The following is a 72,089-nucleotide window of genomic DNA, read 5'->3' on the forward strand; positions in this document are numbered from 1 at the left end:
CCCTCAAAAAGTTTATTGCCACAAGCGGATATTCATACTCCGAACGCCGCTGAACCAGAACGACTTTCCCCTGGCATGTGCCAAGTCCATCGGGACCAAATCCGGGCCTTGTGGGAAAAGGTGGAGAAGAGCTATGAAAGTCGCTCCGATCTTCTTTCCGCGTTCACCGACAGTACGGCCACCTCGACAGTGCTTGAATCCAAGTACAGTTACTGCTACTCCGTATATTCGAGATGTTTGGTCCAACTTCAGGACATAATAGACAAGGCTGCCTCCCAGCCCATTCAGGTTGCTGTCAGTGTTCCAACACCGCAGTCTACGGGCTGTCGTTTGCCACCAGTCGACACCGAAGTTTTCGCTGGTGATTACCTGCGTTGGCCCACCTTCAGAGATCTTTTTACCGCGATATACATATACAACTCGCGTCTTACACCGGTAGAGAAGTTGTTCCACCTATTGTCCAAAACAAGTGGCGATGCGCACGCCATTGTTTCCAAAGCCCCGCTGACCAACGAAGGGTTTATCTCCGCGTGGCGAAGCCTCACCGACCGCTTCGAAAATCGGCGGTTATTAGTCAATAGCCAGTTGAAAATCCTGTTCAACATTCAGGCAGTACCCCAAGAGTCAGGAGCCGCTCTGAAAGAGCTGCAAGGCACAATCCAAAGTTGCCTGACAGCCTTAGAGATGTCCTCTTTTCAAGTCGAGACTTGGGATTGTCTCCTGGTTTACATGGTTTCTTTAAAGCTTCCCAAAATCACGCTTTCGATGTGGGAGCAATCCATTCACAACAAGGCTGAGATTCCAACATGGAATGAGTTAGACTCGTTCTTGACAGAGCGTCATCGCACTCTGGAGGCTATCGATGATATCAGGCCTAGCAGTTCGGGTCAGGTTCCGCCAAGGTCGACACCTGCGAGCGCCCCAGCGCGTAGGCTTAATTCCTACGAGGCCAGAGTGACTCCAGCCCCAAGAGGGTGCGATCTCTGCTCCAGAGAGAATCATCCTGTTCGCTTATGTCCGCGCTTCCTTGAGATGGATGTAAATGGTCGCTCCGACTACATTAAGAAAAAGCAGCTTTGCCTGAACTGTTTTGCACGAGGGCACCTGCAACGGGATTGCACTAGCGCCCATAGCTGCTTCACGTTCCACAGCCGTCATCACACCCTCCTGCACCGCGGTAATCCATTCGCGGCCGCTCCAAGTCCGTCTGCGCCATCCAGGTCTCGACCCGCGCCTACTACAAGAAGCACGAGCCCCACAGAGGATCATTCTGATGTGCAAGTGTGCTTCGCTTCCGGCTCAAGAGCCGTCTTACTGGGCACAGCCCTCATTAACATTTGCCATTTAGGGTGCAATTTCCAGGCGCGAGCCCTAATCGATTCTGGTTCCGAGGCAACCTTTATTACGGAGAGACTTTTCAACCTCGTCAAACTTCCCTTCAAAACTATCCAGGCCCAAGTCTCTGGTCTTAATCAAACCGTTGCCGCTCAGTCCACGAAACTCTGTCATTTTTCTATTCGATCGCCTTCCAGACCCGGGCTGCATTTAGAAACTTCCGCAGCTGGCCGGGAATCTGCCTTCGTATCCAGTCCCTCGAGATCTTCTTAAGGGAATTCCTGACATCCCCCTTGCAGATCCCAAGTTCTTCGAGAGCTCCCAAATCGATGTCTTGATAGGAGCCGACATTCTTCCGTCCATCCTCCTCGGCAACGCCAAGGCTAACATTTTCACTTCTCGGCCAGGAAACCATTTTTGGATGGGTGTTGACAGGCCCCATATCTCCAGCGGCCCCCGCAATTTGTCCGCCTTCTCCACTCGAGTTACCTGCGGACTCGACGACTCGTTGGATCATCTCCTTACCAAATTCTGGGAGGTGGAGGAAGTGCCCACACAGATAGTCCCCGAGTCTGATTCCGTCTGTGAACACAATTTTGTCCAGACTACAAGAAGGGGCAATCGTGGCAAATACGTTGTGATGCTCCCCTTGCGCGATCCCGAGCATAATGGTTCCGAGCTCGCATCTTCACGATCCTTTACTCTGGCTCAATTTCTGCGTAACGAGCAGCGCCTAAAAAGAGATCCTCCCCTGAAGGCCCGGTATCACTCTGTATTCCAAGAATACCTCGACTTAGGTCACATGGCCGAGGTCCCTTTGACGAGCAGTTCCGCCACGTACTACCTTCCACATCACGCCGTTCTTAAGCCCGAGAGCACAACCACTAAAGTGCGGGTGGTTTTCAACGCCTCTAGCCCTTCCGCAAACGGGACCAGTCTGAATGACATACTTTACGCGGGCCCGGTCTTAACAATCCGACCTCACGATTCAAATCCTGAAGTGGCGATACTTTAGGTTCGTTTTCAACGCCGACATCGAGAAGATGTATCGGCAAATTTAGGTAGACCCCCAGCATACTCCCTTGCAGCGTATTCTATTCCGCAATTCCGATGGGGAAATCCGCGACTACGAGTTGAAGACAGTCACCTTCGGGGTCAATTGTGCCCCGTTCCTAGCGATCCGTGTCCTGCAACAGTTCGCCGACGACGAAGAGTCGAGGTATCCGCAGGCGAGTCGGATCATCCGACAGTACATGTACGTCGACGACGTACTCGCGGGGGCAGACTCCAAAACCGAAGCGCAAGCGGCTATCCGCGAGCTCCAGGGGGCCCTGGATTCAGCAGGATTCCCCCTTAGAAAATGGACATCCAATAGCAAGGCGATTTTGGGCAACATCCAGAGTGACCATCTCCATCGCGCGGACTTCCTTGAAATCGACTCAGAGAGCACGGCTAAAACTCTCGGAGTGCGGTGGAAGGCGACGTCTGACGAGTTTTTCTTCATTCCGCCCGAACTGACCCTGGGTTCAACGTTCACAAAGCGTCAAGTCCTATCCCAAATCGCCAAACTATTTGATCCAGCGGGTTGGCTCGCCCCCTTCATAGTCCGGGCAAAGATGTTCATGCAGGACATTTGGCTCCAAAATCTAGGATGGGACGATGCCATCCCTCGAGATTTTTGCCAAAGATGGATTGACTTCCTGGAAAATTACTAAGCTCTTGATCAGATCCACATTCCCCGATGGGTGGCTTTCCGACCACATTTGAAAATTGAGCATCATGGGTTCTGCGACGCCTCGCAGAAGGCGTACGGCGCAGCCATTTACGTCCGAGTTGAGGCTGGGTCCGCGGTAATGGTGAACTTGCTCACGGCAAAGACTCGGGTGGCCCCAGTAAAAACGGTGTCGCTCCCGCGGCTCGAGTTGTCCGGAGCCTTGTTATTGTCCGAAATGGCCAACGCCGTTCTTCCGAAGATGCCCGGGCTGGCGTCCGCCCTGCACTGTTGGACGGACTCTACGATTGTTCTCGCCTGGTTGCATAAGCCAACGTGCCACTGGACAACGTTCGTGGCAAATCGTGTGACCAAGATCACCAAGCTCACCGAGGTGGAGAAATGGGCACACGTCCGCTCCGAGCATAACCCGAGCATAACCCCCGTCAAGTTCAGTCGGACAATGGGAAGACCTTTGTGGGTGCGGCTGCCCTACTCTTCCGCGAGTTTCTCCAACCTCTCAAGGAAGCTGTGACAGGTGCCTATAGTCACCAGCAGCTGCTCTGGAAATTCATTCCTCCGGGAGCACCCCACATGGGAGGCTTGTGGGAAGCAGGCGTTAGGAGCTTCAAGCTTCTAAAAGTCTACGGCGACGCGAAAATATAAGTTCGAAGAGCTGTCCACGCTTCTAGCTAGGATCGAAGCATGCCTGAATTCGCGCCCGCTCGCGCCGATGTCCGAAGACCCCACTGACCTGTTGGCACTTACGCCTGGGCATTTTCTTGTTGGAGGGCCCCTCCTCGCCATGGTCGAACCCGAGATAAAGGGGGACACCACATCTGTTATAAACCGCTGGCAGCACCTGAAGGCTCTTCATCAACAATTTCGTCTGCGATGGAAGGAGGAGTACCTCAAGGAACTCCATAAGCGGAATAAGTGGCGAACCCCTACAAGAAATCTCCGTGCCGGGGACATGGTGGTAGTCAAGGAAGACAACCTTCTGTCCAATGAGTGGCGATTAGGCAGAATTGACGCGGTGTTTCCAGGATCCGATGGCCATGTTCGTGTGGTCGACATCCGCACTGCACGGGGACTCATTAAGCGTCCCAAAGCGAAGGTCGACCCTTCACTCCGGTGTTTCAATGCATCACTCCGATTCGTAGCGTCAATTAATAGTTCCAACCCGTAGTTCCAATTCGCAGTTCTTATCACTACTGATCCAAATTTGTATTTTTTGTCCTCTTCCGCCAATCAGATTTCACACGATGTCTCCACCTCCGCGCAGCGCCATCGCATTGGAACACAGACGAACTCGAGGTATGCAATCCTACCGTTGCCGAGTCTGTAGCGGGATCCATCCACTTCGGAGGTGTCGTCGGTTCCTCCGTCTGAGTGCCGAGAAGAGGCTCCGGGCTGTCCTTGCCAACCGGTACTGCCACCGATGTTTGGCCCACGAGCACTCCGACGGAGCGTGTCGGTGAGGTGATCGCTGCAAATCGTGCGGCCAGGATCACCACACTCTCCTTCATCTCTCGGAACCACGGATGGCATCACGGCAGCACGCCGGTCGCAGAGATCCGTTGCCACTCCTCAACACTCCTCAGCCGCTCCTCGGCCCTCGTCCGCCACTCCACGGCACCCTTCAGCTGTCCTCGGCCCTCGTCCGCCACTCCACGCCAGTCTTCAGCCGCTCCTCGGCCCTCGTCCGCCACTCCACGGCATTCTCCAACCGCTCTTCGGCCCTCATCCGTCACCCCACGGCACTCATCCGAACTCCGCGGCAATTTTCTGCTACTCGTCGGGGTGCCACGCAGCCCGCGGTCGCCGCTCCGTCCCTAACGTCCCTCCTACAGCGGCACAGCGTCAACCTCCTACCGACGGCTTTGGTGCGTTTAGAGACCGGGAGTCGAGTCTTCGACACTGCGGCGCTCATTGACCCGTGCACGCCTATGAGCTGCATCGACGCTTCGCTAGCGTCGAGTTTCCGCTTGCCGACCACCAACGTGGGAGGCGAACAAGTCTGTTCGGCAACCGTGGGGTCAAGAATCGACAGCGCTGTCCGGCTCGACGCAATTTTTAAAATAGAGCCTCACGTGCGCATCCGCACTCCAATCCGGGAGCTGAGCGACGCGGTAAGGACCCACTTCCGGGACATTACGCTGGCTGATGAGCGGTTTTATCTCCCCTCGACGATCTCCATCATCCTGGGCGCAGATTTGTATCCGAGCGTGATGCGGCCGGGCTTCCTGAAAATTCAGGACGGACTGCCAGTAGCCTAGAGCACCGTATTTGGGTGGGTCGTGTCCGGAGCCTGCCACCAGCCGTGAAAAGAGCAACCAGACTATGTTGCAACCCTAGTAGTTGCAAGGGGGGGGCGGAATGTTTAGGCCAGTGGCCCACTGCATCGGGGCTGTTCACTGAGCTCTCCGAGCTTTCGCTCTCGCCCCTCTTGCGCTCCCTCGCTCGCTTCTCGCAACGTCCGCGCTCCAGAGTGCGAGCTTCGGGTTTCGCATCCGAACTCCTCGGACGGCCGCTGCCGATCTCTCGCTCTCGCTTCAGCGGAGTAAAGCGGGCGGGACCGCGGTTTTAGTTATACCCGTTACTCGTAGAGTAAAAGGGTATATTGTATTCGTGCAAAAGTAGAAGGTAGAAGGAAGCGTTTCCGACCCTATCAAGTATATATATTCTTGTTCAGGATCACTAGCCGAGTCGAACTAGCCATGTCCGTCTGTCTGTCCGTCTGTCCGTCTGTCTGTCCGTCTGTCTGTCCGTATGAACGCTGAGATCTCGGAAACCATAAAAGCTAGAAGATTGGCATTTTGCATGTAGATTTGAGGAGTTCCTACGCAGCGCAAGTTTGTTTCAAAATGGTGCCACGCCCCCTCTGACGCCCATAAGCCACAAGCTGTGGCCACAGTTTTGATGCTATTATGAAAATTTGAATTGATATGTATTTGTTTCGTCAATAAATAGCGATTGGCCTAATAAAAGTTTGCCACGCCCACTCTAACGCCCAAAAACCCATTAAACGCTTTAGCTTTAGCCCTTTCGCCTTTATGGCGCTCTAACGGATGACTTTGAAAAGACAAAGGAAAATTTTCATTTGTTTTCATTTGTCAATACCGAACTATATCCCAAGAACTATGCAAATCAAATCAAGTTAGCCAAATTGGAGGTCTGAGTCAAACAATGGCGTATGTGTGTATTTATGTAAGCATATACATATGTATGTATTTACATTGTACTCAGTTGCAATTGCCCGGCAAAGATAACTCCTTTCAAAAAAGCTATTCGCTATACCCGTTACTCGTGTTGTGCAAACATTTAGACTTTAATATACATAATACTATTTAAGAATGTATGTGTTTAGCCAATATAAGTATGTATGTTTAATATTTCTAGTCAATTTATTACAAGAAGGCATATTTATATTAAGTTGTTTAGCTGAGTAACGGGTATCTAATAGTCGAGGCACTCGACTATAGAGTTCTCTCTTGTTTTAATATTTTATTGTCCATTTTTTAAACGAATTATCTGAAATATTTTCAAAGATTTTTTCACACAGTGCCATTAGTTGGCTGATTTTGTATATACCGGCTTCTTTTTCAAGCCTTTGTAAAATTGACCTAAATCAAATGTACCATTGGTATATAGATCGCTAACATTTATTCTTGCAATAATTTTTTTCCCATGCTTAAAATAGCATTTGATATCATTTAAATGCAAGGTCACCACTTTCTTTACTTCGTCGTTGTTAAGGACGTCGTATATTTTGGGCATAGAAGCTTTTTCAAGACACTGCCTAGGCAGCTGTGCTTGATTTTTCCCTGCGCAGGGTTTATTCTGTCTGTACTGATTTCTTGTAGTGACTTGTAAAATTTGCTTTTATATGTTTTTTCGTTCTTTGATGGTTATTCTAGATAACGTATCAGCAACGTAATTGTCCTTTCCCTTAAGATACCCAATTGTAAATTCGTATTCTTCCAAATCTAGTCTTATTCTTGTTAATTTAGAGTTTGGATTAACCATAGAAAAGAGGAATGTTAATGGTCTATGGTCTGTTTTAACTAGGAAATGTCGCCCATAAACGTAAGGTCTGAAATGGTTAATTGCCCAATGTATTGCTAGTAGTTCATGTTCCGTTGTGCTTTTATTGGATTCTCCTTTAGTAAATGATCTCGATGCATAAGATACAGGAAGCTGTATGCCATTATGTGCTTGTGTAAGGACTGCTCCGCAAGCTTGCTTACTTGCGTCCGTGATTATGCAAAATTCTTTAGAAAAATCGGGGTATTGAAGTAGTGTTGGACTCATTAATTTTTTCTTTAAGTAATCAAAAGCACTTTGGCACTCTGGTGTCCATTCGAATTTAACACCTTTTTTGCATAATTTAGTTATGTGACGGGAATAATCTGCAAAGTTTTGAATGAATCGACGATAATAATTGCAAAATGCAACAAATCTGCGGGCGCTATCCGCGTACGTGGGGACTGGGTACTTTTCAATGACTTCATATTTTTTGTCATCTGGCATTATACCTTGATCTGTACACTTGTGATCAAGAACGGTCACTTCTTTCATGAAAAATGAGCATTTCTCTGGATGTAGTTTAAGATTATTTTTTCTGCAAAGTTCAAAGACGTTTGTTAAGTTTTTCAACATATGATTTTCTGAACATCCTATATCTATTAGGTCGTCCATGTAGAGGAATGCTTGGGATGGCTCCAAGCTGGAAAATGCAATTGTCATCATACGCTGGAAAGAATTTGGGGCTATTTTTAAACCATAAGGTAATCGTGTAAAACGATAAGAGCCATAGCTCGTTGAAAATGAAGTTATATTTCTGGACGATTCCTCTAATTCAATTTGGTGGAATCAGGACATAAGATCTAAACAAGAGAAATACTTTGCCCGGCCCAATTGATCAAGTATGTCATCGATTCTAGGTAGTGGAAATTTGTCTGCTAAAAGTTTTTTATTAATTTGAGTCAGGTAATGATTTTTTGGAACAAGTAACAGAGGGCTATTATATTCTGATACTGAGGGCTCTACTATTTTATTTTTTATAAGTTTGTCCACTTCCTTTGTTATTTCCTCTTTATGACATTGTGGACTTCTATAGTTTTTTATATATACGGGTTCATCATCTTTTACTCTTAAATTTTGCTTGTAGAAATTATTAGTAGATATCGGTTCGGTTTCGAGACCGAATATGTCACTATATTTTGAACAAAGATTTGTTAAGACATTTTTAAATTGAGTCGGAAAATTTTGTTTTAGCTTATTGATGACTTTTTCGTTTCTATTTGTGCCATTTAAATTGACAATATTATAGTTGTCGATAGATTCGTGTTTAATGTTCTTAAGGTTTACTATTTTGTTCTCATTTGTAGTGTTTAAAATTCGGACGAATGTGGTTTGGGGATCTGAAATTGTATTTCCTATGAATATACCATCTTCAATTTCTTGATTTGGTATTAGAAGGGTTTTATTACTTTCGGTTAAATTTATTTTTCTAATTACTTCGGAGCGTGCTGGTATAATTATTTCGTTAGTTTCTATATAATGAATGATTGTTATTTTTATCGGAAATTTTAAATTATCAGGTCTTAAAATGAAAAGGTCATTATCTTGATTGAAGTCCAATATACAATTAAATTTCTTTATGAAGTCTATTCCAATTATTCCGTCTACCGGTATTGAAAGGGAACTATAAGAAAGTTATGTGGTTTTATATAATTGCTTGTTCTTAATTCAATAAATGATATTCCTATTGTTGTTATTGAGCCTTTGCCTATTCCTGATATTTGTATAATGTTATTGAAGTCCGTATCAATGAAGTTGTCGGAATTTTCTTTAATGAGAGAAATATCCGCTCCGGTGTCTATCAAAAAGGTGAGTGATTTTTGTGTAAGTTCATGTTTTACTTTTACGAATATATTTAAATTAAGAGTAATAGAGTGAACTTTGTTGTTTTTATACCCTTGCAGAGGGTATTCTAATTTTGGTCAAAAGGGTGTAACGCAGTGAAGGAGACATCTCCGACCCTATAAAGTATATAAATTCTTGATCAGGATCGCGTCCTGAGTAGATATAAGCATGTCCGTCTGTCTGTTTCTAAGCGAACTAGTCTCTCAGTTTTAAAGATATCGAATTGAAACTTTGCACACACCCTTCAGTCCTTTGCACGCAGTATTAAGTTAGGAAGTTCGGATTTTCTATGGGTTTTTTTTTGGCCAATCAATTCGAACTACCAAATTTCATAAGGATCGGCCGACTATATCCTATAGCTGCCATATAACTGAACGATTGGAAATGCCATAACTTTGGTGTTTTTAAAGTTAGGAAGTTGGGATTTTTTATGAGTGTCATCATATAATAATTTTGGAGAATATAATTTACAGAATATTCTGCAAGGGTATATCAACTTCGGCTCCACCCGAAGCCAACTTTCCCTTCTTATTATATATAAAACACATTATTTTGCCATAACTTTTCAATAAGCTTTTATTTAGACCAAAGTGACTCTCTTCTTGAGGTTCTAATTTTTTGTTGGATGGTAAGTATGAAAATTTTATTAATGACGCAGGGCTTCCCGAATCTATTAGGCACTCTGTAATAATGGGCTGGTTAGTGTTTTCAATACTACAAATTTTGAATAATCTTACATATTTGTTATCAACCTTCTTCTTGTTCTGGATGGTAAGAATGAAAATTTTATTAATGACGCAGGGCTTCCCGAATCTATTAGGCACTCTGTAATAATGGGCTGGTTAGTGTTTTCAATACTACAAATTTTGAATAATCTTACATATTTGTTATCAACCTTCTTCTTGTTCTGGTGACATTCAGTCAAACTGTGATCTTCTGCGCCACAACCATAGCATGATCCAGGCGGCCTAATCGGCTTGGTGCATTTTCTCTTCCAGTGCTCCTTTGCGTTGCAGTTGAAACAACGCGTTTCTCTGCTTGCTGAACCCTTCTTCGATGTTGACACTTTGGTTGCTCTCGCCCTTCTCGGCAGCATGATGTCCGCAAAAGCTCGAAACATGCGTTCCGTGCCTTCGAAACATTGAAGCTTGGTCTGTGTACGTAAGCTTAGAGCTGGAATGCCCTCCACGAGTCCGTCCAGTAGTTCGTTCTCCTCCATGCTGACATCTCGAGCAAGTCTGCATTTTTCCTCGAAGTAGACAGTGAATTTTTCAGTTGACGACCAAATTCGTGCCCCAAACTTGCGCCTCAATGTAGGTTTGATTCGATACCCCCGAAAGCTAGCTGCAGTGGTTCCAGCAGCTCATATGTGGGCTTCACGAACCGCCCTTCATCTGCATGCAGCCACTGCAACGCACTGTTCTTCAACTTGCTGATCAGCAAGATACGTCGTTGCATGTCTGAAAGGCTATAGCCGTTAAGTTGCCTCATTGAGCGATCCATGATCGAACATCCACTTTATCCATCAGCATTTCCTTAGCCATGTTGAATCCCGGTGACGAAAAACCACCATTCTCCGACGCTATTTCGTCATAACCGACGCTGCCGACGCCTCTGCCACTGCCACTGCCTCTGTCGCCATCGCCTTCTCTGCCACCGCTTTCTCTCCCGCCGCCGTCTCTCCCGCTGCCGTTTCTGCCGCCGCCGTCTCGGTCGCCGCTGTCTCCGCCGCCGTTATTTCGTTGCATCGCGATTGCGTCTCCTCTGCCTGCGCTGTTTTGCCCCTGCGCTTTTTCGCCTCCTCTGCCACCGTTGTCTCGACGCATCGCATTTTCGTATCCACTGCCTCCGTTGTTTCGGTTGCCGCCAACGCTGTCAAAATGATAGTTTACCTTCTCCAGCATTTCCTGAGCTTTCACAATTTCGAATCGCAGATTTCCCAAGGTCTCAGCGCCAACTTCTAGCTCACAGCGATTTTCCTCGTCACTTTCTGATTCTGCTAGCTCCATTGTTTCACGCTCCTTTTCTACAGTGTTCTCAAGCGCGCTTCCGCGAATTTCATAAGGATCGCCCGAGCAAAAAGTTCCGTTTTAGTGCCCTTCGTCGAGAGATTTAGGAGCTCCATCCACCTTTTTAACTGAGAACTTATCAATCCCACTTTTGAGATTGTACAAGGAATAAACACGGTCTCTTTATTTAACTTTAATTTATTACACATGTTCTACTTGGTTCTTAGTTCGATCGGGACTCAGCTTCTCTGCTCGCAGGCAGCTCTCTCTGGCGCTCTCTCTTGAGAGAGAGGGATAGCACCTCTCTTAAAAGAGAGAGCCACTGCTCTAATAGTGTGGCCAGCTTATCTTTATTATACTTGGACTGTTACATTAATAGAATCAGCGGTATAATTGGTGTTAATTGAACAATAACTATAGATGCTCTGTATAAAATGTTCACCATGATGTATTCGATATATATTTAAATTATTATTGTATGAACATTTTATGAAATATTTATATATCTTCGTTGTGAATATTTAAAAAAAAAATATTTTAGTTTTATATTTCACTTATTCTTGATTACATTTTTCTAACTTTTTTATTCATTGCTTTTCACTTATTTCGGGCGAACTTTACTATTCGTCTGATAATCAATAATCAAACCTCGGCTTAAGAGAATTATCTCCGAAAACTGATTCAAGAGAATAACTCAAGATGGAGTTTAATTTGAAATAAAACCTCTTCCGGAAATGGCTTTGTTGTTTATAATATCAACTGTGGTGTTAACAGTATCCGTCTGATGCGGAGTATGTGAAATTGATCTGGATGGGAATCGTTTGGAGGCGTAGTTGAAGGAAAAAGGTGAATTAGGATTTATCGCGAAGTCAGGCAGCGTTTTTTCAAAATTGAGCTCTTGGCGCAAAATTGTTTATAAATTAGGTAAATGCCCCTTAATAATGAGCCATATATAACTTGCATATTGTATATGTTTTTGAATTAGATTTACATTTTCTGAACTTTAGTATTTATACATTAAAAATCAACATATACCACAGTACATCTTGTGGTAATTGTTTTTTATGTTTCATCATGTAAAAATACAACATTTAACGGGGGTAATTTTTTACGAATTTTTATTGGCGATACGGATAGTCACACTTAAATTTTTCTTTTACCATGTGATAATTCAACAATTAAACAATATGTGGAAAAATTTGAATCCAAAGATATTAAAAGGCGAGTGAGTATAGCCAATCTCCGGCGGCACCTCGAAAAAAAGTGGTTTGCGGAGAATATCATAACTGGTCACAGAATCCTCCATCAAATTGTATTTTTTAAAGAACTAATTTTACCTGGTAACGGTGTCGAGTTTTTTTTTTATCGATTTTTAAAGGCACTTGGAAGTCAAAAACCTCAAATTCAACCATTCAAAAAAAAAAATAATGCAACTAAAAAATTTAAATAACTATACTATTTGTGTGAAAACTTGCATTCAACAATATTGAAAAGTAAGTGAAATATAGACAATCTTCGTCGGCACCTCGAAAAAAAGTTGCTTTGGGGTGTACATCGTAATTGGTTCTCTAAATTAAAAAAATAAAATAGCATTATTTAAAGGACAAATTTCCACAGGTAATTCTGTCGAGTTTTATTTTTTCAATTTTTAAAGGCATTCAAAAGTCAAAAACACCGATTTTCGCCCAAAAGTCAAAGTTATTCGTTATTGTACAAATAATAAATTTTCCCAAAAATAAAAAAAAATCGACAGCATTACCTGAGTAATTTAGTTAAGAAGTACTGTGCAAAATTCAAACGATTCGTCCTGTAGATTTTGCAGGATCGTGTACACCGCTTTGAAAATGTCAACTTTTCAGGTGAGCGTTTCAAAGTTTTGGACACCCAAAAATCGAATATAAAGCGCGTTAACTTACCTACGTTACACTGCCCATAACTTCGGAAGTTTTACTCGGATCAATCTAAAATTTTAAGACAATTCTCTTAAAAGTTTGTGCAATCAGAAAAAATAAAAACAAAAAAAAAATTAAATAATTTTACCCCCTTTAAAAAACTGTTATGCTCAAAACTTTTCCCACCATATTTACATATAACACATTTTTTTGGTTTGTTGGTTTCGGGATGCAAATATACTATATATATAGTAATCGGTACGTCGAATGGTAAGTCTCGAACCCTCTTGATGGGTCTGGTGTTGGCGGAGGCGATGGTATTCCACTCGTTCTGATAGCCTGACAATTTGCTTACAATATTAAAAATAATTATTTTTATACCCTTGCAGAGGGTATTATAATTTTGGTCAGAAGTTTGTAACCCAGTGAAGGAGACGTTTCCGACCCCATAAAGTATATATATTCTTGATCAGGATCAATAGGGGAGTCGATATAGCCATGTCTGTCTGTCCGTCTGTCCGTCCGTCCTTCTGTCCGTCTGTATCAATACCGTTTGCGAGCTCAGTTTAAAAGCTAGCGATCTGAAACATTCACAGTCCTCCTAAAACATGTGTACGCACATCGGACGTCTATATCCTATAGCTCCCATAGGAACAATCGGATATACCTTGCAAGAATTAAAGAAATTTCGCGCAGTATATAAGCTATTGACATGAATCTTTCTAAATCTTTTTTTTTATGTTAGCCTTGATCAGGGTAAATGGGCGTACCGATCAGACGTCTATATCCTATAGCTCCCATAGGATTAATTGTTAAAAGCTGTGAAAAGATCCCTTTTCTATTTTCATTACATTTTTGCAGTATAAAAGCTATTAACATGAAACTATTCAAATCTAATTTATTTATGTATACCTTGCTCAGGGTAAAATCAGACAACCATATACTACATCTCCCATTTAAAAATTAAATTGGTTACATATAGAAAATCTTTTTTTTTGTATATACACTCATGGACAAAATAATAGGTGTTTTTTTTTTTTCTTTTTTAACTTTCTGTTTCTAACTCATATCTTCTCTAATCTCAACAAATAAATTTTTTTTATAACTTCTATTAATTGTCTTTAAAAAAAAAGTAAAAACAGATTCACAAATCTTTTAATATAACACTTATTTAAATATTTCCTTAAATCCTCCAATTTTGGCTGGACACAATAATAGGTGTACAAAGATAAATGTTTAAATTAAATTAATATTTCACTATGTTTGGTCTTTTTTTTATTAAACTAAGTATTTGGCATATTTTGCAAGACTTTCTCCATTCGTCTTATCATAATAATAATTATAATATCCTCTATATATTAACGTACGACAAGTTCCAATTGGAATGTTGTACCATGCACTTTGGACAATATCCCAAAGTTGATTTTTATTTTGACAAAAAGTCTTCCGATGCCTCTTTTGAGTTCACCCCAAAGATTCTCGATGGAATCGAGGTCCAGGGATTGACTTAGCCACTCAAGAACATCCAAATTTTGCTCTCAGAACCAATCCTTTGCTACTCGAGAGGCGTGCTTTGGGTCATTATCCTGCTGAAACTTCCATAAAAGTGGCATATTATCCTGAGCATATGGTAGCATTACCGTCTCCAATAGATCTTTGTATACTAATCTGTCCATTATTCCGTCAATACGATGAATCGGACCAACACCATGCCATGAAAAGCAGACCCATACCATGAGGCTACCACCTCCTTGTTTCACAGTTTAATATGTGTACTTGGGATCAAATTCTTTGCCTTTCGGACGACGAACACTCCTTTTGGCATCATTTGCAAATAAATTTATTTTGGTTTCGTCACTCCAGAGGATATTACGCCACTTTTTCTCACACTCCGGTCCGCACCAGGATCTACGATCTAATGCAAATTTTTTCCTCACTGTAAATTTGCCGATCGAAGCAAAGGAACCTTGCGAGCAATCCTACCTGGTAGGTTTTCTATTGCCAATCGTCGCCGAACGGTCCGTGATGACACAATATTCCCAATTTCATTGGCAATCGTCCTGGAAGACTTGAACGGGTCGCTTTTAACCAACATAACCGTGCGATCGTCGGTCTTAGATGAGGTTTTTCTAGGTGCTCCCCGAGTTTCACCTTTTTTTTTACGGTTTTAAGGCATTGGTTACGAAATTTTGAGAACGTTTCATTATCATGGCAATGGATTTATACGTTTTTCCTTCATCTCGGAGCCGTCGAATGGGCCTTCTCTCCTCCGCACTGCTGTGACGCCCACGGCCCACCTAATAAAATTTTTATGGTTGTTAAGTCACCATTTAAGTTTATTTTCCTAATAACTTACCTTCTGCAACCAAGTAATTGTATTTATAAACTACAGGCAAATGTTTTCCTTCATACACCTATTTTATTGACCACAATTTTTCCCAAAAAGCTTATTAATTCCGGGAATTCACACAATTCGTTCCGAAACAGTGTGACCATATTAAAAAAGTATAGTTTTCTTGATAAATCTTATGTTTATATCGATTTAAATCGATATTAAAAAAAAAAAACTTCACACCTATTATATTGTCCATGAGTGTAATTACATAAAATTTACTTTCTTATTTCCCTCAGTTTATCAACTATTGACATACATTTTTCAAAGTCTGCAAGGGTATTAAAACTTCGGCTTGCCGAAGTTAGCTTCCGTCCTCGTTTTTATTTACATTTCATAAAATTTAAACATTTTTAATCATGTAAGCTAATTCTACCGTTGATCTGTTGAACATTGTAACTACACAAATAAGAGAATTTAGTAAGGAGTATGAGGATATTTTTTCTATTAACGATTTGAAGAGAGCTACCACAAAACTACTATTTATGCTGTAAAATATTTAAATGATTTTAACATCGAACTTGTTATGAGCATCCATTTTATAAAAACCCCGACTGCACCACACCCTAAGCCATCTATTACTATCTACCATTCTTATTGGAGATCTTACTGCAAAAACAGCAAACGAATAATATTATAAAGGCATGGCAGATAGCAAAACATCTTGGAACTTGGAACTTGTTTCCTTTGTTACCCTTGGCTCGCCTAGTAATGTTTGCAAATTAGCATCCAAATGGGGCTTAGAGAAGCATACTCAATAGTCGATGCTTAATTAGTTGAGACAAAATATCTGTGCACAAAAAGCATTTTTTTTCATAGATTTCAACTTTTGACACGATAAACAGAAACAGATTGCTTAAAAAATTACTCCACATGCGTATTTTCCAGATCAGATAGACCAGGTAGTCAAATGGAAATCGAAAGTGCACGTATCGAAAACTGGAACCATTAAAGAACACAGCTGGAAGTAGTCAGAAGTTTCAGTATGTACTTTGATGTCACACTGGCGTGCAATATGTTATTTTAAAAACATTCTTTGACTTTTAAAGTATATTGACTCATCGGTGGGCTATATCAAATTTTTTTATGAAATCGGCTACATAATATATATGCCTTAATATTTCAATTGCTTCGTAAGTGAATATTTTTTAGTAATTCCAGAAGTGCTCTGGTAATATCTAACTTCAAAACTTCTTCTTTCCTATCAGAATGCGAGAGGCTTGTATTCCAATAGTTTAAAAGTTCCATAATTTGGCTTCGTCTTACTTTTATTTCAATTCATTTTATTTTAATTTATTTATTGTTTTGTTTCTTCTTCTATTAGTAATAGCAGTAGTAGTTTAAAATTAAAAATCATTGAAACAACAAAGGTTTTAAAGGATTAACCAAATACCAGTCTACGATGTTACCTTCTTCCTTTTTGTGTGAGATTGTTGGACTTTGTTCTGCTTGGATCTCTATCAGAGTTTAGTGGGAGGTAAAGCCAGATCAAGGTCAAATGTCGGCTTAGATTTAAAATAAGGTCTTAGATCCGAAGCAAATATGTTTAAAAACAAAGAAGTCATAATTTGTTTTAAATTATTTTTTTGATTATCTCTAAAGTAGCTAAATGATATAGTCGACAGATCCGACCTGTTTGGTCATGTAAAATTCCTGCAAAACACTTTTCAAAACACTCAAAAAACCGAGGACCCTTTTGGGAAAGAAAGAAATATTCGATTGGAACGAAACTTAGAGGACTTATTTTTATATATTTCAACAGTTTTCTCAAATTTTTTCATTAAAATATCTGTCATATTATGCCTGGTAAAAGCATTTCGCCGAGGCGCCTCGAGTGTGCATGTGTCGTGCGGCGGGAAAGATGCAGGTCGCAATTTCCATCTGAAACAAAAAAAAAAACAAAAAATGTTCTATTTTCAATAGTATAGCTTCTAATTAAATTGAACAAAAAGTGAGAAATGCAAACATTTTTCGCAAATAAAATTTTTTTTTTGAAAAAAAATCAACTTCAGATCGTTTAAAAAGTGGGTTAATCATAACTTTTTAGGTTTAACTAGAAGAGAATTTAATCCCGAATACAATAAATAAATTTCGGACGCTAATCTATCTTTCCCACCAATTAGGAATAAACCGAGAAATCGAACGTATCGAATATACAAATTCGTAACGCTTGCTCACTATTTCTCCTGTAACTTTAAAAATACTTTGAATTTGCTTCTGGAATTTTAATAAAAAAAATTATATTTTTTGAAGCCTTTAAAGCAGGGTCCCCTCCTTAGATGGGAGAATAGTTTGCGAAGAAACGGACGGGCAGATGGACAGAAAGACGGATGTTGAGCAAAAAAATATATAAAATGTCAATGAACCCTGAAGAGTAGGTAGTTGTACCGTGTAATGAAAAATATAAAATTATTACTTTTAGTTAGCTAACCAAAAATATGAACAATCTCTGAAATATCCAGATTTCTCCCAATTGTTTTGGATATTAACAAACGCAAGTGAAAAGGCCTGAGGAACAGTTTTATTTTATATTTCGTAGTTTAACAAAAAGAACAAAAACACAAACAGGATTTTATAATTATTAAAATTAATAGGAATGAGACTTGATCTAGATGATTATTAATTAAATAAATGAATTAGTATAATCCGTAAACCAACATGAAAAAAGAGATAGTAAACTATATTAAAAAGGAGCATTCAAAAATAAATATCCAAATTCCTTTTCGAACAGAAATAAAAGGGGAAATTAACTTAATTCACGACAGACCAATATAAGGAAAACAATATCCGTACGCTTTATCTGTCACTGACTTTGTGAATAGTGAAATCAGTAGAATGCATTCAGAAGAAATAATACGAAAAAAATTCTTTATAACAAACCAGTCTTAGTCCTAAAAAAAACTAAATGAAAGTACAATACCTGATGGGTATCCAATGCAGGATCCATCAGTAATTCTATCCAATTTAGGAAAGGAAAAATACTTTTTTTTTTCGGATTTCATCAGATACTTATTAAAGAATCTGATAGGGAAAAAACATATTTTTCGATAAATAATAATAAATAATGGCAAATACGAATTTTTAAGGATGCCATTTGGACTAACTAATGCACCTAGAATTTAGATCAACGAGCAATGGACGACATTTCAAGAGAACATGTAGGAAAAACATGCCATGTTTACATGGACGATATAATAATATTTTCAGCTTCGATCGAGCGACTTGATTTAAACAAAATAATAAATATTTTATTAAGGGCAAACATGAAAATCTCTTTAGAGAAATCAAAGTTCTTTAAACGCGAAATCAATTTTCTTGGATACATTGTATCTTATGATGTTATATAAGCAGACCCAGAAAAAATAGCTACAATAGCAAAATATCCACTTCCAAAAAATATTGGAGAACTGAGGAGTTTCCCAGGTCTTACGGGCTACTATAGAAAATTCGTTTTGAATTATGCTCTCAAAGCCAAACATCTAACAAAATATTTAGGACGTCATAACGGCAAAATATTAAAAAGGATGTCAACAAAAATTGTAATACAGTTGGATAACCCGGCTGTTAAAGCTTTTAACGAGCTCAAAGAAAACCTCATTGCGCGAATAGAATTAGTTTAAACAGACTATAATAAAAAATTTACCCTGACCACCGATGCTGCAGGAGGGAAAACCAATAACATTTAATTCAAAAACCCTTAAAAGTAAACTTTACCAATAAATTTCTTTTCACGAGAAAATTCCTCGAAGACGTAGAAAACGAGGAAACTCACAGTCGAACCCATAGAGGACTAGATGAAAATTACAAACAAATATGTGGACTCTATTGTTGGCCAAAATTGTTCGATCGGGCGTGGTAAACTTTTATTAGGCCAATCGATAGGTATTGACGAAACAAATACATATCAATTAAAATTTTCATAATAGCATCAAAACTGTGGCCACAGCTTGTGGCTTGTGGGCGTCAGGGGGGCGTGGCACCATTTTAAAACAAACTTGCGCTGCGTAGGAACTCCGAAAATCTACATGCAAAATGCCAATCTTCTAGCTTTTATAGTTTCCGAGATCTTAGCGTTCATACGGACAGACGGACATGGCTAGATCGACTCGGCCAAGATGCTATCTCAACCCGAACTTTTCACGTAGCTAATTTAAGTTTTTATAAAGAAATAATAATATCAGAGGATATTAACAAAAACGTAAATGAGAATCTTCAATGAGAAATATCTTACGACTTAAAAATAATCAAAATAATTTTATCCCAAATATTACCTTCTCGATTAAAAAAGGGTATAAATGAATTAGGTACAGTTTGGAAATGGATAGCGGGAACCCCAGGCCATGATGATATCATTGCAGTTCAAAATAAAATTAATGCCTTTGTTCGAAATAATAACAACCAATATATTAGAAACTCCAAATTATTTTCAGTAATAAAAGCCTATCTGATGTTCTAAAATCAACTTCCTCAGATCAAGAGTTGCCATTAGGAAAACACCGTCTTCTGTTATTAACACTTGATATTCAAAATCTAATAGATACTATTACACTTGCCAAATCGATGTTTTTAACATAAAAATTTTAAATAATAATGACATTGATGAAATTTATAAACATGAACATAAACCTGTAGTAATTTTTGACTTAATGGATATATCTGAATTCAAAATCATGCTACGTAATGAATTAATAATAATATATATTAAGTACCCAAAAATTAGGGATCGTTGCGACATACATATATTAAGACCCGTTTCACAAAAAGATGGAAAATTAATAATTAATAACCATATCGCTAAATGTAGAAATAAATATTTTGAAATGACTCATTTTATTGTAATTTAAGTCAGCATGAATCATGTTTTACTCATCTGCTTAATGACAAAAAAAAACACAAGTTACAAAATAAGAAAAAAACTTAACAAATATATAAGATGGTGCCATTCTTAAAAGCGGTCAAAATATTGTTAACGAAACTCTTCGAAATGGGACATTCATTTAACTTTCAATGGTACGACCGTAATTAATAATATACAAATATTGAAAATAAAATATAAGATTACATATTAGCTCGGAAGTTTAACAATTTTTAAATTTCTAATTATATTTTATCCTTATGAAATTCGGTAGGTCTAATTAATTGGCCAAAAATAAAACTCATAGAAAATCCCAACTTCCTAACTTTAAAAACACCAATGTTATGGCTTTTCCGATCGCTCAGTTATATGGCAGCTATATGATATAGTCGCCCGATCCGGCTCGTTCCGACTTATATACTACCTGCAATAGAAAGACAACTTTTGGGAAAGTTTCAAGCAGATAGCTTTAAAACTGAGGGACTAGTTTGCGTAGAAACGGACGGACGGACGGACGGACAGACGGACGGACAGACGGACGGACGACGGACGGACGGAGACGGACGGACAGACGGACGGACAGACGGACGGACAGACGGACATGACTAGATCGACTCTCCTGGTGATGCTGATCAAGAATATATATACTTTATAGGGTCGGAAATGTCTCCTTCACTGCGTTGCAAACTTTTGACTGAAATTATAATACCCTCTGCAAGGGTATAACAAGAAAGGAAAGCTAACTTCGGGCGGAGCCGAAGTTGATATACGCTTGCAAAATACTTTGTCAATTATATTCTCCAAAATTATTCATATGGTTCTTAATACTCATAAAAAGTCCCGACTTCCTAACTTTAAAAACACCAAAGTTATGGCATTTCCAATCGTTCAGTTATATGGCAGCTAGGATATAGTCGGCCGATCCTTATAAAATTTGGTAGGTCAGATTGATTGGCCAAATATAAAACCCATAGAAAATCCCAGCTTCCTAACTTTACAAACACCAAAGTTATGGCATTTCCGATCAATCAGTTATATCGCAGCTATTAGATATAGTCGGCCGATTTTTATGCAATTTGGTAGGTCGGATTCATTATCCAAATATAAAACCCATAGGAAATCCCAGCTTCCTAACTTTACAAACACCAAAGTTATGGCATTTCCGATCAATCAGTTATATGGCAGCTATAGGATATAGTCGGCCGATCCCGGCCGTTCCGACATATATACTGCGTGCAAAGGAAAGAAGGGTGTGTGCAAAGTTTCAATTCGATATTTTTAAAACTGAGAGACTAGTTTGCGTAGAAACGGACAGACGGACAGGCGGACATGGCTATATCAACTCAGGAGGTTATCCTGATCAAGAATATATATACTTTATAGTGTCTCCTTCACTGCGTTGCACACTTTTGACCAAAATTATAATACCCTTTGCAAGGGTATAACAATGAAGCTGGTTAAAAAAGGTCAATTCTATGTGTCGACATAAAAAAAAAAAAAAAAAAAAGCGAAGTTGAAATTGCAGAATATTCTGCAAATTATATTCTCAAAATTATTCATATGATGCATTTTTAATACTCATAAAAAATCCCACCTTCCTAACTTTAAAACAAAGAGAACGTATAGTATATCAGATACCGTTACTCGGTAAAAGGAGATGGAGATAGAAACTTTGATCATAACTTTTAACGAATGTTTGAAAAATTTATTCTACATTTGAGTATTGATAAACACAATAAAACTGCATTTTTACTTTCGAATATTTAAATTTTAAAATCGTATATAAATGTGGGCGTTAAAGGGGCTGGACCATTTTGAAACAAACTTGCGCTAGAACCCTAGAATCTGCATGCAAAATGCCAATCTTCTAGTTTTATAGTTTAGATCTCCGTCTCGGACGACAGACGGACAGACAGACGGACAGACGGACGACGGACAGACAGAGGACAGACGGACATGGCTGATACTCGTATCCTGAACAAGAATATATATACTTTATAGGGTCGAAACGCTTCTTCTAGCTGTTACATACTTTTGACGAATACAATATACCCTTTACTCTACATAACGGTATAAACACCAAAGTTATTTCATTTCCGATCAATCAGTTATATGGCAGCTATAGGATATAGTCGGCCGATCTTATGAAATTTAATAGGTCGAATTGATTGGGCCAAAATAAAACCCATAGAAAATCCCAACTTCCTAACTTTACAAACACCAAAGTTATGGCATTTCCGATCAATCAGTTTAAAAAAATGACTTAACTATACAAAACTCAAGTTTGGAAATATAAAAGAAAGAAGTTAGCACGATCAATAGTTATATGGTATATAAACTCAGGGTTGACGGAAGACGGACAGACGGACAGGCGGACATGGCTATATCAACTCAGAGGTATCCTGATCAAGAATATATATACTTTATAGTGTCTCCTTCACTGCGTTGCACACTTTTGACCAAAATTATAATACCCTTTGCAAGGGTATAACAATGAAGCTGGTTAAAAAAGGTCAATTCTATGTGTCGACATAAAAAAAAAATTAACTAGTTTTATTTAGAGGGTGGCTTACATTCCTTTTTCCCTTATATAACTTTTTGCGATGTCATGAAGTAGTCCCGCACAGTTAGATATCGTTACTAAGTGAACGGCCGTCCACAGCAATAGTGCACTTGAAACCATTTATAAACTACTTTTTTCAGCCAAAGGCATTAAATCTAAGACTGAAACTCAGACGTGACCAATTATTTCTGCAAAGCCGTGTTGCTTGTGCTTGGCACTCAAAAAAAGTTTTGGGATAGGTACTAGTTTTCTTTAACTTAATTTGAAGTACAAATTTAAAAGAGGTAAAAAGTAGACAATTTTGACAGTATCAAAGTAAAGGTAGAAGGTAAAAATAAAATGTAGGAATTTTATTTTAAACATTAAGTTAAAATTTTAGCAGTGACATGAGTTAAAAACCGCTGCATGGAAAACAGCACGGTATAATTTTTATACCCTTGCAGAGGGTATTATAATTTTGGTCAAAAGTGTGCAACGCAGTGAAGGAGGCATCTCCGACCCTATAAAGTATATATATTCTTGATCAGGATCACCTCCTGAGTTGATATAGCCATGTCGGTCTGTCCGTCTGTCCGTCTGTCTGTTTCTACGCAAACTAGTCTCTCAGTTTTAAAGCTATCGAATTGAAACTTTACACACACCCTTCTTTCCTTTGCACGCAGTATATAAGTCGGAACGGCCGGGATCGGCCGACTATATCCTATAGCTGCCATATAACTGATTGATCGGAAATGCCATAACTTTGGTGTTTGTAAAGTTAGAAAGTTGGAATTTTCTATGGGTTTTATATTTGGTCAATCAATCCGACCTACCAAATTTCATTAGGATCGGCCGACTATATCCTATAGCTGCCATATAACTGATTGATCGGAAATGCCATAACTTTGGTGTTTGTAAAGTTAGAAAGTTGGGATTTTCTACAGGGGTTATTTTTGGCCAATCAATCCGACCTACCAAATTTCATAAGGATCGGCTATATCCTATAGCTGCCATATAACTGAACTATTGGAAATGCCATAACTTTGGTGTTTTTAAAGTTAGGAAGTTTGGATTTGTTATGAGTATTAAGAATGCATCATAGGAATAATTTTGGAGAATATAATTATAGAGTATTCGGCAAGGGTATATCAACTTCGGCTCCGCCCGAAGTTAGCTTTCCTTTCTTGTTATATATAAGTTTTTTTAATTACCATTTAAATAATGGTCACGTAAATTCATACTGAGTTAAAGCCTAGTGCAGTGGCCTATATCGGCAAAAGCATTGGCTTCACATAATTATATTTTTTAGTATTTCGGTATTCATTTTGTTTTGTGATCAATGAATGTCCATGGGCAATTGCATATGTTTGGATGGCGACTCCCATACTTCAAAATAATTAAATAATGCTTAAGCTTATCTAGAAAACTTTGTGCTCTTAGTGGCTAGCATGTTTTTCTACAAAGCTTAAAGGCGGGTTCATCCCATCCCATTTTTTTTTATTGTAATTTCAATTGAAATTATTTTTATGTTATGTTTCATTGTTAAATTGTTAATATCCAATGGACAGTCTAATATATGTATTAAAATAATATTCAATATTCAATATTTAATGTTTTTTTCCGTGTCGGTTAGGTAAGAGAGAGCCTAGTTAAGGGGGGAAATGACTCAAAAGTGTTTATAGGTACGTACCTAGATTGAATAACGAGGTATTCCCCAAAACTGCTTATATATAAGCCATCAGCTAGGGAGTTCAACAGTTATAAGTAGCCTATCGTAAAATGCAGTCTAAGTTGTCTATTGCGAGATATCGGCCGTCTATTCTCCAGTTGACGCTACTAATGACACTAGCTGTAAATGGATGTTGTAACACCAGTTTAAAAGCGGTGCCAAAAAGGAGCATTGTTCTGGAAGACCATGTTCCATGGACAAGGGTAAGCGGTGCGAGAATTTTAAATGGTGGCCCATGGAACCAGGGCTGGTCTGCTTCTATCGGATTCGGACCTACACCCAGTGAAGTGTCAAATGCCATTTCAGTGGCCAGGCAGGCTTCAGCTAACTTTGCTGTTGCGCAGCAACAATTGCAGGCTGCTAAGGAGAATGTGTTAAATCAACAACGTATAGCCACGGAAAAGCAAACGCAGGCTGTAATACTTAAGCAAAAGTCTCAGGCGGCAGCTGCTATTCAGCGCTCTGACGCTATTCAACAACGACTCGCGGCATCAAAGGCAGCAGTGGCTCATGCTGCCGCTCATGCTGCTGCCGCTGAGATTCAAAAGAGTGAACTCGAAGCGGCCAAGCTTAGCCACTTTACTCGAATTGCGCACCCAAGTGCTGGACACCACATTTCTTCTTTAACGTCAGCCAACAATCATTTGTCTATATCTAATCTGGAACCGATCGGCTTTGGGTCATGGCTAGATAGTCAGGGTAACATTCCTGGAAAACCAGTAAATGATTGGTATTAACTTAATTATCACCGTAATAATTTTTGTAATTTTAGTTTAAGACCCTACAAATAAATTCATGCGCAAAATGTTTAAAACGAAAAAGGAATTTGATTTCGCAATTGTTCAGAAAATTTATTAAAATCTATATTTTTGTCATAAACTTGAGAATTACGCGAATTTCGTCAAAAGCAGCAAATTTAATAAACTTGACTTGATCGTTGATTTGGTAGCTAATGGGTAATGGATTTTTAAGCTTCTAAATTAGTAAAAATTTAACTTTTTTATTTGTAATATAATTTTAAAGATATGAAAAAGATCCATTACATTATAAAAATGTTTTGGTCAATTTCTACTGAGGACTTATTTCTGCTAAAAGTGTTACAGTTGTTGAAACATTTTTAACCGGTTTTAACCTTTTACTCGCTTCTTTCCATTCTTTATCTTTATTTAATGTATTTTTATACGTCCATTTAAGGGGGGCTATGTTTAATTCGGCCAAAAAAGAACTCTTTTTATGAATTTTTTCACACGATACGGTTATAGTCAGATCAATTGTTTTTTAAGCATACTATAGTTGTACTTTAAACTATGTTTTCACAAATTTTCATCGAAAAAAAAAATAAATGAGCCGTTCGCTGCCAAGCTCCGTAGGCGCTTATTGTTAATTGTTTATTAGTTAAGATGTTTCTAAATATAACTAAGTTGAGTTTTTTTTTTTATTAAATTTTTGGATTTTTTTGAAACACTTTAAGGTCAAAAACGATCGTGTTCATCGACTTTGAAATTGCAACTTTCAGGAAAGCGTTTTAAAGTTTTGGACACCGATAAATCGAATACGAAACGAGCTAACTCACCTACGTTCAACTGCCCATAACTTCGGAAGTTTTACTCGGATCAATCTAAAATTTAAACGTAATATTCTTCAAATGCTGTGCACTCAAGACACGTAAGATAATTCTTTTCCTTGCGGGCAAAGGTTAAATTCTTTACAAAATACTATACAACAATTTGGAGTACCATTTTCTTAACATGCATCAAAGAAAAACAACGAGTAGTGCTACTCTTAAATTCTTTAAAATCTTTTAGCCCTTATTGTGGAAAGAAATCTTTACACTGCAGTGTTATTTCAAATTGTCATTACGATGAGGCTTAGATATTTTTGAATACTTTCTTGACTTGTAGTCCCCTTTATAATTTTTAAATTTTATTATATTTTATTTTTTTTGTGCTATTTTAAATTGCCACTGCGATAAGGTTTACATATTTTCGTCTACTTTCTTTCCTTAAAAATTGTATAATGTTATATTTTTATCCTTTTAAGAGGGTATCATAATTTCAGTTAATAGTTTGCAACGCAGTGAAGGAGACATTTTCGAACAATCAAGGTGAAAAAGATGTCAATATAAATAAAAACAACCGCTTCAATTGAGTTCTGTTTTAACAGTGAATTTTATTTTTTTAAGTCCCTGCATAGGAATCTAATTTGAAATTCTTATTATAATCTATGGCCTACGCAGCGACCACATCTGCTTGCCCAGACGGGAGGGTTATCTTTAGACCCCCTCGGCGGAACACTTGGTGCATCGTGATTATATTTTGGGTAGGCTCGGTTGGCCTGCACTTACAGCTACCGCTTCTCTTTTGTTGATCATAAATTATGACTCTAAAATGATTTACATACATAGTCACACATGTCGTGCACGGAGCCCATTAAATCTTAAACTTTATTAGTGTTCGTCTGATTATTCCGGAAAGGGCCGGCAAGATTGAGGTGTAACAAAATTCTTGGTAATAATTATTTTAATATCGATGCGATTCAAAAATTAGTAGATTGTATGTACTCGATTCAAAAATTAGTAGACTGTATGTACTCGATATATTTTGTTTTGCACGATAACATTAACACCTTGCAACGGCCTGCGATAATTTATTAATAATATTTTTATAATTTTTATTTCCTTAATTTAAATATTTTCTTTTTATTATATGGTTGTACACGTAAATATTAATATTAATATTAAATATACCGCTGGGTACGGCTATGGCTTGTAATTGCCGTCTTATAATTGCTAAAATTAAAGACAGTATGTACAGTTTAATGATGAAAATCAAGGTCTTTTATTCCAGCTTATGAGTATAAAGGATTTCTTTTGATAATCAATTAATCTCATTAGCATGGATTACACAGGCCAATAATATTTAGACCCAAACACTGGAAACCAGAACCCACAGTTTCTGAGATATTCTAACCTAAAAGTGTGAAAATCGACGTTTTTGGCATATTTCAACAAGCTATATATTCGATAATACATTTTTTTGAACATTAGCACCAATTTTACCTCAAAGTGCACATCCTAACCTTTAAAATTCGTTTTTAGTTTTTTAAATACGATTATTCGTTCCTGAGATATCATATTTCAACAAGCTATATACATATATTCGCATAAGAAAAAGTGGGTCCAGTTTTTGGGTCCGGGATTTTCTAAAATTTTGTTGGCCTGTGTTATTAAAGGCGAGTCGAGCTGATTCCAAAACAATTGTCGGTATTTCATTAACTTCTCCAATGTATGACAAAGCCAATGTTCCCTGAACACTGACACCTTTGACATTTATTGACCCTATATTTTCTGCCATAAGGTGATATGCATTAATCTCGAAATTATAAACTAAGTACCGGGAATTTACTTGCACCGTTATCATTCGTTGGTCCAATTTAACTGGCACTGGGACTATTTGATAAAGTACCGAAGCATGCCTACCGAATAAAGGTATTTTTGCATTAATAATTAGTTTTTTATCCACAAATAAGCCCCTAGCCGTTAGTAGCATACAAGCCTCCAATGATACTGTGCCTGTTCTTTTTCCTGGCAAAACTACATTTTCACACAGACTGTCTTTTATTTTGGAAATTTCACCTTTTAACTGACTAGGCTTTAAAATATTATTATTAAGTCGATCATGGTTGATGTCTATTAATAGGCTTATGATTCCATTTTGGATTTTCTCGCATTCATCAATGGCGTTACTTAACTGCTTTGTTAACATAAAAATATCAACTATTAATACTCTTTGTACACTTAATAAGATTCTTGTAATACAAACCTCAATTTTTTTGTTCATTCCTTTAAAATTGGAGTTAACCTCATCAGTCGTTTTTATACCCTTGCAGAGGATATTATAATTTTGGTCAAAAGTGTGCAACGCAGTGAAGGAGACATCTCCGACCCTATAAAGTATATTCTTGATCAGGATCACCTCCTGAGTTGATATAGCCATGTCCGTCTGTCCGTCTGTCCGTCTGTCTGTCCGTCTGTCTGTTTCTACGCGAACTAGTCTCTCAGTTTTAAAGATATCGAATTGAAACTTTGCACACACCCTTCTTTCCTTTGCACGCAGTATATATGTCGGAACGGCCGGGATCGGCCGACTATATCTTATAGCTGCCATATAACTGATTGATCGGAAATGCCATAACTTTGGTGTTTGTAAAGTTAGGAAGTTGGGATTTTCTATGGGTGTTATATTTGACCAATCAATCCGACCTATCTAATTTCATAAGGATCAGCCGACTATATCCTAGCTGCCATATAACTGAACGATTGGAAATGCCATAACTTTAGTGTTTTTAAAGTTAGGTAGCTGGGATTTCCTACGGGTTTTATATTTGGCCAATGAATCCGACCTACCAAATTGCATAAGAATCGGCCGACTATATCTAATAGCTGCCATATAACTGATTGATCGGAAATGCCATAACTTTGGTGTTTGTTAAGTTAGAAAGTTGGGATTTTCTTTTGGTTTTATATTTGGCCAATCAATCTGACCTACCAAATTTCATAAGGATCGGCCGACTATATCCTATAGCTGCCATATAACTGATTGATCGGAAATGCCATAACTTTGGTGTTTGTAAAGTTAGGAAGCTGGGATTTCCTATGGGTTTTATATTTGGCCAATGAATCCGACCTACCAAATTGCATAAGAATCGGCCGACTATATCTAATAGCTGCCATATAACTGATTGATCGGAAATGCCATAACTTTGGTGTTTGTTAAGTTAGAAAGTTGGGATTTTCTACGTGTTTTATATTTGGCTAATCAATCCGACCTACCAAATTTCATAAGGATCGGCCGACTATATCCTATAGCTGCCATATAACTGATTGATCGGAAATGCCATAACTTTGGTGTTTGTAAAGTTAGGAAGTTGGGATTTTCTATGGGTGTTATATTTGACCAATCAATCCGACCTATCTAATTTCATAAGGATCAGCCGACTATATCCTATAGCCGCCATATAACTGATTGATCGGAAATGCCATAACTTTGGTGTTTGTTGGATGTTGGGATTTTCTATGGGTTTTATATTTGGCCAATCAATCCGACCTACCAAATTTCATAAGGATCGGCCTACTATATCCTAACTGAACGATTGGAAATGCCATAACTTAGGTGTTTTTGAAGTTAGGAAGTTGGGATTTTTTATGAGTATTAAGAATGCAGCATATGAATAATTTTGGAGAATATAATTTACAGAGTATTCTGCAAGGGTATATCAACTTCGGCTCCGCCCGAAGTTAGCTTTCCTTTCTTGTTTTCAATATATTAGTCGTAGAATCGACTAAGGAGGTTTGCTTCCTACTTAACTTGTTTACCCTATGTTCATTGCTTCAAGGGTTCTTCATATTACTCTCCATCTGTATCCTGTCTTTATCCATTATCCTAAATAAAATGTAATAAAGCGATCCCATGAATCCAAACGGAGCTCGTTTAATTCCTGAATTACCCTGAATACCATCAAAAATTTATTATTTTCTTCTAGGTCTGAGATCTGCAGTTCTGAGTTATCCAGAACTAAAAGACACTGATCCTCAAAGCCATGAAGTCTTTCGCAAATAGCTCTCTGTTCGCGCCCTTTTCGTTTTTTAATTTGTTGAATAGTGTAAGGCGGGAGCACAATAAAGATTTTCGCTCTCGCGAATTCGCCCCGTCTCTCGCCCCCTTCGTTAAGTTAGGCTTAAGCGTTTATATATTGAAATTAAAAGCCAGTTGGTATATGAACCTCATTGAGCAAACTCCCTTTCGTCGCTTCGTCGCCAAAAAATAAAGCTAAATTTTTCCCTGCAATCACAAGTTTCGCGTTTGTTAATACAAAACAGTATTAAAACTTTTCATGGTGACCCCGACGTGATTTGCAGTGGAACTCGAGTGTTTTTTTTTTGGTGAAATTAAATTAATTAAATTAAAATTAGTCGTTGCTGCCGCTGGATAATTTTGACCGCTGCAGTTCGCCGTTAACTGGACCAGAAGTTGTTGTTGCCGCTGCTTGTCGCCAATTGCTTCCTACAAAGGAAGGCATATGGATTCGAAGAGGAAAGTTGTTGACTAATGTGTATCGTCCCACCAGGTATAGAGTGCTAAAAGTTGAAAGTTAATCTGTGGCGTGTCATAAATTGTGTTTTTGGCCCATCTTTCAACTTTTTGCATTCGTGTGAAAAATTCGGTAGATAGCGAGCATTCTAACCAAGAAATAAATAAAACTTGCATGTACTAACAATTATAATTCTGATATATACATCCATACATATTTACATATTTCGAATTATTCATACATAAGTAAGTGAATCGCTTTGGACCAAAATCAAATAAATATTTGTCGGCATCCTGGTTTTTTTAAAAAATAAATTTCCCCCATTTCTCGTCGTATTGAACACCAATAATAGCTTTGTAAAAAATTAAAAAGGTAAAAGTTGAGAATTCCAGAATTAAATCCCCGGCAAATTTTCTGCCGCGCATTTTCTTCAAATTTCCCTCGCTCGGACGTCTCTATCCTATAGCCCCAAAAGAACAATCGGATATAGCTTGCAAGAATTGAAGATATTTCACGCATTGTAAAAGCTATTGAAATGAATCTTTTCAAATCTTATTTTTTTATGCAAAACCTTGATCAGGGTAAAAGCGCGTGCCGATCGGACGTTTATATCCTACAGCTCCCATAGAAGCAATATGGTGAAATCGCTTAAAATGTATTGATTTTCAGGATATTTCGCGCAGTATATATGTGGGATCCGGTAGTGTTGGTGATGAGACCAGAGTTACCCGGAGCGGTCTCACCTACTAGTCATTGTCTCCCTTTTTTTAAAAATATACTGAAAAGGAAGTAATCAACTGCAGAAAATAATGTCTGGAATCTCAACTCGATCGGACGTTTTGCGCAATTACATACGTTTTGTTAAATTTAAGCTACAAGTTGAATGGAATAAACAAAATCAATAATTAAAAGCCAGTGTTACAACTTTATTGAAAAGAGGACTCTGCATTTTTGGAGCTCAACTGGTATATCGCCCACCATTCGACAGCTTGTACCTTAAATTGAATATTTCACACACGAGAAATTTTACAAACAAAGTATTGTGCAGTGCGGGGAAAGATGAAATAGGAACAATTTAAAACTGGTTAAGAGTTTTTAAAAGGAAAGGCAAATAAGCAAAGGTGACAGAGACAGCGATAGAAGCCGAAAAGAATTTCTTCAGAAGGCGAAACGAATTTCGATAGAAGCGGAAAAGAATTTCATCAGAAAGCGAAAATACAGACACATGGGCGAGTGAGATGGAAGCAGCGAGTGGCGACGACGAAATCGTGTGGCGGTGACTCAAGAAGGAGATGCATCTGATCAGGCTGGTAAAAGCAAGGATTAGAGTGCAGCGGAGCAGGCTGGAGACAGACGAGAACAGGTAAGACATTGGAGCTGGTGGCGTTAACGGAGCGGGCGGGCAAGAACGTGTTGTCCAGGATTGGAACAGGAATTTGGAGGCAGACGTAGACAGCCAGTTGATGCCAAATGAGTACAGACTCATAGAGGCAGCGGTATAGAAGGCTGAAGTTCGAGAAGCAGCAGATCGGCTGGAGGCAGCAGAAGGAAGACTCGTAAAGGCAGCGGTACATTTGCAGAACAGCAGCGAAGAAGGCTGGGCAGTTAAGAAGCAGCGAATCCGGCTGGAGACAGCTAAAGGCAGACAAGCAGAGAAGCAGACGAGAGGTGCAGAGCGGAAGCAGCAAAGCTGTGTCGGTGCGTGCAAGGAAGAGAGAAAAAGAGGATGGACGCTACAGAAAGCAGTGAATGCGAGACAGCAAGAGACGAAACAGGGTCGTCGCCGGTTATATTTGGTTTAAAAAATTGATTACAATTGTATCAAAACGAATTAGAGTTAAAACACAATTTTTTCATCATATTAACTGTAATTTTTGGCAGGTTACTTTTGTAAAATGGAGAGAGGTCAGATCTTGGCATTACGAGTGGGAGAGTTGCAACGGAAGTTGACAAAACTGCAGATGAGTACAACCGGACAAAAGTCTCAATTACAACAATGATTGTTAAACAATTTTGGGGTGATGGATGAGGGTGAGTTAGACTGAGGGTGAGCCCGCAGATTTTAGGTCTAAATCGTCCACACCTGCTGTTCCCCATAGAAGAGAAGAAAGACCACATGGCCAAGTAGCGCAGGGACAGTCTAGATCGTGGTTTACATTGAGAGAAGTCGAAGGAAGTGTTTCTCAGTATTCAGGCTCAGGAGTCCCAAATATAGATCTGTGGATTGAGGAGTTCGAAGATTGTGCGGCTACTGTGGAGTAAAGCGCGCTGCAGCAGTTTGTTTATGCAAAGCAACTACTTACCGGAGCAGCTAAAATGTTTGTGCGTAGCCAGAGAGACATTAAGGACTGGGAAAGTTTGAAGTAAGCCTTGTCATTGGAGTTCGGAGTGCAGATATCTACAGCCGAGATTCATCGCAGGTTGGGAAAGCTTTGCGCATCGATGGCATTGAAATGTGTATCGAGTTCCACGTGATTCCAGACGAGGACATGAAGTTTGATGCCATCTTAGGAACAACTATTTTTGAAAACGTCGACATGATGGTTACGAAGAGAGGAACCGTGTTTTCGAAAAGGTCTCAGTGTACGCAGCCACAGGAGGAACAGATTACAGAGAGTTCCCGTGTGCAACTACTGCAAGAATTTGATAGCCTTTGTATGTTAAGCACCGAAGACAGTAAGCCAGGCTTGGAACTAGATCATTTAAGAAGTGTGTCGATGCAGAAGTAGAGTTCTTGGTGGAGAATTATAAGCCGATGAGAAATCTCAGTTCGCCAGTGGAGATGAAGATTTTGTTGACAGACTAGTTTCCGGTATTTGAACATCCAAGGCGTTTGGCCTATTGTGACCAAAAGATAGTCGATGACCAGGTGCAGGAATGGCTTAGGGATGAAATAATCAAGCCAAGTACGTCCGAGTTTGCTTCGCCAGTTGTTTTGATGGATAAGAAGAATGGGACGAACCATTTGTGCTGCGATTACCGCAAGCTGAATGAAAAGATAGTCAGAGATAATTTCCCAACACCACACATGGATTGTGTTATTGAAAAGCTTCAAGGTGGAGAGATTTTTACAACTCTGGTTGACAAATGGATTCTTTCACGTTCCTGGGTCACCAGAATCTCAAAAATACACATAGTTTGTAACCATGAGTGGGCATTACGAGTTTATGTTTGTACCTTTCGGCATCACGAACTCCCCAGCGGTGTTTACCAGGTTTATAATGGCAGTCCTACGAGATGCGATAAAAGACGATGATGCAGTAGTGTATATGGATGATGTGATCATTGCTAGCAGGAGTGTAGAACAGGGCGTGCAGAAATTAAAGCGAGTCTTGAAGGTGGCAGAAGAAAGCGGTTTGCGCATAAATTGGATAAAGTGTCAGATACTCAAGAAGAGAGTTGAATTCCTTGGATATATCATAGAAAAGGGCACTATCAAACCAGGTGAGGAGAAAACAAGAGCGGGGGCTGATTTTCCGATTCGTCGTGATAAAAGGAGAATCCATCGGTTTTTAGGTTTGACGTCGTATTTCCAAAGATTCGTAGAAAATTACGCAGTGATTGCTAAGCCGTTGTCTGATTTGTTACGCAAGGAATTGAAGTTTGAGTTCAAGGAAAAGTAGATAGAAGCGTTTGATCAATTAAAAGCAGCGCTTATCAGTTGGCCCGTTCTAAAGTCGGAAGACCAAACCATGCGAAGAGAAGTACCATTCTTATGAACTGGAAGTGCTAGCAGTTATTGGAGCTTTGGTGAAGTGGCAAGTTTACGTTCTTGGGAAAAGATTTAAAATAGTCACAGGCTGCAATGCATTTGCCATGACTATGAAGAAGAAAAAGATTCCGCTTAGAGTTTCACGTTGGGCAATGTACTTGCAAGACTTTGATTATGAAATCGAACATAGGTCAGGTAACAAGATGAGACATGTAGACGCGTTATATACTGTTTTGTTGTGACAAAAGCTTAATACATCGCTTGCGAGAGGCACAGCATACAGATGATAGGACGAGGCCAGTGAAGAATGTTGTCGAATCCAAAGATGGAAGATGAGATAATTCATTTGACTCTAAAAGAAAGGTAGAAAATAAGTTTGAGGTTGACGATTTAGTAGCTATTAAACGTACACATTATGGAACAGGCTTGAAGTTGAAAGGAAAGTTTTTAGGGCCTTATAAAGTAGTCAAGATCAATAATCATGGGCGTTACGAAGCTCAAAGAGTAGGACAAGGAGCAGGGCCATATAGGACTAAGACAGTTGCACAATTTATAAAATCATTCGGGTCGAATCAAGCGTGAGATATGCCGAATGTGGGATCGAAATTTAAGCTACTAGTTGAATGGAATAAACAATATCAATAATTTAAAGCCAGTGTCACAACTTTATTGAAAAGAGCACACTGCATATAAGCTATTGACATGAATCTTTCCAAATCGTATTTTTATACTCTTGCAGAGGGTATTATAATTTTGGTCAGAAGTTTGTAACGCAGTGAAGGAGACGTTTCCGATACCTTAAAGTACATATATTCTTGATCAGGATCAATAGGAGAGTCGATATATTCATGTCCGTCTCTTTCAATATTACCGTTTGCGAGCTCAGTTTAAAAGCTAGCGATCTGATACTTTCACAGTCGTCCTAAAACATGTGTACGCAGATCAAGTTTGAAAAACGCCCTATAGGAACAATCGTATATAACTTGCAAGAATTGAATATATTTCGCGCAGTGTAAAAGCTATTAGCATGCATCTTTTCAAATCTTATTTTTTTATGCATACCTTGATCAGGGTAACAGCGTGTGCCGATCGGACGTCTATATCCTATAGCTCCCATAGGAGCAATGGGGTGACATCGGTCCAAATTTAATGATTTTCAGGATATTTCGCGCAGTATATAAGCTATGGACATGAATCTTTCCAAATCGTATTTTTTTATATACCTTGATCAGGGTAAAAGCGCTTGCCAATCGGACGTTTTTATCTTATAGGATTAATTGTTAAAAGCTGTGAAAATATCACTTTTTTTCTATTTTTATGACATTTTTGCAGTATAAAAGCTATTGACATGAAACTATGCAAATCTAATTTATTTATGTATACCTTGCTCAGGGTAAAAGTTTATGCCAATCAGACAACTATATACTACAGCTGCCATTTAAAAAATAAATTGGTTACAAATAGATAATCTGTATATAAATACATAAAATGTAATTTCTTATTTCGCTCAGTGAATTAGCTATTGGAAGTCTGCAAAGGTATTAAAACTTCGGCTTGCCGAAGTTAGCTTCCGTCCTCGTTCTTTTTAAATTTTGATTTGTAGTGAAATATTTTCCTGCCTCTATTTGTTTCTTCGAAATGTTTTTCATCTACCTTCCTCAAGCTTCCTGTCTTTTTAAATGGGCATTATGTTTAGTTTAATGATTATAAATATAAAGAATTAATTTAAACTTACTATACCTATTTTCGATGTCTGTGTCGCTTACTATTATTCTTAGTTTTATGAAACCTTTCTATATCTGATATACCATTTTTACTTGTAGTAACTTGAATCCCAATTCCTTCTGAATTTAACCAATTATGTAGGGCTACACACATAAATGCCGAGACTTTGTCTGCTTTAATTTCTTGTAGTTTTCCCATTTCATTAATACTTTTATTATGGCCATTTTAGCCTCTAACCAATCTTTACTTGTGACCTCAACCAGAGTGACGAACTTTGAGAATAATCAATGCATGACAAGAAATGCTGGGTTTCTACCATATACAAATCTGTAACAAATTTTTCTTTTAAATTTTGTATTTCTGGGGTAATTTCGAAAGATAAGCTTGTGTTGGCTCAAATTTGAACTATTTATGAAATTATTAAAATCTTGAAGTTTAGTGTAAGTTAGTTTAGGGCGAAGGCGGGAGCACAATAAAGTTGTCTCTCGCTCTCGGCGAAGTCGCCCCGTCTTCGCCAACCTTCGTTAAGCTGGGCTCTAAGTACTTTGTCGAAATATAGCATAGGGATTCATTGAAATTGATTTGAGCCGTCGACACCTTTTTTCGTTTTCTTTATTTTCGCGATTAATAATTTTAGCCACCGCCGTTTTTTCGGATTAAATAAATTAGAAAACTCTCTGATTTTTCATGGCGCCTCCGGGTGGACGTTCAAATTATTAATAATTATTTTTAGCAACTAGTGACAGTTACACATAAAATAAAAAATATAAAGTGCAAGTGCAGGTCAAAACACTCAAACTGCATAGTGCTTTATTGTTGCCCGCGGCGTGTCGGTGTGGATAGAAAAAATATACAGCAGCTCCTGCTTAAAGTCTCGTGCCGGTCACGAAATACCCTGTTCGCCACAGAAGAACTGCTGCCAGAGGGATGCCCTGCGACTGCTCAATTTGCAAAAGGAAAGTGGCAGCTGGATTGAAAGACCCTAACGCAGAACCTGAGGTATTTGCGCAAAAATTTAAAGCTTGAGCGTATAAGAATAACAATTAAATTGTTTATTGTCTTGTGCTGAAAAATTGCACCTCGCTTTCAACTCTTGGCACAGAGTTATCGATATAGTAGAGCTAGTTGTGCAGGCATTTATTTATAATAAATAAAATAAAAATTATATTAAAATTTATTACTTACACAAACATATACACATACACATTATATAACCTATTTGAACCGCCGTTGGATGCAACATTTAATTGTGTTATATTATTGCAGTCACTGTCGCCCCCAATTTATTTATTGAAACTCGAAAATTAATAGTTGGTAAAGCCGCTATACATAACCAAAACATAAGCCCTCATATACAAGCAGCTGCAGCGGTGAACTTTTTCGTTTTCCTTTTTTGCTTTCGATTGTCCGCCGTTAGCAACGTTCTAATTGTTGTTGGACTTTCGGTTTGGCGCGCTCACGATCAAAGTGACGCGCTACCCTGCATTCGGACGGGTATACTGATTTTTGCCGTCATTTGCAACCACTATTAATTTTGATACCTCGTGGCTCGATATTCAATTTAATATTTTTTTTTCGTCGTTTCCGTTGTGGATAATTATTAAAATAATTTTTTCAAACAAATTTAATAATTAAATTAAATTGTTATTTACTCTTGGTATTTTGTTTCGAAAATTTGTTTAACATTTTGTCGTCGTTCTAATTGAACAATTATCCTGTTTTAAAATTTATTTATTTTATTAATTTATTATTCTTTGAATAAATAATTTATTTATATATATATATTTATTTATTTTCGTGGCTTATATAAAAATAAATTAAAATGAGTCCAGATAAGCCAAAATCTCTTGAACTTCTTGCGGATCTTAAAAATAAGCTCAAAAAACCAGTGATGAGCACCCGCCGATTAAATGATCGAATAGAAGCCGGCCAGATTCCGATTCAAGAAATAGAACTAAATTGTCGGCTAGAGATTTTAAATGCTTCTATTATTAAGGCAACTCAAATACAAGAACAGATCGAAGATTTAGATGATGGCCATGAGTTCGGAGAAGAGTTGGAAGAGCTTTCAATAATAACCAAGGCAAAAATAATGTCGCTTATCTCAGCCTTGAAGACGGCAAGCGAAACCAAAATAATTGGATCAGCTTCTGTAGCCCCAACTCGAACTCGACTTCCGAATTTGGCATTGCCGAAACTCTTTGTGCCTTTTCGAAACTCTTGTTCATCAAGACGACAGCATTCCCGTTATTAAAAAATTCAATCACTTAATTTCTTGTCTTTCTGGTGAAGCTTTGGGAACTATTAAGGCCTACCAAGTCACCGAGAGCAATTATGAAAAGGCTATGATCAGCCTGAAAAAAGTGTATGATAGCGAATGTTTAATTTTTATGAATAATATTTCAACATTGTTTAGTCTTCCGAAAATAACGCAACAGTCAGCGTCGTCTTTAAGAAATATTATCAGCTATATACGGTTCTTTGTTATCGATAGGATACGACACCAAGATTTCAAATGCAATGTTGATCTATCTTGTTTTAAACAGAGTAGACCCAGTGACCATACAAAAATGGGAAGAACAATTAGATTATGAAAGGTTACCGCTTTGGTCCGATTTTGAAAAAATGTTAAACCGCCGATACCAGCATTTATCCGCTGAAGAATCGACGAAACCAAAGCAAAATAAAGTTATGTCTAGCAAGCCACATAATCGTAGCTCTTTTTCTTGTTCTTCGTCAGTAAATCAGTAAATCCCAGCAAAGTTGTAGCTATTGCAATGCAGGAGACCATATCCTAGAGAACTGTGGTCCGTTTGGACGCCTTTTGGTAATGCAAAGGTTCGACTTTGTAAAATCTGCTTCCTTATGCATAAATTGTATGCGAAAGGGTCACACTGTTTCGAAATGCAAATTTAATAAATGTCGAGTTTGTGGCCGCTCACATCACTTTTTACTGCATATAGTTTAGCGTTGCCACCACCCCAAAATATTCTTTCTCCCTCTTTAAATCAATATCAGCCTTCCACAGCACATGTTATGCATGCGACATCATTGGAAAGAGTGATTTTAGCCACGTCGATCGTAAATGTAAGAACTAAAAACGGTGAATATATGTGGGCCCGAGCACTTCTTGACTCTGGGTCCAAACGAATTTTATAACAGAGGACCTTGCTCACCGCTTACAGATCCGTAAAGAGGAGTCGTGCATAAACTTACTTGGTATTGGCGAGTCCAATTCTCAAGTTAAGAAAAAGGTACACACAATGGTGAAGTCGCGTATAAATGGTAGTGAGTTCTCTTTCGATTTTTGGTTTTTGAAATCAATATCAGGATATCACTCTGGATATCAATGACTGAAAAATTCCAAAGAACCTATCACTAGCAGACCCCTATTTCTACAAGCCACAAAGAATAGATATGTTAATAGGAGCAGAATCATTTTTCGAACTTTTAGCTGTTGGACAAATTAGACAAGGTCCTGACTCTTCAACTCTGCAGAAGTTGAGAAAAGTTTCAGTTGTAGTGAAGAGGTTTTAGTGTCAAATGCCATCTCTAAAGAAAATTCTGTCACCTGAGCAAAAGTTATGTGAAGAACACTACCGGAAGACTACTCTGGTCGGTTTGAAGTAAGACTGGCGCTTAAATCGGATCCAAATGAGTTAGGCAACTCTTTTGAAGTTGCAAAACGGAGTTTTTTGTCGCTTTTTTTCTTTGTCTCGAGACCCTGAGATGAAGAAAATGTACCTAGATTTTATGGAGGAGTACCTTTCCTTAGGTCATATGTCTCTTACAGATAAACTTCCTTCTGCTCCACATTATGTTATCCCACATCAATGTGTTCTGAGACCCAAAATACGTCAACCAAGTTACGTGTCGTTTTCGATGCGTCTTGTAAATCGTCAACTCAGAAGACTCTAAATGACATTTTGATGGTTGGGCCGACAATCCAAAATGGGTTTTTTTTTTTTTTTTTTGTGCGCGCGGAGTCTCACGGCCATTTTACCCTCCCAACCGACCGAGGGGCGCAGCCGTGTATCGTACGGCACGATTCGCGATAAGATAGACGCGAGATAGGAAACTAAAGGTAAAGGGCCGGGGAAAAAAGTAATAGTTAGATCAATCGTGTGCCAATAAAGCAAGTATCAATCGTTTTAGGAGCGGCTAGGGATGGTAAATTAATCAAAAGAAGTCTACTAGAATAAGAAGGTAAGATAAGATTTGCATCCCAGTTTAGGCGCCGTAAAGCAAAAAGAAGGAAGTTTTTTTGTACAGATTCAATACGACCAATATGTATTCCGCATTGTGGACTCCAGACGGGAGACCCATACTCCAGAATCGGACGGACTAGCGAAATAAATAAAGTTTTAGTCAAATAAGGATCATCGAATTCTTTTGACCACCTTTTAATAAATCCAAGCACTCCTCTGGCTTTATTAACCATGGACGAAATGTGATTAGAAAATTTTAGTTTAAGGTTCAAGAGAACGCCAAGATCGTTTACAAGAGTTATTCTATCCAAAGAGCTGCCACTTAACATGTAAGTCGCGTATATCGGATTAGCCCGATAAAAAGTCATCAGCTTTCACTTGGAACCGTTTAAATTTAGTAAATTATCTCGGCACCAGTTTTGAAAATGATCTAGATCGGATTGAAAGTCTAAATGGCAGGAAATATCCTTATACTGCAGGCATAACTTAACATCATCTGCGTACATAAGTACGCCAGAATGACTTATGATTGATGGAAGATCGTTAATAAATAATGTAAAAAGTAACGGACCCAGATGGCTCCCTTGTGGGACACCGGAGGTAACACGGAGAATTTTAGAAATTGAATTTTTAGAAAGGACCCTTTGTAACCTGCCATTCAGATAACTTGAGATCCATCTAAGAAGATCAACTGGAAAACCTAACATGTCAAGTTTTTAAACTAGAAGTACGTGATTTACAGAGTCAAATGCTTTACTAAAGTCAGTGTAAATGACGTCTGTTTAAAAACTAATATTGAAGCCCTTTATAACAAATGTAGTAAGCTCTAGAAGGTTTGTGATTGTGGATCTACGTTTAATAAATCCGTGTTGACACGGAGAAATGATTGATCTGCAAAGGTGCTGCAAATGAGGAGTAATAATTTTTTCAAAAAGCTTAGGAATAGCTGACAACTTAGAAATACCTCTGTAGTTACTGGCTTCGAACCTTTTTTGTTACCTTTTTTGAAAAGAGGAATAACAAATGATTCCTTCCAAATATTTGGGAATTGGGACGTTTCTAGAGATAAGGTAAACAACTTGTGAAGAGGTTTGCACAGGGCCTTAGCGCAATACCTAAGCACGCACCCTGGAATACCATCGGGCCCTGGCGAATAAACAGGCTTAATACCAAGAAGATCCAAAAGAAGAGAGCTTTCTGTTAAAGTGGGACAGAATATAAGGTTTGACTTGGGCATGGTGTAAGAATAAGGCTGTGATGAATAATCTAAAGTAGAGTAAGTCGTTTGAAAAAATTGGGCAAATAAATCGGCTATTGCCTCATGTTTTCGAACGACAGCGAGGAAGGAAAAGAATTAGATTTACGCTTGGTGTTAACAAAATTATAAAACTGTTTCGGGTCCTGAGAGAACTGGACCTTACAACGGTTTAAGTAACTATTATAACACTGAGCATTAAGCACGGTAAATCTTGACCGAGCACTTAAATATCTAGTAAAAACAGATTGAGAACCGGTATTTTTATATTTCCTCAAAAGACTGGACTTTACATTTCTTAAGTGTGTCAACTCTTTGCTAAACCAAGGTGATTTATTGGAAGTTGATGGATAGTACCACGGAACACAGGAATTAAAAAATGAGTTTATTGCAGTGTAAAAAACATTAACTGCATCGGACATATTAATGCATAAGTAAAGATCAGATCAATTAAAGCCAGAAATAAAATTATTTAGCCTAAGAAAGTCTGCCTTGCGAAAACAATGCATTCGTTTGGATTTTTCTGATTTTTCTTCTATAACTCTACCCGTATCAAATGAAAGTTCGATTGTTGGGTGATATGGATCTTCAGGTTGCGTGAGTGGTGCTACTCTGGACAGAAACACACCTTCAGGATTTGATACAAAACACAAATCAAGTAGGCGACCTAATGAATTTCGAACATGGTTTACTTGAGATAGAGATATGTCAAGCAGGCCATCAATAAAATCATGCTGTGCTATAGGTAGTAAGACATTCGATCCATCCTCCTAAATAATCAGGAAGTTCAGATAACGGCGGAATATATGAGCAAGTTATGTATATAAAGTTACCAGGAAGCGATAACTTTACACAAATAAATTCAATGGTATTGAATTCATCAAAAAATAACTCCTCAGACGGGAAGTTTGAATCAACTCCAATTAAGACTCCACCACCCCGTCTAGAGGGACGGTCATACCTATATATTGTGTACTTACCTGGAAAAACTTCGGAGCTAAAGATCTCTGGCTCTAACCAGGTTTCTGTGAACACAATAATATGAGATGCAAAGGAAAGGCTATCAGAATACAATTTAGTGAGTTTGTTACGCAAACCTCTTGCATTCTGATAGGAAAGAAGGAGGTTAGAAGTTAGTTTTTTGAAATTGGTACACTGGTTTGGCCCCGACTAGGAAGTTTTACTCCCACGGGCCCCTTCTTCTTTATCTTAGCCTCGAACTCTTTTACAACCATATTATCCGGCCAAAAGTCGCTCGAGCATATTCCTTCAAAAAGCTCGTTAGAGACAGTTATCTTGAAAGATGAAATGTCTCTAGCATAAGAAAACTTAAACTTTTCCACCTTTACACTATTACAATCGGCTTTTGTTTTGTCTTTTATATAAGACAATAGATCAGAAGATGTTTGATCAGGGGAAAGCCGGGAAACGAAAATTTGTTTCTTTAGTGGAACCACTAAAAGGGATTTTGGTGGAGCAGATATTGTTTCTGCAAAACCAACTTGAGCCGGTTGTCCGGACTCAGTAGTCCCTTGTGGTGGAGATGCTACATTCTGAGAGATAGGTGGATCCATTAATTGTGAAACCACTACGGACAAATCGGAATTCTTAGAAGTCTCTGGTTGCATGCATTCTGTAACGGATTGTTCGGATACCGAATCTTTTTTAGCTGCTGATCTTAGCAACATTTTAGGGTTTGCTGAAATCAGCTGCTGATCCGCCGGAATGCTCTGTTGTTCTTTTGATTTCGGTTGCGGGGTGTTCCCCCTTTGCTCCTTACCACCAGTGGGCTTTTTGCGCTTAGGGGACTCTTCTAATAGCTTACGACTATTAAATTGAGAGTCCAGCGCAGAGAGGAGATCATCAGCTCGGCGAAAACTATCTCTAGCCACTCCGAAACAGCTAATCAGCCCCATCAGGCCGCCTTTAGTTTGGCGCATGAACGATTTCATCTCGTTCGCAACCTCGACACAAGCGTCACAACAAAACTGCAAATTGGGCCCCTTTGAAAGGTCATCACTTGTCCGGCCAGTAAAACCGGCGCACTTGGTGTGCATCATATTTTCACACAGCCAGCAAGTCATATTAGACTGGTCAGCCCTGATTACGAGGCTGCATTTTTTGCAGAAGCAGACTAAATTTTTATTATTCATTTTATTTATTTACCACTGTACCAAGAAAGCGAATTGAAATTTATAAACGAGCAGTTATAAGTACCGCAAGAGCGCAGAAACTGCACGCTTAGAACTTTCAAAGCAAAGAGAGCGGGAGCGTAATTTAAAGTGCATGCACAAAAGAGAAACGGCGGGGATATAAGAAAAGAAAACACAGATAAGAATTACGAAAAACTAAAACAATTTATTAGTATTAAATACAAAGTGCACTCGCGAAGCGAACGGAGTTTAAATTTATGTTTAAATAAACCGGACGAGAATTAAAATTGTTTTGATAAAACCCACCGATGGGAATAAACGAAAACAAAATGCAAAATTCGAAGCGCAGAAAAAAAACACGACCGTTCACTTTGAAAGTCAAAGACGATACTCAACGTTACTGCGCTTCCGGCTGCATAGGTTCGCCCTGACCGCCGATGTAAAGAAAATGTATCGCCAAGTGATGGTGAATGAAGCCACTCAAGACTAAGATCCAAAAGAAGAGAGCTTTCTGTTAAAGTGGGACAGAATATGAGGTTTGACTTGGACATGGTGTAAGAATAAGGCTGTGATGAATAATCTAAAGTAGAGTAAGTCGTTTGAAAAAATTGGGGAAATAAATCGGCTATTGCCTCATGTTTTCGAACGACAGCGAGGAAGGAAAAGAATTAGATTTTCGCTTGGTGTTAACAAAATTATAAAACTGTTTCGGGTCCTGAGAGAACTGGACCTTACAACGGTTTAAGTAACTATTATAACACTGAGCATTAAGCACGGTAAATCTTGACCGAGCACTTAAATATCTAGTAAAAACAGATTGAGAACCGATATTTTTATATTTCCTCAAAAGACTGGACTTTACATTTCTTAAGTGTGTCAACTCTTTGCTAAACCAAGGTGATTTATTGGAAGTTGATGGATAGTACCACGGAACACAGGAATTAAAAAATGAGTTTATTGCAGTGTAAAAAACATTAACTGCATCGGACATATTAATGCATAAGTAAAGATCAGATCAATTAAAGCCAGAAATAAAATTATTTAGCCTAAGAAAGTCTGCCTTGCGAAAACAATGCATTCGTTTGGATTTTTCTGATTTTTCTTCTATAACTCTACCCGTATCAAATGAAAGTTCGATTGTTGGGTGATATGGATCTTCAGGTTGCGTGAGTGGTGCTACTCTGGACAGAAACACACCTTCAGGATTTGATACAAAACACAAATCAAGTAGGCGACCTAATGAATTTCGAACATGGTTTACTTGAGATAGAGATATGTCAAGCAGGCCATCAATAAAATCATGCTGTGCTATAGGTAGTAAGACATTCGATCCATCCTCCTAAATAATCAGGAAGTTCAGATAACGGCGGAATATATGAGCAAGTTATGTATATAAAGTTACCAGGAAGCGATAACTGTACACAAATAAATTCAATGGTATTGAATTCATCAAAAAACAAGAGAGAACGCTATAGTCGGGTGCCCCGACTATCAGATACCCGTTACGCAGGTAAAGGGAGTGCGAGGGAGATGGAGATAGAAACTTTGATCACGCATAACTTTTTAACGAATGGTCCGATTTGAAAAATTTCTTCTACATTTCGATAGGTATTGATAAACACAATAAAACTGCATTTTTACTTTTCCGAAATATTTAAATTTTTTAAATCGTATATAAACGATTGTGGGCGTTAAAGGGGGCGTGGCTCCTTTTTGAAACAAACTTGCGCTGCGTAGGAACTCCTAGAATCTGCATGCAAAATGCCAATCTTCTAGCTTTTATAGTTTCCGAGATCTCAGCGTTCATACGGACAGACAGACAGACAGACGGACAGACGGACATGGCTATATCGACTCGGCTAGTTACCCTGATCAAGAATATATATACTTTATAGGGTCGGAAACGCTTCCTTCTAGCTGTTACATACTTTTGCACGAATACAATATACCCTTTTACTCTACGAGTAACGGGTATAAAAACTCCTCAGACGGGAAGTTTGAATCAACTCCAATTAAGACTCCACCACCCCGTCTAGAGGGACGGTCATACCTATATATTGTGTACTTACCTGGAAAAACTTCGGAGCTAAAGATCTCCGGCTTTAACCAGGTTTCTGTGAACACAATAATATGAGATGCAAAGGAAAGGCTATCAGAATACAATTTAGTGAGTTTGTTACGCAAACCTCTTGCATTCTGATAGGAAAGAAGGAGGTTAGAAGTTAGTTTTTTGAAATTGGTACACTGGTTTGGCCCCGACTAGGAAGTTTTACTCCCACGGGCCCCTTCTTCTTTATCTTAGCCTCGAACTCTTTTACAACCATATTATCCGGCCAAAAGTCGCTCGAGCATATTGCTTCAAAAAGCTCGTTAGAGACAGTTATCTTGAAAGATGAAATGTCTCTAGCATAAGAAAACTTAAACTTTTCCACCTTTACACTATTACAATCGGCTTTTGTTTTGTCTTTTATATAAGACAATACATCAGAAGATGTTTGATCTGGGGAAAGCCGAGAAACGAAAATTTGTTTCTTTAGTGGAACCACTAAAAGGGATTTTGGTGGAGCAGACATTGTTTCTGCAAAACCAACTTGAGCCGGTTGTCCGGACTCAGTAGTCCCTTGTGGTGGAGATGCTACATTCTGAGAGATAGGTGGATCCACTAATTGTGAAACCACTACGGACAACTCGGAATTCTTAGAAGTCTCTGGTTGCATGCATTCTGTAACGGATTGTTCGGATACCGAATCTTTTTTAGCTGCTGATCTTAGCAACATTTGAGGGTTTGCTGAAATCAGCTGCTGATCCGCCGGAATGCTCTGTTGTTCTTTTGATTTCGGTTGCGGGGTGTTCCCCCTTTGCTCCTTACCACCAGTGGGCTTTTTGCGCTTAGGGGACTCTTCTAATAGCTTACGACTATTAAATTGAGAGTCCAGCGCAGAAGAGGAGATCATCAGCTCGGCGAAAACTATCTCTAGCCACTCCGAAACAGCTAATCAGCCCCATCAGGCCGCCTTTAGTTTGGCGCATGAACGATTTCATCTCGTTCGCAACCTCGACACAAGCGTCACAACAAAACTGCAAATTGGGCCCCTTTGAAATGTCATCACTTGTCCGGCCAGTAAAACCGGCGCACTTGGTGGTCATCATATTTTCACACAGCCAGCAAGTCATATTAGACTGGTCAGCCCTGATTACGAGGCTGCATTTTTTGCAGAAGCAGACTAAATTTTTATTGTTCATTTTATTTATTTACCACTGTACCAAGAAAGCGAATTGAAATTTATAAACGAGCAGTTATAAGTACCGCAAGAGCGCAGAAACTGCACGCTTAGAACTTTCAAAGCAAAGAGAGCGGGAGCGTAATTTAAAGTGCATGCACAAAAACACAGATAAGAATTACGAAAAACTAAAACAATTTATTAGTATTAAATACAAAGTGCACTCGCGAAGCGAACGGAGTTTAAATTTATGTTTAAATAAACCGGACGAGAATTAAAATTGTTTTGATAAAACCCACCGATGGGAATAAACGAAAACAAAATGCAAAATTCGAAGCGCAGAAAAAAAACACGACCGTTCACTTTGAAAGTCAAAGACGATACTCAACGTTACTGCGCTTCCGGCTGCATAGGTTCGCCCTGACCGCCGATGTAAAGAAAATGTATCGCCAAGTGATGGTGAATGAAGCAGATAGGCAGTTTCAACTTATGGTGTGGAGAAGAGACCCCTCTGAGTCCTTGAGATTATACAAGCTCAACACCGTAACATAGGGTACTGGACCAGCCCCGTTTTTGGCTATTCGGTGTTTAAAAAGGTTAAATGAGTCTGCCAAACTTTCTTTTCCTAGAGCTACTAAAGTCCTTGGATCCGACTTTTATGTCGATGATATGTTGACTGGTGCTTAAAGACCATTAAGTCTGATGTATCTCAGGTTCTTCAAACTGCAGGTTTTAAATTGACAAAGTGGTTTTCAAACTCACCTGACGTTACCGCATCTGAGAGCACAGTTAAATCCATATCCATCTCGGTTTCAGAGCCAACTAATGCGTTAGGAATATCGTGATTGCCTTGCGAAGATGCCTTCAAGTTTCAAATTGACACTGCTGTCACTGCTATCGATGACATCGAAGCTGTTTGACACCCTAAGCTCAGGGTCTTAGTCTTATTGTAGTTAGAGGAAAGATCCTATTGCAGTAACTTTGGCTAAATAAGTTAGATTGGGATGAGTCGATTCCTATTCATTTTGAAACAGCGTGGAATATGATAAAAATGACACTTTCTAAATTAGAGGAAGTATCTATTCCCCGGTTTGTGCATACCGCTCAGATGTCACCGGTCCAAAGCTATTAAAGATGCGTCGGCAAAGGCATGTATGCCGACGCATCTTTAATAGCTTATGGAGCTTGCGTCTACATTCGTAGCAAAACTGCAGAAGGTTATAAAATATCGCTGTTGACTTCAAAGTCTAAAGTAGCGCCACTCAAGACTAAGACACTCCCAAGGCTTGAGTTATGTGCCGCTCACCTTCTCGCACATCTCTGCCACAGAATCAAGCCCCTATTGAAGGTACCTATCGAACGAATTGTTTATTGGTCGGATTCTGATGTTACGCTTTATTGGATCCGGTCTCATCCATCTTCATTATCCACATTCGTATCGAATAGAGTTGCGGAGATTCAAAAGTGGTCAGGTGAAGCTACATGGCGGCATATTCCAACGAAACAGAACCCAGCAGATATTGTATCAAGAGGTTGTGACGTCGACGAAATCATACAGTCAATATGGTTTACTGGACCTGCGTTTTTAAAAGAGACACTTTGACCTTTTAGAGACACTTTGACCTAGATGAAGAAGTCCTACTACAAGAATCGAGGAAGACTGCGGTCGGACTGACCGCTGCTGTAAGAAATTTGGATTTGGTAGATGTCATCGAGGGATTTTCGTCACACCTTAAACTGCTTCGGGTATTCGTTTATATGTTCCGCTTCATAAGAAAATGCAAAGACAAAAGTATGGTATTTGAAATAAATTGTCGCCGACCGAATATAATGAAGCTTTTCTAAAAATCATGAAGAAAGAGAAAAAGTTCGTAAAGGATCTAGAGTTGGCCCAAGTCTTCAGCGATTGAATCCATTCATCCATGAAGACAAGGGGACTTTGTGTCACTTTTCTTTGTTGCGAGTTGGGGGGCGACTAGCTAATGCTCCTATATCATACGATGCCAAGTTTCCATTGTTGTTAACAAAACGCTCCCAATTTGTACATCTTAACCATTCCAATTTTCATGTTGGTCGACGAGCCCTTGTAAGTCTCCTTCGACAGCGTATTTTGATCGTTAATGCTCAGGAGGTCTGCAGTCAGATAGTTCGATCATGCATACGCTGCTTTAGGTGTAAGCCTCGACTAATGACACTAATTATGGGAAATTTACCCGCAGATCGTCTCCGTGCTCTCCGCCCATTTGCTATATGTGGTATTGATTTTTGTGGCCCTGTCTATACGACATTGAAAATTCGTGGTAGGCCTCCGTATAAGTCCTACATTGCGCTCTTCGTTTGTTTTGCGTCCAAAGCGGTTTATCTAGAAGTTGTTTCAGATTTAACCACAGATTCCTTTTTATTGGCTTTTCAAAAGTTCGTTGGGTGCCGAGGATGTCCCCAAGTCGTCCATGGCGACAACGGGACGAACTTCGTCGGAGCGAGTCGCCACTTCCGGGCCCTTCGAGAGAGGATAGAGGACGAAGCCGACGCGATACGCGAATTCGCATCAAACAGCGGATAAGAATTTGTCTTCACACCACCGCGGGCTCCGCACATGGGCGGTCTATGGGAGGCAGGTGTCAAAACTGCCAAGAGCCTACTCCTACGGGCGGTGGGCAGCGCGCTCCTAAGCGCAGAAGAGCTGGGGACAGTCCTCGTGGGAATCGAAGCGGTGATGAACTCCCGGCCGCTCGGAGCAATCAGCAGCGACCAAAGCAACGGAGAGGCGCTGATACCCGGGCACCTACTGACAGGCGGGCCGCTACTCGCCACACCAGCACTCCGGACCCCGGACCTGGAGGGTCTCAACTGATTGCGGCGATGGCGGCTTGTCTCGTCAGTCAGGCAAATGTTCTGGCGGCGATAGTCCCGGAAATATGTCCTGGGCCTCCAAAATCGGGGCAAGTGGCACCAGCAGCAGCCCAACATCAGCGAGGGAGATCTCGTCCTTGTAGCCGAGGACAACCTGCCGCCCCAACAATGGCTCCTCGGCAGAATAGTCACCAGGCCCGCAGGGGAGGACGGCATGGTCAGGGTCGTCGACGTGCGGACTAGTGGAGGAGGCCTTTTCCGGCGGGCCATTCAAAAGTTGGCGCCGCTTCCGTTATGTTGAAGCCCGATGGGTGTTGGCTCAAATTTGAACTATTTATGAAATTGTTAAAATCTTGAAGTTTAGTGTAAGTTAGCTTAGGGCGAAGGCGGGAGCATAATAAAGTACTCTCGCTCTCGGCGAAGTCGCCCATTCTTCGCCAACCTTCGTTAAGCTAGGCTCTAAGTACTTTGTCGAAATATAGCATAGGCATTCGTTGAAATTGATTTGAGCCGTCGACACCTTTTTTCGTTTTCATTTATTTTCGCTATTAAAATAGTAGAGTATTTAATTTTTTTTTGCATTTTTTTTATTATTTTTTTTTCTGAATACACAACATCTTGAGAATATTGTGTTTAAATTTTAGATCGATCCGAATAAAACTTCCGAACTTATGTGCAGTTGAGTAAGCCCGTTTTATATTCAATTTTTGGGTGTCCCTAACTTTAAAACGCTTTCTTGAAAAGTTGTCATTTCAAAGTCGGTGTACACGATCTTGCAAAATTTATCGGACGGATCGTTTTGAGATTTTGCACAGTATTTCTCTACTGAATTCCTCAGGTAACGCTGTCGAGTTTTTTTTTTTTGAAACTACGACTTTCAAGTGCCTTAAAAAATCGAATAAAAACTAAAAAAATAAAAACTCGACACCGTTACCTGAGGAATCTTGTCCTTTAACTAATGCAATTTGATATTTTCATTTCAAATGATTCTGTGATTAGTTATCGTCTACACCGCAAAATGTGTTTTCTTCGAGGCACCAACGTTTGGTTCTTTTATGATACTCAACTAAACTAATGGTTTGTCATAACTTAAGATTTCGAAAGGTATGCCAAACAAGTATGATCTGGAATATTTTGTTGCCCATACGATATCTAAAAGTACTTTTTATATTGTAGAATAATTTATTTCGTGTTCGTTCATAACATATTGTTTTTGTGATATGTTGCTATCGCTATGTTGCTAGCATCTGTGGTTAAAGAAAATTTTTTACCAAAGTCGGAATTTAAAAAAAAAAATTAAAGTCTTAATTACTTCAGATCCCATATTAATCTGAAGTTATTAGACTTTCATTTTTTCGAATGCTTCTACGTATGTTTTTTCTTTAATTTTAATTATGGCTCCTTTCTTTAATATCATGGTCATAGGTCTAACTACGTTTGCAAAATGTTGTATAAATTTCCTATAAATTCCACATAGTTTAAAAAATTTAATTTTAAAAAATTTTATATTTTTCAGTTTTTTGTATAGGGAAATTTATAATGGCACTGATCTTTTTTGGGTTTGGTTTTATACCTGTGGTAGTAACTACATGACCTAGAATTACTGTTTCTTTTTTCAAGAATTCACATTTGTCGAATTGTAATTTTAAATTTGCGTAACGTAAATTTTCAAATACTTTCCTCAGTGATAGAATTGGTTCTTTCAATGAAGTGGAACAAATATTTTATAATCTAAATAAAATAAACAATCATTATAAATTAGTTCTTCTAATAAATTGTTCATGTGTAAGGAAGTTCTTGGGCTGGGATATTGTGCTCAGGGCTTCCAGGGTCACTTACAATAATTTATTTAAGTTCAAGGACTTAAGGGAGGGGGAGAGATAATAAATGGCCCTATTCAGACTCCGTGGCCGGAACCCACAGCGGGTTTGGATCCGACAATCGAGCAGAGCTCCGTCGTAATCTCTTTCCGCCACGCGCATCGGAAACCGCAATGATCCTTGAATCCGACAAACGAGGCTAGCTCCGTCGTAATCTTTGGCCACCACGCGGTCCGACCACGATCGGCAGAAACAGCAAAAAAAGGAAAATGAAGGGGGATTTTGTGGGCACTGCCGACCATGGGCCGGAACCTGCAGCGGATTTAGATCCGACAATCGAGTACAAGACTCCGTCGAAATCTCTCTCAGCCGCACGCTCCGGAACCCGCACTGACCCTGGACCCGATAAACGAGCCTAGCTCCGTCATTATCCACGGCCACTACGCGCTCCGGGACCGCCAATAGCTTTGGATCCGACAAGCGGTACTGGACCGAGACGTTGACCAACCGATTATTTGTAATCGAAATCCGGTAGGTTCGCCGGGGTGCCTGGAAGTTCCATGGGGTGACCCACGTTTCCTGTGGATGGTATGGGAGCTAAAAGTCGTCTGGGTTGTCGGTGTGGCATAGCTGCTAGAAAGTTTGTATGAAGTGCTCGATAGCGGTCGCGTGTGATCTCATAGGCCGTGGCCCGTTGGATCAGAGTGGCCAGGTCCTCGAAGTCTTGCCGCCTCACAAATAACTGGTATTCCGGTCGAAGGTTCTGGTAGAGTCGCTCCAGTTCCTGCTCCGGAGTAAACTTTGCCCGCTGCATCAGGAGTCGGAGCTCAACTACGTATTCCTTGCAGCTCTCGCCCGGTTGCTGGAATCTCGTCCGGATCGTGTCTTCCAATCGTTGGAAGTATTGTGGTGGGAGGAAAAATTCAAGAAATTCTTTCCTGAAGATTTCCCACGTCACGTCCTGCTTCTGGAATGTGCGGTACCAACTTTCCGCTCTTCCGGAGATTACCCTGGGGAGTCGTGCGGTCTTGAGTCGGTATGTGTCGGCTTGTTCCTCAAGGCGTTCGACAAATGTGAGCGGGTCGGTCTTTCTTTTTTCCGCCAAGGGGGCGGAGGATATTTCTTCGCGTGCGGGAGGGTCTGCGTTTGTGTTCATTGTCGGTCGGTTGCCTGGCGGTACTTCCAGTCTTAGGGAGGTGCTCCCGGTGTCGACGCCCGGTGTGCTTAGCTTCTGTTCCCGGGGTTCTTGTCCTCCCAGAGGGCTCGCGAATTTGTGCCTGGCTGTGTCTGCTTCTGGGAATGTACTGGCCAATTCCTTGGCTCGGTCCTGGAGTTCCGGCTCGAGGTCCTCCCGGGTGAGGAAAGTCGCTAGCCGACTGCGCAGTTCCTCGACGGTTCCCCCCTGGGGTAACCCGAACTCGGCTAAGAGGAGTTGAATTTCGTCTCTGCAGCGATAGGATATACACCTTATACCCATGGTTTCCGAGCGACAGAGAGCGGAGGGGGGAAAAGAATTAAAAAAATCGTACCGCTTGATTGCGTACGCGGAAATAATAATTCGGGGCGAGGGTACCGAATATTTATAGGATTCGCGGTCCTTGCTGTGCACGGTGCTAGGATTCGGGCTAGGATGCCGAATGTTTACAGGACTCAGGGGTCCTTTGATTGCGCAAGCTAGGATACTAGGATCCTTATACTAGGGTTTTCACTGGTGATCGTTGTTCGCGACGATGTTCCTCGCTTGATGGCCGGAGCTTGACTTCCTTCTGGCAGCCCGGTGTGCTCCTCTTATAGTCGCCAGCCACGTGTCCGCCGCGTTCGGGAAAACGTGGGAAGCGAGTGAGGAGTTTTCACTGGTGATCGTTGTTCGCGACGATGTTCCCCGCTTGATGGCCGGAGCTTGACTTCCTTCTGGTAGCCCGGTGTGCTCCTCTTATAGTCGCCAGCCACGTGTCCGCCGCGTTCGGGACAACGTGGGAAGCGAGTGAGGAGTTTTCACCTGTGATCGTTGTTCGCGACGATGTTCCCCGCTTGATGGCCGGAGCTTGACTTCCTTCTGGTAGCCCGGTGTGCTCCTCTTAAAGTCGCCGGCCACGTGTCCGCCGCGTTCGGGACAACGTCTCGCCCCATCACCCCGACGGAAGGGGGCGGTGTGAGGAACCGTAAGACGGCCCTCACAATTATTTTGTATATTTTGTAGCCATGTAATATTATTAGTTTAGCTTTTTCATAGCCAACGCACCCAACACCGCCAAACCATCGAACGCCTGAGCGCAACCAACACGCTTTCGCTCTCTTCTACACACACTTCGAACATCAGCAGCTGCACACATTTGAACCACCGAACGCCTGAGCGCAACCAACACGCTCTCGCTCTCTTCGAACAGTTCCAACACGATCTCGCTCTCTTCCACACACACTTCGAACATCAGCAGCTGTACACACCTAAACCATCGAACGCCTGAGCGCAACCAACACGCTCTCGCCCTCTTCTACACACACTTCGAACATCAGCAGCTGCACACATTTGAACCACCGAACGCCTGAGCGCAACCAACACGCTCTCGCTCTCTTCGAACAGTTCCAACACGATCTCGCTCTCTTCCACACACACTTCGAACATCAGCAGCTGTACACACCTAAACCATCGAACAGTTTGAACACCTGCACAAAGCTAACACACACACAAGCTTTTTGTCGCACGATCGATCAAATTGCAACCAACCCGACTGATGTTTTTCGAGCAAGGGGAAATAATTTCGCACGATCGAACCAAATTGCAACCAACCCGACCGATGTTTTCGAGCAAGGGGAAAATAATTTCGCACGATCGAACCAAATTGCAACCAACCCGACCGATATTTTCGAGCAAGGGGAAATAATATTGCCTGAAAAATGCCGAGGCACCAGCGCAGCGGAAGCGACGCCGACACAATGCATGGGGTGCGTGCGCCGATATCAAAGAGAAGCAAAGGCAATTACTCTTGAGCGATTGCCAGATTCAAATCGTGAGACTTTGCAAAAACCCAGGAAACCGCCCCGCCGTGAAAATTTGACAAGGGTGTAAAAAAACGTGTGATACGATGTCAACCGACAGTGGCGAAGTTAATGTAGTGTACGACCCTGTTCCCGCTGCGGAGGCATGGGGACTGGCTGGATTTGCTGTGGACGGAAACGTAAGCGTCCACTATATATTTTCTCCAGATATTTACTTTGTACGCCCCTTGAACAAACCCTAAATAAAGAAACAAAGTATTAGAAAAACAAAATCTATTCGCCTGCCGAGTTTTTTGTGTGAGTGAACGTAGGAGGGGAATGGAAACTATTTTATCTTTCCTCCATCTAGGAAAACCCCCTTCTCTGCCGATCGTGGTCGGACCGCGTGGTGGGCAAGGATTACGACGGAGTCTTGCACTCGCTTGTCGGATCTAAATCCGCTGCATGTTTCGGCCCATGGTCGGCATCTCTGGGTGACAGTGCCCACAAAACCCCCCTTCCTTTTCCTTTTTTTGCTGTTTCTGCCGATCGTGGTCGGACCGCGTGGTGGCCAAAGATTACGACGGAGCTAGCCTCGTTTGTCGGATTCAAGGATCATTGCGGTTTCCGATTGTAAGTGACCCTGGAAGCCCTGAGCACAATATCCCAGCCCAAGAACTTCCTTACATGGCCATCAAGCAGGGAACATCGTCGCGAACAACGATCACCAGTGAAAACTCCTCTTTCGCTTCCCACGTTATCCCGAAAGCGGCGGACACGTGGCCGGCGACTATAAGAGGAGCACACAGGGCTACCAGAAGGAAGTCAAGCTCCGGCCATCAACCGGGGAACATCGTCGCGAACAACAATCACCAGTGAAAACCCTAGTATAAGGATCCTAGTATCCTAGCCCGAATCCTAGCACCGTGCACAGCAAGGACCCTCGAGTCCTGTAAAAATTCGGCATCCTAGCCCAAATCCTAGCACCGTGCACAGCACGGACCCCCGAGTTCTGTAAACATTCGGCATCCTAGCCCGCATCCTAGCACCGTGCACAGCAAGGACCCCCGAGTCCTGTAAACATTAGGCATCCTAGCCCGAATCCTAGCACCGTGCACAGCTAGGACACCCGAGTCCTGTAAACATTCGGTATCCTAGCCCGAATCCTAGCACCGTGCACAGCAAGGACCCCCGAGTCCTGTTAACATTCGGCATCCTAGCCCGAATCCTAGCACCGTGCACAGCAAGGACCCCCGAGTCCTGTAAACATTCGGTATCCTAGCCCGAATCCTAGCAACGTGCACAGCAAGGAACCCCGAGTCCTATCAATACCGACTCAAGACCGTACGACTCCCCAGGGTAATCTCCGGATTGCTTACGGGAAGAGCGGAAAGATGACTTCGAGGACCTGGCCACTCTGATCCAACGGGCCACGGCCTATGAGATCACACGCGACCGCTATCGAGCACTTCATACAAACTTTCTAGCAGCTATGCCACACCGACAACCCAGACGACTTCCAGCTCCCATACCATCCACAGGAAACGTGGGTCACCCCCTGGAACTTCCAGGCACCTCGGCGAACCTACCGGATTTCGATTACAAATAATCGGTTGGTCAACGTCTCGCTCCAGCACCCCGAAGGAAGGAGGGGGTGTGAGGAACCGTAAGACGGCCCTCACAATTATTTTGTATATTTTGTAGCCATGTAATATTATTAGTTTAGCTTTTTCATAGCCAACGCACCCAACACCGCCAAACCATCGAACGCCTGAGCGCAACCAACACGCTTTCGCTCTCTTCTACACACATTTCGAACATCAGCAGCTGCACACATTTGAACCACCGAACGCCTGAGCGCAACCAACACGCTCTCGCTCTCTTCGAACAGTTCCAACACGATCTCGCTCTCTTCCACACACACTTCGAACATCAGCAGCTGTACACACCTAAACCATCGAACAGTTTGAACACCTGCACAATGCTAACACACACACAAGCTTTTCGTCGCACGATCGATCAAATTGCAACCAACCCGACTGATGTTTTCGAGCAAGGGGAAATAATTTCGCACGATCGAACCAAATTGCAACCAACCCGACCGATGTTTTCGAGCAAGGGGAAAATAATTTCGCACGATCGAACCAAATTGCAACCAACCCGACCGATATTTTCGAGCAAGGGGAAATAATATTGCCTGAAAATATGCCGAGGCACAATGCATGGGGTGCGTGCGCCGATATCAAAGAGAAGCAAAGGCAATTACTCTTGAGCGATTGCCAGATTCAAATCGTGAGACTTTGCAAAAACCGAACGCCCCGCCGTGAAAATTTGACAAGTGCGTAAAAACAAGAGAGACGTATATGCCGACTATCGAACTCAGGAGGGAGATGGGGGCTTTGACGACAAATGAAATCGTATATAAGCGATTGTGGGCGTTAAAGGGGGGGGGACCCTTTTGAAAAAAAATTTTGTTAGGACTCCTAGAATGTGCATGCAAAAGCCAATCTTTAGCTTTTATAGTTTGAGGATTGCCAGGTTCAACGTGACAGACAGACAGACAGAAAAAAGGAAAAAAGAAGGAAAAAAGGAGGGAAGGAAAGAAGGAAGGGACATGGCTGATAGACCGGCTAGTGATCCTGATCAAGAAATATATACTTTATAGGTCGGAAACCGCTTCCTTCGCCTGTGAAAATTTTGACAATGTCCCTTTTACTCTACGCGTAACGGGTAAAAAAAGTGTGATACGATGTCAACCGACAGTGGCGAAGTTAATGTAGTGTACGACCCTGTTCCCGCTGCGGAGGCATGGGAAATCAACTGGCTGGATTTGCTGTGCACGGAAATGTAAGCGTCCACTATATATTTTCTCGAGATATTTTTTTGAAACGGTTAGACTGGAGTGGCGTGACAAGGAGACTTTGTACGCCCCTCGAACAAACTTAAATAAAGAAACAAAGTATTAGAAAACCAAAAATCTATTCGCCTGCCGTGTTTTGTGTGTGAGTGAACGTAGGAGGGGAATGGGAACTATTTTCTCTTTCCTCCATCTAGGAAAACCACACTTCTCTGCCGATCGTGGACGACGGAGTCTTGCACTCGCTTGTCGGATCCGAAGCTATTGCCGGTCCCGGAGCGCGTAGTGGCTCGTTTGTCGGGTCCAGGGTCAGTGCGGGTTCCGCAGCGTGCGGCTGAGAGAGATTTCGACGGAGTCTTGTACTCTTTTTGGAGTCTTGTACTTTTTTTGCTGTTTCTGCCGATCGTGGTCGGACCGCGTGGTGGCCAAATATTACGACGGAGCTAGCCTCGTTTGTCGGATTCAATGATCATTGCGGGTTCCGATGCGCGTGTCGGGTACAGATTACGATGGAGCTCTGCTCGATTGTCGGATCCAAACCCGCTGTGAGTTCCGGCCACAGAGTCTGAATAGGGTGTTAAAAGGAGGATTTATAGTTCACAGTTTTTAGTCATAATGAAAGACGCACTGGTTTTATTTTGAATTATCAATATGTTTATTCTGTACTCTTTTGGTTTGCCGCCGTCTGTAAACTGCCGGCCAATATTCTTTTCTTCGCTGAGCTCTATGTTGCGCAGTCGGCGCTGTCGGTCAAGCCGGCAGCGACGCAACCGCCTTATATATTAGCTTATGTTTATCTCTGAGAGCGGTGCCCAGAGAGAGGGAATGGAATGTTATGTGCATACATGGGTATATTTGTTGCAGTCGCCAGCTGTGGGATTAAGCTAGCGCGACTAATCACTCGCTGATGGCGTGTGTGGTCAAATTACGTTTGCACTTGAAGAGTGCTGATCCTGCAGAATTGGCTAACATTGGTACAGTGTGTACTCTGTATGTATACACACTACATCTCCCTCCTTTTTAAAAATAACGTAATATATGAAGTTATTTTATTATTATATTATATATTTATATATATATATTTTTAAACCCTTGTCCGTCTGTCTGTCCGTCTGTCTGTCCGTCTGTCTGTCCGTCTGTCTGTCCGTCTGTCTGTCCGTCTGTCTGTCCGTCTGTCTGTCCGTCTGTCTGTTTCTACGCGAACTAGTCTCTCAGTTTTAAAAATATCGAATTGAAACTTTGCACACACCCTTCTTTCCTTTGCACGCAGTATATAAGTCGGAACGGCCGGGATCGGCCGACTATATCCTATCGCTGCCATATAACTGATTGATCGGAAATGCCATAACTCTGCTGTTTGTTAAGTTAGGAAGTTGGGATTTTCTATGGGTTTTATTTTTGCCCAATCAATCCGACAAATCAAATTTCATAAGGATCGGCCGACTATATTCTATAGCTGCCATATACATAACTGAACGATTGGAAATGCCATAACTTTGGTGTTTTTAAGGTTAGGAAGTTGGGATTTTTTATGAGTATTAAGAATGCATCATATGAATAATTTTGGAAAATATATTTTGCAGAGTTTTTTGTGTGAGTGAACGTAGGAGGGGAATGGAAACTATTTGATCTTTCCTCCATCTAGGAAAACCCCCTTCTCTGCCGATCGTGGTCGGACCGCGTGGTGGGCAAGGATTACGACGGAGTCTTGCACTCGCTTGTCGGATCTAAATCCGCTGCATGTTTCGGCCCATGGTCGGCATCTCTGGGTGACAGTGCTCACAAAACCCCCCTTCCTTTTCCTTTTTTTGCTGTTTCTGCCGATCGTGGTCGGACCGCGTGGTGGCCAAAGATTACGACGGAGCTAGCCTCGTTTGTCGGATTCAAGGATCATTGCGGTTTCCGATTGTAAGTGACCCTGGAAGCCCTGAGCACAATATCCCAGCCCAAGAACTTCCTTACATGGCCATTAAGCAGGGAACATCGTCGCGAACAACGATCACCAGTGAAAACTCCTCTTTCGCTTCCCACGTTATCCCGAAAGCGGCGGACACGTGGCCGGCGACTATAAGAGGAGCACACAGGGCTACCAGAAGGAAGTCAAGCTCCGGCCATCAACCGGGGAACATCGTCGCGAACAACAATCACCAGTGAAAACCTTAGTATAAGGATCCTAGTATCCTAGCCCGAATCCTAGCACCGTGCACAGCAAGGACCCTCGAGTCCTGTAAAAATTCGGCATCCTAGCCCAATCCTAGCACCGTGCACGCACGGACCCCGAGTTCTGTAAACATTCGGCATCCTAGCCCGCATCCTAGCACCGTGCACAGCAAGGACCCCGAGTCCTGTAAACATTAGGCATCCTAGCCCGAATCCTAGCACCGTGCACAGCTAGGATCCTGTAAACATTCGGCATCCTAGCCCGAATCCTAGCACCGTGCACAGCAAGGACCCCCGAGTCCTGTTAACATTCGGCATCCTAGCCCGAATCCTAGCACCGTGCACAGCAAGGACCCCCGAGTCCTGTAAACATTCGGCATCCTAGCCCGAATCCTAGCAACGTGCACAGCAAGGAACCCCGAGTCCTATCAATACCGACTCAAGACCGCACGACTCCCCAGGGTAATCTCCGGATTGCTTACGGGAAGAGCGGAAAGATGACTTCGAGGACCTGGCCACTCTGATCCAACGGGCCACGGCCTATGAGATCACACGCGACCGCTATCGAGCACTTCATACAAACTTTCTAGCAGCTATGCCACACCGACAACCCAGACGACTTCCAGCTCCCATACCGTCCACAGGAAACGTGGGTCACCCCCTGGAACTTCCAGGCACCTCGGCGAACCTACCGGATTTCGATTACAAATAATCGGTTGGTCAACGTCTCGCTCCAGCCCTCACAATTATTTTGTATATTTTGTAGCCATGTAATATTATTAGTTTAGCTTTTTCATAGCCAACGCACCCAACACCGCCAAACCATCGAACGCCTGAGCGCAACCAACACGCTTTCGCTCTCTTCTACACACACTTCGAACATCAGCAGCTGCACACATTTGAACCACCGAACGCCTGAGCGCAACCAACACGCTCTCGCTCTCTTCGAACAGTTCCAACACGATCTCGCTCTCTTCCACACACACTTCGAACATCAGCAGCTGTACACACCTAAACCATCGAACAGTTTGAACACCTGCACAATGCTAACACACACACAAGCTTTTCGTCGCACGATCGATCAAATTGCAACCAACCCGACTGATGTTTTCGAGCAAGGGGAAATAATTTCGCACGATCGAACCAAATTGCAACCAACCCGACCGATGTTTTCGAGCAAGGGGAAAATAATTTCGCACGATCGAACCAAATTGCAACCAACCCGACCGATATTTTCGAGCAAGGGGAAATAATATTGCCTGAAAAATGCCGAGGCACCAGCGCAGCGGAAGCGACGCCGACGCAATGCATGGGGTGCGTGCGCCGATATCAAAGAGAAGCAAAGGCAATTACTCTTGAGCGATTGCCAGATTCAAATCGTGAGACTTTGCAAAAACCCAGGAAACCGCCCCGCCGTGAAAATTTGACAAGTGCGTAAAAAAAAAGTGTGATACGATGTCAACCGACATTGGCGAAGTTAATGTAGTGTACGACCCTGTTCCCGCTGCGGAGGCATGGGAAATCAACTGGCTGGATTTGCTGTGGACGGAAATGTAAGCGTCCACTATATATTTTCTCGAAGTATTTTCTGAAACGACTAGACTGGAGTGGCGTGACAAGGAGACTTTGTACGCCCCTCGAACAAACCCAAATAAAGAAACAAAGTATTAGAAAACCAAAATCTATTCGCCTGCCGTGTTTTGTGTGTGAGTGAACGTAGGAGGGGAATGGAAACTATTTTATCTTTCCTCCATCTAGGAAAACCCCCTTCTCTGCCGATCGTGGTCGGACCGTGTGGTGGGCAAGGATTACGACGGAGTCTTGCACTCGCTTGTCGGCTCCGAAGCTATTGGCGGTCCCGGAGCGCGTAGTGGCTCGTTTGTCGGGTCCAGGGTCAGTGCGGGTTCCGGAGCGTGCGGCTGAGAGAGATTTCGACGGAGTCTTGTACTCTTTTTGGAGTCTTGGAATTTTTTTGCTGTTTCTGCCGATCGTGGTCGGACCGCGTGGTGGCCAAATATTACGACGGAGCTAGCCTCGTTTGTCGGATTCAATGATCATTGCGGGTTCCGATGCGCGTGTCGGGTACAGATTACGATGGAGCTCTGCTCGATTGTCGGATCCAAACCCGCTGTGAGTTCCGGCCACAGAGTCTGAATAGGGTGTTAAAAGGAGTTCACAGTTTTTAGTCATAATGAAAGACGCACTGGTTTTATTTTGAATTATCAATATGTTTATTCTGTACTCTTTTGGTTTGCCGCCGTCTGTAAACTGCCGGCCAATATTCTTTTCTTGCTGAGCTCTATGTTGCGCAGTCGTTCGGTCAAGCCGGCAGCGACGCAACCGCCTTATATATTAGCTTATGTTTATCTCTGAGAGCGGTGCCCAGAGAGAGGGAATGGAATGTTATGTGCATACATGGCTATATTTGTTGCAGTCGCCAAGCTGTGGGATTAAGCTAGCGCGACTAATCACTCGCTGATGGCGTGTGTGGTCAAATTACGTTTGCACTTGAAGAGTGCTGATCCTGCAGAATTGGCTAACATTGGTACAGTGTGTACTCTGTATGTATACACACTACATCTCCCTCCTTTTTAAAAATAACGTAATATATGAAGTTATTTTATTAATATATTTTTATACCCTTGCAGAGGGTATTATAATTTTGGTCAAAAGTGTGCAACGCAGTGAAGGAGACATCTCCGACCCTATAAAGTATATATATTCTTGATCAGGATCACCTCCTGAGTTGATATAGCCATGTCCGTCTGTCCGTCTGTCCGTCTGTCCGTCTGTCTGTCCGTCTGTCTGTTTCTACGCGACCTAGTCTCTCAGTTTTAAAAATATCGAATTGAAACTTTGCACACACCCTTCTTTCCTTTGCACGCAGTATATAAGTCGGAACGGCCGGGATCGGCCGACTATATCCTATCGCTGCCATATAACTGATTGATCGGAAATGCCATAACTCTGCTGTTTGTTAAGTTAGGAAGTTGGGTTTTTTTATGGGTTTTATTTTTGCCCAATCAATCCGACAAATCAAATTTCATAAGGATCGGCCGACTATATTCTATAGCTGCCATATACATAACTGAACGATTGGAAATGCCATAACTTTGGTGTTTTTAAGGTTAGGAAGTTGGGATTTTTTATGAGTATTAAGAATGCATCATATGAATAATTTTGGAAAATATATTTTGCAGAATATTCTGCAAGGGTATTTCAACTTCGGCTCCGCCCGAAGTTAGCTTTCCTTTCTTGTTCTTAATTAAAACTATGTTTAAAAAAAAAAAATTATACAATTTTGCTTTTTTCTTTTGTTTGTTTTTTTTTCTTTTGATTTGATTTTTTGTTTTGTTAAGTGCGAATATATATTTGTATTTATGTATGACATTAAAATGGTCATTCTTAGTAGTAAAAATGGGTTATTTGAAAATATAAGAATATAAAAGGTCAATAAAAAAAAATGTAATAAGGTTTGATAAAAATTATAAAATTGTAGTTAAAAGTAAAATTACGAAATATAAATTGGAAATATAATTGGAAAATGTTGTTGTATTGTTCCTTCTTCTTCTTCTTTTTTTTTGTGTACCCGTATGGTTGATCAGGCCATACGAGATAACAACGTATTTATACGTGAAAAATTTTAAGCCTATTCTTATGAACAACTTGTTTTTTATTTTTATCGCTCATTTTCTTTTATTTCTACCACTTTGTAAGGGCCTAAATATTTGTTATCTAATTTATGACCGGTTTCATTTCTCAATAAAACCTGGTCTCCTATCTCTAACTTAAAATCAATAGTGTTTTCGTCGTTATTAGATTTTTCTTTTTGTTTTTTTATATTTATCATAATTCTTGCTCTATTGTAAGCATTTTCTAGTCTAAATTTTGCTTCCTTAGTATAGTCATCTATGTTATATAAAGGATCTATTCTATCTGTTGAATTAAAAGATGTACTTAAATTTGGATGTTTGCTAAAAACTAATTCATAGGGGCAATAGTTGTGTGTCACAGAAGGTGTTGTATTGAAACAATAGACGAAGTATTGTAGCCATATGTCCCAATCTGTTTTATCAACGGATATATAGGATCGAATGTATTCGTTAAGTATTCGGTGACTACGTTCTATTGTTCCTAACGTCTGGTGGTGGTGCGCTGTAGATGTTATGTTTTGTATACCAAGGTATTTACATAAATTTTCAATAATTGAATTTTTATATTCAGTACCAATGTCCGATATGAACGTCCTCATTGGACCGTACTTTAAATACATTTTTCAAAAATAGCTTTAGCTACTGATTTTGCGCTTTTGTTTGGTATTGGTATGGCAATTAAATATTTCGTTAAGTCGCATATCAAAGTTACCGCGTATTCATTGCCCTGATCCGATTTTGGTAATGGACCTATCGTATCAACAATTACTCTGTCAAATGCCATAGTTGGAGTCTATGTTTAAGTTAATGGAGTTTTAGTGTGTTTAGTTATTTTGGATTTCTGGCATTTTGGACATGTGTTTACGTAGTTTGTTATGTCCCTAGACATGTTTTTCCAATAGAAATGTTGTCTTATTTTTGACAAGGTTTTGGCTATTCCGGTATGGCCGCCTTGTAGTGGATCGTCATGGTTTTCAGACAGTATAGCTTCTTTTTCTTTCTTATCTTTTATTATGGTCACTGGTTTGAGTAGCGCTACTCTTAATTTTATACCCGTTACTCGTAGAGTAAAAGGGTATATTGTATTCGTGCAAAAGTATGTAACAGGTAGAAGGAAGCCGTTTCCGACCCTATCAAGTATATATATTCTTGTTCAGGATCACTAGCCGAGTCGAACTAGCCATGTCCGTCTGTCCGTCTGTCTGTCCGTCTGTCCGTCTGTCTGTCCGTCTGTCTGTCCGTATGAACGCTGAGATCTCGGAAACTATAAAAGCTAGAAGATTGGCATTTTGCATGTAGATTTGAGGAGTTCCTACGCAGCGCAAGTTTGTTTCAAAATGGTGCCACGCCCCCTCTGACGCCCATAAGCCACAAGCTGTGGCCACAGTTTTGATGATATTATGAAAATTTCGTCAATAATTTCATTTGTTTTCATTTGTCAATACCGAACTATATCCCAAGAACTATGCAAATCAAATCAAGTTAGCCAAATTGGAGGTCTGAGTCAAACAATGGCGTATGTGTGTATTTATGTAAGCATATACATATGTATGTATTTACATTGTACTCAGTTGCAATTGCCCGGCAAAGATAACTCCTTTCAAAAAAGCTATTCGCTATACCCGTTACTCGTGTTGTGCAAACATTTAGACTTTAATATACATAATACTATTTAAGAATGTATGTGTTTAGCCAATATAAGTATGTATGTTTAATATTTCTAGTCAATTTATTACAAGAAGGCATATTTATATTAAGTTGTTTAGCTGAGTAACGGGTATCTAATAGTCGAGGCACTCGACTATAGAGTTCTCTCTTGTTTTAATATTTTATTGTCCATTTTTTAAACGAATTATCTGAAATATTTTCAAAGATTTTTTCACACAGTGCCATTAGTTGGCTGATTTTGTATATACCGGCTTCTTTTTCAAGCCTTTGTAAAATTGACCTAAATCAAATGTACCATTGGTATATAGATCGCTAACATTTATTCTTGCAATAATTTTTTTCCCATGCTTAAAATAGCATTTGAAATCATTTAAATGCAAGGTCACTACTTTCTTTACTTCGTCGTTGTTAAGGACGTCGTATATTTTGGGCATAGAAGCTTTTTCAAGACACTGCCTAGGCAGCTGTGCTTGATTTTTCCCTGCGCAGGGTTTATTCTGTCTGTACTGATTTCTTGTAGTGACTTGTAAAATTTGCTTTTATATGTTTTTTCGTTCTTTGATGGTTATTCTAGATAACGTATCAGCAACGTAATTGTCCTTTCCCTTAAGATACCCAATTGTAAATTCGTATTCTTCCAAATCTAGTCTTATTCTTGTTAATTTAGAGTTTGGATTAACCATAGAAAAGAGGAATGTTAATGGTCTATGGTCTGTTTTAACTAGGAAATGTCGCCCATAAACGTAAGGTCTGAAATGGTTAATTGCCCAATGTATTGCTAGTAGTTCATGTTCCGTTGTGCTTTTATTGGATTCTCCTTTAGTAAATGATCTCGATGCATAAGATACAGGAAGCTGTATGCCATTATGTGCTTGTGTAAGGACTGCTCCGCAAGCTTGCTTACTTGCGTCCGTGATTATGCAAAATTCTTTAGAAAAATCGGGGTATTGAAGTAGTGTTGGACTCATTAATTTTTTCTTTAAGTAATCAAAAGCACTTTGGCACTCTGGTGTCCATTCGAATTTAACACCTTTTTTGCATAATTTAGTTATGTGACGGGAATAATCTGCAAAGTTTTGAATGAATCGACGATAATAATTGCAAAATGCAACAAATCTGTGGGCGCTATCCGCGTACGTGGGGACTGGGTACTTTTCAATGACTTCATATTTTTTTGTCATCTGGCATTATACCTTGATCTGTACACTTGTGATCAAGAACGGTCACTTCTTTCATGAAAAATGAGCATTTCTCTGGATGTAGTTTAAGATTATTTTTTCTGCAAAGTTCAAAGACGTTTGTTAAGTTTTTCAACATATGATTTTCTGAACATCCTATATCTATTAGGTCGTCCATGTAGAGGAATGCTTGGGATGGCTCCAAGCTGGAAAATGCAATTGTCATCATACGCTGGAAAGAATTTGGGGCTATTTTTAAACCATAAGGTAATCGTGTAAAACGATAAGAGCCATAGCTCGTTGAAAATGAAGTTATATTTCTGGACGATTCCTCTAATTCAATTTGGTGGAATCAGGACATAAGATCTAAACAAGAGAAATACTTTGCCCGGCCCAATTGATCAAGTATGTCATCGATTCTAGGTAGTGGAAATTTGTCTGCTAAAAGTTTTTTATTAATTTGAGTCAGGTAATGATTTTTTGGAACAAGTAACAGAGGGCTTTTATATTCTGATACTGAGGGCTCTACTATTTTATTTTTTATAAGTTTGTCCACTTCCTTAGTTATTTCCTCTTTATGACATTGTGGACTTCTATAGTTTTTTATATATACGGGTTCATCATCTTTTACTCTTAAATTTTGCTTGTAGAAATTATTAGTAGATATCGGTTCGGTTTCGAGACCGAATATGTCACTATATTTTGAACAAAGATTTGTTAAGACATTTTTAAATTGAGTCGGAAAATTTTGTTTTAGCTTATTGATGACTTTTTCGTTTCTATTTGTGCCATTTAAATTGACAATATTATAGTTGTCGATAGATTCGTGTTTAATGTTCTTAAGGTTTACTATTTTGTTCTCATTTGTAGTGTTTAAAATTCGGACGAATGTGGTTTGGGGATCTGAAATTGTATTTCCTATGAATATACCATCTTCAATTTCTTGATTTGGTATTAGGAGGGTTTTATTACTTTCGGTTAAATTTATTTTTCTAATTACTTCGGAGCGTGCTGGTATAATTATTTCGTTAGTTTCTATATAATGAATGATTGGTATTTTTATCGGAAATTTTAAATTATCAGGTCTTAAAATGAAAAGGTCATTATCTTGATTGAAGTCCAATATACAATTAAATTTCTTTATGAAGTCTATTCCAATTATTCCGTCTACCGGTATTGAAAGGTTATGGGGAACTATAAGAAAGTTATGTGGTTTTATATAATTGCTTGTTCTTAATTCAATAAATGATACTCCTATTGTGGTTATTGAGCCTTTGCCTATTCCTGATATTTGTATAATGTTATTGAAGTCCGTATCAATGAAGTTGTCGGAATTTTCTTTAATGAGAGAAATATCCGCTCCGGTGTCTATCAAAAAGGTGAGTGATTTTTGTGTAAGTTCATGTTTTACTTTTACGAATATATTTAAATTAAGAGTAATAGAGTGAACTTTGTTGTTTTTATACCCTTGCAGAGGGTATTATAATTTTGGTCAAAAGTGTGCAACGCAGTGAAGGAGACATCTCCGACCCTACAAAGTATATATATTCTTGATCAGGATCACCTCCTGAGTTGATATAGCCATGTCCGTCTGTCCGTCTGTCTGTTTCTACGCAAACTAGTCTCTCAGTTTTAAAGCTATCGAGTTGAAACTTTGCACACAGCCTTCTTTCCTTTGCACGCAGTATATAAGTCGGAACGGCCGGGATCGGCAGACTATATCCTATAGCTGCCATATAACTGATTGATCGGAAATGCCATAACTTTGGTGTTTGTAAAGTTAGGAAGTTGGAATTTTCTATGGGCTTTATATTTGGCCAATAAATCCGACCTACCAAATTTCATAAGGATCGGCCGACTATATCTTATAGCTGCCATATAACTGATTGATCGGAAATGCCATAACTTTGGTGTTTGTAAAGTTAGGAAGTTGGGATTTTCTATCGGTTTTATATTTGGTCAATCAATCCGACCTACCAAATTTCATAAGGATCGGCCGACTATATCCTATAGCCGCCATATAACTGATTGATCTGAAATGCCATAACTTTGGTGTTTGTTAAGTTAGGAAGTTGGGATTTTCTATGGGTTTTATTTTTGGCCAATCAATCCGACCTACCAAAGTTCATAAGGATCGGCCGACTATATCTTATAGCTGCCATATAACTGAACGATTGTAAACTTTGGTGTTTTTAAAGTTAGGATGTTGGGATTTTTTATGAGTATTAAAATGCATCATATGAATAATTTTGGAGAATATAATTTACAGAGTATTCTGCATTGTTGTATTCTTGTTCATTGTTGACTTCTTAAGGGAGCTTCCTCGTTTTTCGAGTTAGTTTGAGCCATTCTTACAGTGTTATTTCTTCGATTTTTGGGAATTCGGTTTCTTTTCTTGTTTCGACTAAATCTTCCGTATTCTATTGTTGATAATACTATAGCTTTTTGCGTATTATTACAATGTATTTATGGGGAATTACTTAGATTGAATTTATCCATATATTCAATTTCTAGTTCATACACTGAGATGGGGTTCCGGAGTGTTTCGAGGATAGATCTTACTCTATAATCGAACATGGGTTCCCTTTCCCGTGTTTTTTTTATGCATCTGTTTGTATCCATAATAAAAAACAGATTTGTAAATAAAAAAAAAAAAATTTTTGTTTTTATTTTATATTTTTTTTACTAGTCTTTTTGGGGATTTGAGTGTTTGCATGTGCATTCACAGTATGGTGAGAACAAAGGGCGTAGGCGGTCTACCGGGCATTCCTTTTTAAGTACTGGCAAAAATTTCTCTTTCGGAGGAGATTTTTTGTCAACAGTTTCCCCGATGATTTCAATATTTTTATAACATTGTTCGGGTTCTTGATTTTTCTGTAGCTTAGTGCTTACAAATTTTTTTAGGGAGCCAAGCTCTGCGTGAAGTTCACATGCTTGTTCCCATGATGGATTATCACTGGCTGCTAATTCATTTCGAATGGCGGCTATTCCTTTAAATGCTTTTTTTCTTAATCCTCCTTTCCTTTTATTATTTTTATTTTTTCGGTCCATTCTTGTTAAGTTGACAATATATTTAAATGTAGGTTTTTTATAGAAATATGCAAAAAGAAATGGGTGTTTACCCTATTGGAGACGAAAAAAAAACGTTTTTTAATTATTTTATTATGTTTAACGTATAATGTGAGCACGAATTGAGCAACGCTGCTAATTGTCAGGATCAAAAGTAGTATCCACATTGACTTAATAGCATCCGTATGATCAACTATTTGAACATTATTAACAACATTAGCTTTATTTTCCGTAGACTGGGTGTCGTCTGAGCCGAACCAACCCATTATAATTTTTTAATTTTGCATGGGGAGGGAAAATAATAATAGGAGACAATACTAATATTGTAATTAATTAAAAAAATTTTGTTAAAGTTTATAGTTTTTTTTTTTAATTCTTATATTCTGGTTACTTATTTTACATTTTTATTTTTTTTTATATAATTTTTTTTTTTTTTTAAATATTAATTTTTAAACATATATTCGCATTTAATATTTAATATATTTACTACTTTTTTTTTTACAAAATTCCCTGCCTATTTATAATCTTTTTGGGCCATCTTCTTTTAAAGCTCAAAATAACACAAATATTTTAAAAATAAAATTGGTTGTACGTTATTATATTATTTTCCTTTTTTTTTTATAATTGTTACAAATTATTTTTCCTGCCTTTCAAAAAAATGTTCTTATTTGGGCCGTCTTCTTGTACAGCTCAAACTTACAATTTTATAATATTTTTATATATACAAAAAAAATTGTTCTTCTGCATCCTTGTCCTTAATATCTTCTCGTCTTCAAGGTCCTGGGCCCTGACTCGGGCGGTGCCGGTGCTGGTCCTTGCACAGGCTATTATTTTTTTTGATGTTCCGGGCCCTTTGGACTCGGGCGGTACCGGTGCTGGTCCTCGCACAGGCTATTTCTTTTTTTTTTTGATGTTCCGGGCCCTTTGGACGCGGGCGGTACCGGTGCTGGTCCTCGCACAGGCTATTTCTTTTTTTTTTTGATGATTTGAATTATTTTTTTTTTTTAGATATTCCTGGCCCTTTGGACTCGGGTGGTGCCGGTGCTGGTCATCGCACAAGCTATTTTATTTGATGTGTCGCAGGATAAACCCTTCTTTTTAGGCCGTTTTCCTTTAATCATGGTGTTTGGTTTTTCTTTTTTATCGTTTCAACTCAGTTTTCATAGCTTTTTGTGTACCATATATTTTATTTCGTTTCATAATCTTGTTGTAACAAATACATAACCATTTTCTTCAATTTTTGTTGATGATTTTTTTTTTTTTTTTTTAGTAATAGTGTTTTTATTTGTAATATTTTTTTTTTTTTATTTTTCATCACTTTTTAACAGTGTTTTTATTTGTTTAATATAAATCCATGTCACGGTCGCCATGTTAAGAGGAGGATTTAGAGTTTACAGTTTTTAGTCATAATGAAAAACGCACCCGTTTTATTTTGAATTATCAATATGTTTATTCTGTACTCTTTTGGTTTGCCGTCGTCTGTAGACTGCCGGCCAATATTGTTTTCTTCGCTTAGCTCTATGTTGCGCAGTCGGCGCTGTCGGTCAAGCCGGCAGCGACGCAACCGCCTTATATATTAGCTTATGCTTACCTCTGAGAGCGGTGCCCAGAGAGAGCGAATGGAATGTTATATGCATACATGGGTATATTTGTTGCAGTCGCCAAGCTGTGGGAATAAGCTAGCGCGACTAATCACTCGCTGATGGCGTGTGTGGTCAAATTACGTTTGCACTTGAAGAGTGCTGATCCTGCAGAATTGGCTAACATTGTTGCCGATGGTACAGTGTGTACTCTGTATGTATGCACACTACAAGGGCCATTTTTTATCTCGCCGCCTCCCTTAAGTTCTTGAACTTAAATAAATTATTGTAAGTGACCCTGGAAGCCCTGAGCACAATATCCCAGCCCAAGAACTTCCTTACAATCTTTGGAAAGTAGCGGGAGCATTTTTGAGTCAGAATGGTATTCGTGTACTCGTGTTAGTTGTAATGGCCATTTTTTGTTGAGAATGCTGTTTTAGTGATTGATTCGGGATCCATTTGAATTTGATGTAATCCTTTTGCTAAATAAATTGTTGTGAAATACTGACATCTTCCCAATTTGTCTAATATTTCGTCCATTCTGGGTATTGGAAATATATCGTTAATGGTTATCTCATATAAGCTTCGGTAGTCTATTACTAGTCTAAATTTAATTTTTTCTGAAGCATCTGCTTTCTTAGGAACCATCCAGATGGGTGAACAGTAAGGAGATTTACGAATTATTCCCTGTTCCATCATTTCGTTCATTTGTTTGTCGACTTCTTCGTCGAATGTTTGAGGATATTTTTAAGGTTTCTTATAAATAGGATCCTCATGTTTGGTTTGAATACTATAATTAATTGTTCTTGCGAAAGTCAAATTTTCGCCTTCTTTGTACTTAATATCCATGTATTCAAATAAAACTTCTTTCAAACATTCTTTTTCTGCTTTGTTTAAATGCTCTAACCTGAATTCATTGTATTCGCGAAGTTTATTATCAATGGCGAAATTAAAACGACCGGTCCTCAGATGAGGGTGGACTAAGGCATTTTATTGCGGTCTTATCCTCTTCAATCTTTTCATTTAGAGTTGGCGGACTAAGGCATTTCACTGTGGTCTTATCGTTTTCACTCTTTTTCTTTGATGATATCGGATTAAGGCATTTTATTGCGTTCTTATCCGTCTTATCATCATCACCATACATGACAATTAACTTATCCTCACCTAAGGTTACTGTTTCGTCTTCGAAGTTTATTTTAGCTTTACATCCTTTTAAATAATCCCTTCCCATTATAACATCATAAATGTTTGAAAATGTATGTAAATAAAACTGTTGGACATTGTTGAACAAATTTTACTTGGTTTTATTATTACACTCTTATTTAAATCTAATAATAAACGGATGTTTATTGTATAGACTTTTAATTTTTAATTTTTAACTTCCAGATTCCCAAAATTTTTGCTTATTATATTGACGGACGAACCTGTGTCTATCATGGCTTTAAGAAGTTTTATATTTTGACTACTCTAACAAAGGTGTTTGTTGAAAATTTACATCCATCCTATTCTGTATTC

The 72,089-nt window shown here is 39.9% G+C and overlaps 2 protein-coding genes across 2 annotated transcripts; one reads left to right on the forward strand and one right to left on the reverse strand.

Moving 5' to 3' along the window:
- Positions 1 to 10,464: 10,464 nt before the first annotated feature.
- Positions 10,465 to 10,986, reverse strand: LOC123037478 (glycine-rich cell wall structural protein 1.0-like). Its single transcript, XM_044458377.1, has one exon. It carries the CDS (start codon positions 10,984 to 10,986, stop codon positions 10,465 to 10,467), a length of 522 nt encoding a protein of 173 aa, XP_044314312.1.
- Positions 10,987 to 24,506: 13,520 nt separating this feature from the next.
- Positions 24,507 to 49,276, forward strand: LOC108038560. The gene is made up of 3 exons (XM_044458378.1): positions 24,507 to 24,836; positions 24,894 to 25,126; positions 49,177 to 49,276. Exons 1-3 carry the CDS (start codon positions 24,507 to 24,509, stop codon positions 49,274 to 49,276), a joined length of 663 nt encoding a protein of 220 aa, XP_044314313.1.
- The last annotated feature ends 22,813 nt before the right edge of the window (positions 49,277 to 72,089 follow it).

This window comes from Drosophila rhopaloa, unplaced genomic scaffold (genome assembly GCF_018152115.1).
Source record: "Drosophila rhopaloa isolate 14029-0021.01 unplaced genomic scaffold, ASM1815211v1 contig_165, whole genome shotgun sequence".
In the NCBI taxonomy this organism is placed as follows: Eukaryota; Metazoa; Arthropoda; class Insecta; order Diptera; family Drosophilidae; genus Drosophila; species Drosophila rhopaloa.

What these genes read in the sequence shown, in the direction of transcription:
- LOC108038560 (XM_044458378.1), top strand. Translation starts at nt 24,507, where the DNA reads ATGACACTAGCTGTAAATGGATGTTGTAACACCAGTTTAAAAGCGGTG. An exon ending in TACTTAAGCAAAAGTCTCAG is followed by an intron (nt 24,837 to 24,893) that starts GCGGCAGCTGCT and finishes GCGGCATCAAAG; the next exon opens with GCAGCAGTGGCTCATGCTGC. An exon ending in GGAAAACCAGTAAATGATTG is followed by an intron (nt 25,127 to 49,176) that starts GTATTAACTTAA and finishes GCTTTTCAAAAG; the next exon opens with TTCGTTGGGTGCCGAGGATG.
- LOC123037478 (XM_044458377.1), bottom strand. Translation starts at nt 10,986, where the DNA reads ATGGAGCTAGCAGAATCAGAAAGTGACGAGGAAAATCGCTGTGAGCTA.